The following is a 60,948-nucleotide window of genomic DNA, read 5'->3' as shown; positions in this document are numbered from 1 at the left end:
CTGGAAGGAGTCTCAAAGCAGCTTGCAATCGCCTTCCCTTCTGAACACCAGATGGCTATTCTGCCCCCCCCATCCGTCTCCCCAATGGGGACCAAAGGTGACTGACGTCATTCTCCTCTCTTCTATTTCACAACAGCCATGTAAGGTAGGCTAGGCTAAGAAGAAGAGCTGTTTTTTTTCCTACCCTGCTACCCGAAGGAGTCCCAAAGTGGCTTTCCAACACCTTTCCCTTCCTCTCCCCAAAACAGGCACCTCGTGAGTCCGGGGTGATGCTGAAAGAACTCTAAGAGAACTGCGGCCTCTAGAGGTGCCAGGTTGGCTTCCCCGCTCCTGCTGCCAGTGGAGCCGGCAAAATGGGTGACTTTGGGCCAGTTTCCGTTCTCTTAGAGCTGTTCTCTCTGTGCAGTTCTCTCGGGACTCTCTCTCTCTGCCAAGCGGGGTATCACCTCCCGCCCTCCTCCTCCGGGTCGCGCCTCCCTCCCTCCCTTCCTCCCTCCCTCTTCCCTCCCTCCTCCTCCCTTCCCCGGCTGTGCTTCTGCTTCGGGCCGCCGCGGAGGGGCGTGGAGTCGGCGCCGGGCGCGGGATGGAGCGGGGCGCCGGGCGGCGGGGGCGCTGCTGGCTGCTGGCCGCGCTGCTGTGGCTGGCCGCCCCGGGGGGCCACTCCGGAGCCCCAGGTAAGGCGGCGGCGGCGGCGGCGGCGGCGGCACGGGGGGGGGGCGCCGGGGACCCCGCGAACAGGCGCCTGGGGCGGGCTGGGGGTGCTGCGAGAGCCGCGCTGACTCTCGCCTGCAGGACAACGCCTGCCGCGGGGATGTGGAGCGAGCAGGACGGGGGTCCCCGACCCTGCCCGCCTGCCGGGGTGGGGGGTGGGTGGGGGGTGGGGGGAGCCCAATGAAGGGCGCTTGCCCTCGGAAGCTGCCGCCTCGACTCCGTCTTGGTTGGTCGTAAAGGTGCCCCCGGGCTCTGGGTGGGTGGCAGAGGGAAAGTCTCTTGCGCCCAGCCGCGCCAAGTTCGCTTCCCGGGATGGGCCTCCGGGCGACTCGGGTTTCGTGCGCGGAATACAACCGGGCTGGACCCACCCAGGGACCCACCGGGATCTGTCTTTTCTTGGAGGGGGAGGGAGGGTTCGGGTTCCGACCCTTTGGAGCGGAACCGGACCTTCTGGGCCTCTGGCTGGCACACCGCTGGAGGCGCACGGAAATGATGCGCCCTGTGGCTTTCCCGAGGGATGCCCGCTGAGCCAGTGTGGGGTGCGCTGGGTACCCCCCGAGGGTTGCCCTGCATGGAGCCCACCCCTCATCCCTGGCGAATGGGCACCGTGCAAGACTGGCTAGAACAAATGCCCGGTCCAGCTGGTACGAGGGTCTCTCCCCTGCCCACCCCCTCCCCGTCCAGGAGGGTCGAGTTCCAGGGGAAGAGGCTGAGGGGGCCATGCCACACTTTCTGGAGTCTTCTCGGTTGCCCCAGCCCATCTGGTCCCTCGTCAGGGAATTGGCCGCTGGATGTCGATCCAGAACAGCTTGTCGGTCACCCCGGACTCAAACCGTGTTCAGCCAGGGGTAGTCAAACTGCGGCCCTCCAGATGTCCATGGACTACAATTCCCATGAGCCCCTGCCGGCAGGGGCTCATGGGAATTGTAGTCCATGGACATCTGGAGGGCCGCAGTTTGACTACCCCTGGTTCAGACCAACACGGCGACCCCCCCTGGCCTTGGTTTCCAGGCGCATGGGAAAGGCAGAGGAAGGATCTTAGAGGGGGGGGGCGTCTGAAGTGGCAGCCCCCCCCCCTGCTCAGGATTTGCACATGGGGGCCAAGGCTGCCTCCGTGGCTCTCAGTGGCCTTTTCCCATCTGGTGGTCTGTCTGCGCCGGGCCCTGGCCGTGGAGCTTCCCGGGAGGCCGTGGAGTGGTATTCGTTTCCGGGGAAATCCCAGACTTCTCTCTGCTCAGCTGCTGGCCGTTGTTTTCCCTCCGCGATGACTCTATATGGTCTAATTTTGGACTCCTGCAGAAACTCCTGCCCAGGCTGTCCTGGGCCTTGGAATTCAGGACAGGGAAAGGCGCGGTGTCCCTCTCACTCCTCGAGGGAGGCCCCCCTGGGCTCCAGTGCAGGCAGCCTCTGCACCTCAGCTCTCTGCCGGCTCCCTAACCCAGATCTGTGTCATGCAGTTGTCAGAGTAGGAAGTGAACAAAGAACATCGTTGGACTTGGGAGCACAGAGCCAGGGTGGTGGCGGGGTTGAGAACAGTGGGCTGTAATCCGGAGAGCCGGCTTTGTTTCCCCGCTCCTCTGCATGCAGACAGCTGGGGGACCCTGGGCTATCCACAGTTCTCTCAGAGCTGTTCTCTGAGAGCAGTTCTCTTAGAGCTCTCTCCGCCCCACTGACTTCACAGGACGTCTGTTTTGGGGAGAGGAAGGGAAAGGGGTTTGTAAGTTGTTTTGCAATGCCTTCTGGTAGTAAAAAAGTGGGATGTAAGGACCAGCGCTTCCTCTTGAGAGCCAGGATGGTGTAGTGGTCAAGATTGGCCGTCTTTAATCTGGAGAGCCGGGTTTGATCCCCCACTCCGCCTCCACGTGCAAGCCACAAGCAAATGAAATTATTTTCAGGCTGACGATGGCAGATAACAGTTTATTCCACTATAAACAATTCCTCAAACCTCCAAAACATCAAAACGAACTCCCAGGTATTTTCCTGTTTTCGGTACCTTCGGTGCATAAAATAAAAATACCTCTTGTTAAGAGGTGAGCATTCTTTATTGTGGGGGTCGTCAACCCCTGGGCTGCCGGCGGCCGCACCTACCTCTCCCCCCCCCCCAGCGAGAAGCTCACCGGGCTGCAAACGAAGCAAAATTTTTCTTTTAATTTACTGTTAATATTCACTTACACCTAGCATGGAGACATTTGTTAACATAATATATATTTTGTATTTAGAGCAGGGGTAGTCAAACTGCGGCCCTCCAGATGTCCATGGACTACAATTCCCAGGAGCCCCCTGCCAGCGAATGCTGGCAGGGGGCTCATGGGAATTGTAGTCCATGGACATCTGGAGGGCCGCAGTTTGACTACCCCTGATTTAGAGTATCTAACATCACAGATGAAGATACCGAAAACGAAAAAATACCAAGGAGTTTGTTTTGATGTTTTGGAAGTTTGAGGAATTGTTTATAGTGGAATAAACTGTTATTTGCCATCTCTAGCTTGAAAATCATTTCATATGCTTGCTTCCAAGTGCAAGCCAGCTGAATGACCTTGAGCCAGTCCCAGTTCTCTCAGAACTCTCTCAGCCTTACTTGCCTCACAGGGGTGTCTCTTGTGGGGAGAGGAAGGGCGGGCAATTGTTAGCTGCTTTGAGAGGTCCTCCCGTAATCAAAAGCAGGGTATAAATCAACCAGCTCTTCTTGTTTGCACGCAATCCCTAATCCACGTTTCCCAGTGAAGGGGAACTTGCCAGTCAAAGTAGTTATCAAAATTATCTGAAGCCAATGGTAACCAGAGAAAGAAATTTTACTTACACAAATAGAAACATGTCCTACACAACATATTCATGTTGTACATTTAATTACGTGTGAACCGATTAATTTCAGAAAGGTTTAAGTGGCTCCAGCTCCAAGCCCCCGTAAAGGAGAGACGAGTCTTCTTCCACTGCAAAAGCCAAAGAGAGCTTTGTCAAATTTACCCCAATGAGGAAGAATTCCCTGTTTCCCACCCAGGAACTGTGTCTTTATTGAGAAGAGAAAAAAACTTGTATAGAGAGAGGAGAGAGCTAGTCCTAACAGCCTAACTGACTAACTTCTGGAGGGAATCAGGGAAGGAGCACACTCAAAGTATGCTCAAACAAAAACCGTCATTGAATACTCTTATACCACGCAGTTTGGTGTCGCTGTTATTAATTGCTGTTATTGTATTACACTGTTTGATACAAGTTCGGTGTCAAATAAGTTTCATATTGAATGTTTATTGTACTCTACCAATTATGGGTGTGCTATCATTGCACAACGGTTTGCCACATTAATTGTGGTAAACTCAGAAGAAGAAAAAGGAAATCACAAGGCAAGGTTGTGTAATGGTCCTCTCTGTATTATGAGTGAAAGTCAAAATAAAGAGTAAACCAAAACAGGATCTAGGTTAAGTAACCCGCTTTCTGTCGATCTTCCTCAGTGCTTACTCTTCCAGCTCACTTTGTGAAGTCCCCAGACTGTGAGGAGCAGTAGCCAATTTGATACGTATTTCTATTTCTATTTCTGTTTTTAGTTTTTAGTTGTTTTTAGTTGTTTTTAGTTGTTTTTAGTTGTTTTTAGTTGTTTTTAGTTTTTAGTTTTATACCAGCTTTAAAGCCTGTTCCTAAGAACGGGCCTTGAAAGGGCCCCTTCCCCGGTCCCTGGCCAGGCAGCTTAAAGTGGCTTTGGGCCGCAGCTTGCAGCCGTATCAAGTGGGGTGAGTGGGGGCCGGCCAGTTTATTAGCAGGCCCAGGACAGAGCTCCTTAGCAGGCAGTCAGCAGGCCAAGAGGCCTCCACCACGACCCTTACCTGCTGCTGGCTCCAGGCACTGAGGCACATCTGAGAGCAAAGAGGCTAGAGTCCAGGGCCGGAGGGCGGGAGCTGCAGGGGCAGGGCCAATCAGGGCAAAGCTGGCTGCACCCTGATTGGCCCTATTCTAACTTGGACAGCTGGACAGGCCCCACCCCTCAGGCTGTTTCACAAATATATAGAGGAACCATGGATGGATGGATAAGGATTTATGTTTATTATATATACTGCTGCTCTCAAAAGTCTTGCAGCGGTTTAGAAAATCCATAAAACAGTAAAAACCCCTAAAATCACCCATAACATAACATCAAGATGGCAGACAATAAAATACATACCCACTCCCCTCTCCGTTCAGCAAGGGTCTATCACTCTTTATCTGGGAGTGAGGGACTGAGTTGATTTCAGCTAGGGATCCGCAGCTGACAACGTCAGGTCTTGCTCCGGCCAAATGCCCGGCGGAAGTGCTCCGTCTTGCAGGCCCTGTGGAAAGCTGGCAAATCCTGCAGATGACTTCTACTATTATAACATAACTACATTGGAAGAGCAACCACTGCGGAAGACAGACAGAAAGCTGGTTATTTAATCTAGGGTCCCGTTTTGGGCGACTCTTTGTTTTGACTTTCATTAATAATGCCGAGAGGACTTGTACACAACCTTGCCTTGTGATTTCCTTTTTTTCTTCTGAGTTTATATTGAGGAATCCACAGATCTGTACTTGATTGCATTAATTGTGGTAAACAGGGGGAAGTCCGGCCTGATATGTGGTGAGCCACCGGCCGCTGGTGACTCATCACATATCCCCCCCCCTCACTTCCTCTTTTATCGGTTTCAAGAGTCTTCACAGGCAGACAAACGGTTCTCCGGGGTCAGCTTTCTCCTGTGGATAACCAAGCCCCCCCCCCGGGCCCCCCACCTGGTGCTGGAGTCATAGATTCATAGAGCTGGAAGGGACCCCACTGGGTCATCTAGTCCAACCCCCTGCACTATGCACCCTTCTCGCTCCCCCTGCACCCTTCTCACTCCTCCACTGTCACCTGCCACCCCCTTGAGCCTTCACAGAATCAGCCTCTCTGTCAGATGGCTCTCCAGCCCACCCCAAAGAGGGCAACCAGAGTACTTTCCCTTTATTAGGGGTTCTTCTTTGGTTGGCCCTTCCATGAGCAAGTAGGGGAAGGATATGCAGGCAGGCAGGCAGGCAGGGAGGAGTGAGCTTGAGTCCTGGGGGTGGGCATCGGAGCAGAGGGTACTTTGGGCTGACCCGGCATTGAGCAGGGGGTCAGATTAGATGGCCTCAAGGGCACCTTCTAACTCTTCCGTGATGCAAACACCTGCCGCCTGTTGATCAGAACACAGACTGGGGATGCTTGCTGGTATGGGATCCAGGCACACTCTGACAGCCTGTGCCTCTTGAGTTCGCTTTCAGTGGCAAACGACTTTTCTTTTGCTTTCGCCCACTGAATTTTGCTCCGGCTGAGTTTGCAGCCAGGGCAGGATCCCGTGCAGCAGGACCAAGGACCGCAGGGGGACAGGTGTGAATCTGGGGAGCGCTGCGGTTTGCGCCAGGCTTCCTGCGATTCTCACACTTCCAGCTGCTGTTTGCCCAGCTTCCTGGGTTTGCCCACATCTGTTTCCCCTTCCGTTCATGCCCTCCGAGTTGCAAGCAGAGCTCTCTCTTTACCCTTCCTTGCTTCCTTCCAAGAAAGATTTTTCTGCTTATTCTCTCCTCCGCCCTCTTTGCGTTCCTGCTCGGTTCTTTCCACCCATACAGTGCCACGAAACCACAAAAGAAAAACTTGCTGTGTCAACAGGAGTGCAGGATGGGGGGGGGGGTGTTTGTGAGCGGGGGGGTGTGTGTGGGCTTGTAAAAATGGGCGTGTTTTGTGCTTCTCTCTTCCACTTCATGTTCTGCTGGTGTTTTTATGCGGAGAGGAAAGGGAAGGCGATTGGAAGCCGCTTTGAGACTCCTTTGGGTAGAGAAAAGCGGCATCTAAGAACCAAATTTCCTTCTTCTTCTTCTTCTGCCTGCCTAAGTGCGTCATCCTTGGAGTTCCCTAAGGGTCTCCCATTCAGGAACTCACCAGGGCCAACCCCGCTTAGGTTCTGAGGAGGGAAGGCAAGTGTAAGCCGCTTTGAGACATTTTCAAATAGCAAAAAGCAGGGTACAACTCCCCGCCCCCCTTCAGCTCTTCCTTCTCTCCCAGCTCCTCTTGCATGCAAAGGTACAGTGTCTAACACAGAGGATCCCGGGAATCCTAGAATCCTAGAGTTGGAAGGGGCCATACAGGCCATCTAGTCTAACCCCCTGCTCAACGCAGGATCATAGAATCATAGAATCCTAGAGTTGGAAGGGGCCATACAGGCCATCTAGTCCAACCCCCTGCTCTACGCAGGATCATAGAATCATAGAATCCTAGAGTTGGAAGGGGCCATACAGGCCATCTAGTCCAACCCCCTGCTCTACGCAGGATCATAGAATCATAGAATCCTAGAGTTGGAAGGGGCCATACAGGCCATCTAGTCCAACCCCCTGCTCTACGCAGGATCATAGAATCATAGAATCCTAGAGTTGGAAGGGGCCATACAGGCCATCTAGTCCAACCCCCTGCTCTACGCAGGATCATAGAATCAGAGAATCCTAGAGTTGGAAGGGGCCATACAGGCCATCTAGTCCAACCCCCTGCTCTACGCAGGATCATAGAATCAGAGAATCCTAGAGTTGGAAGGGGCCATACAGGCCATCTAGTCCAACCCCCTGCTCTACGCAGGATCATAGAATCAGAGAATCCTAGAGTTGGAAGGGGCCATACAGGCCATCTAGTCCAACCCCCTGCTCTACGCAGGATCATAGAATCATAGAATCCTAGAGTTGGAAGGGGCCATACAGGCCATCTAGTCCAACCCCCTGCTCTACGCAGGATCATAGAATCATAGAATCCTAGAGTTGGAAGGGGCCATACAGGCCATCTAGTCCAACCCCCTGCTCTACGCAGGATCATAGAATCATAGAATCCTAGAGTTGGAAGGGGCCATACAGGCCATCTAGTCCAACCCCCTGCTCTACGCAGGATCATAGAATCATAGAATCCTAGAGTTGGAAGGGGCCATACAGGCCATCTAGTCCAACCCCCTGCTCTACGCAGGATCATAGAATCATAGAATCCTAGAGTTGGAAGGGGCCATACAGGCCATCTAGTCCAACCCCCTGCTCTACGCAGGATCATAGAATCATAGAATCCTAGAGTTGGAAGGGGCCATACAGGCCATCTAGTCCAACCCCCTGCTCTACGCAGGATCATAGAATCATAGAATCCTAGAGTTGGAAGGGGCCATACAGGCCATCTAGTCCAACCCCCTGCTCTACGCAGGATCATAGAATCAGAGTATCCTAGAGTTGGAAGGGGCCATACAGGCCATCTAGTCCAACCCCCTGCTCTACGCAGGATCATAGAATCAGAGAATCCTAGAGTTGGAAGGGGCCATACAGGCCATCTAGTCCAACCCCCTGCTCTACGCAGGATCATAGAATCACAGAATCCTAGAGTTGGAAGGGGCCATACAGGCCATCTAGTCCAACCCCCTGCTCTACGCAGGATCATAGAATCACAGAATCATAGAGTTGGAAGGGGCCATACAGGCCATCTAGTCCAACCCCCTGCTCTACGCAGGATCATAGAATCACAGAATCATAGAGTTGGAAGGGGCCATACAGGCCATCTAGTCCAACCCCCTGCTCTACGCAGGATCATAGAATCACAGAATCATAGAGTTGGAAGGGGCCATGCAGGCCATCTAGTCCAACCCCCTGCTCTACGCAGGATCAGCCCAGAGCATCCTAAAGGGGAAGGCGAAAGAGGGGTGTGTTTTGCTGGTGTTGCTAATGATCTGGCTCTTTTTTGTTCCCAGGGCTGTCACCGCAAGGAGAAATCGTGGTGCCCCGCTGGATTTCGGGGGGACGGAGCAGGCGGGCTGCTGATGTAGCAGGCAAGGTGGGTGTGGCCTCGAGGCCTTTGGTGGGCTGCTCCCTGGTTGATGGAGAGTCCCATTTCACCCTCCCCTTTTCCCCTGGTGCCACTTTGAACCATTGGCCCAGGTTTGCTTTGTTCTCCTGAGATCTATTCTGAGCTGAAAATGGGCCATAGATACACCACAAGGTCTGCTCAGTAGGCATTTAAGGGAAATGGAAAACTTGGAGGCTGGAGAGGGCCAGGTTGCTTGCCGGGGATGCTAACCGTGGGCCTTGAAAATGCAGAAGAACTGGTTGGCCATGGGATGCTGGACTGGATGGACCCTCGCTGGCCTGATCCAGCAGGGCCCTCCTGATGTTGTTAGGAAGGCCTCGGCCTCTATGACTTTTTGTTGCCCCCCCCCCCACAAGAGTTGTTTGGCTCCTGTGTGAGACAGGATGCTGGACTAGATGGACCCCTGATCTGACCCAACTCTGATGTTCTTACGAAGGCCTCAGCCTCTCTGCCCTCTTCTTAGCCTTCCAGGGGAACTGGTTGGCCCCTGGGTGAGACAGGAGGCTGGACTGGATGGACCCCTGGTCTGATCCAGCAGGGCTCTTCTGAGGTTCTTATGAAGGCCTCGGACTTTTTGCACTGTTTTTGGCCCTCCAGAGAAACTGGCTGGCCCCTGTGTGAGACGGGAGGCTGGCTAGATGGACCTCCCTGGTCTGACCCAGCAGGGCTTCTTATGTTCCTATAAAGCGAAGACCTCAACTTCTATGCTGTGCTGTTGGTTGTCCAGAGGAACTGGTTGGCCTCTGTGTGAGATGGGATGCTGGATTAGATGGACCCCTGGTCTGATGTCTCAGCCTCTCTGCCCTGTTGCTGGCCCTCCAGAGGAACTGGCTGTCCGGTGTGTGAGACAGGACATTGTACTGGATGGACCCCTGGCCTGACCCAGCAGAGCTCTTATTGTATGCTTATCTAGGGAAGGCTGAAGTGCTAGATGGGTTTAGCAGTGTTGCATTCAACAGAGGATGTTTTTAAAAGTCCATAACATCTGAGGAAGATTGCATGGCCAAAAAGGCAGGCGGGAAAGTGGCACAGTTTGAGATGACCCCAGCACTTCAGAGACAGATCATTAACAGAAGGAAATTTTCTGTATGAACCCCCCCCCAGACACACGGTCTCTGTAACGAAGGGGTAGTCAAACTGCGGCCCTCCAGATGTCCATGGACTACAATTCCCATGAGCCCCTGCTGGCAGGGGCTCATGGGAATTGTAGTCCATGGACATCTGGAGGGCCGCAGTTTGACTACCCCTGCTGTAGCGCTTCACTCAGAACTGGGCCTGCAACGAGTAACATCTGGTTGCAAAAGGAACTGTGAAACCCTTCACTGTCCTAGATGTGACCTTTCTCCGTTCTTTCATTTAAAATACATTATGAATTAAATAGGTTGTTAGAATATTTTGGCGCCCCAACAGGGGCAGGGCGGGGGGCCAACCCTGGCAAGCATCACTGAATCCACCCAGCGAGGAAGGAAAAGGCCTGAGCGTTCATGTTTGGCAAGGAGGCCGGCTTGGGCCTCGCCGCCAGGCAGCTGTTCGTCTTCGGAGCAGGAGAACTGGGGGATTCAGCGACCCTGACTGGCTTCATTGCCTCAGGGCTACAAGGGCCCTTTTGTTCCGGACGGGAGGAAAGCCCCGGGGCGCAGCTGTTTCACGGCCTCCTTTCGCCCTTTGAAACGAAGTGAGAGTCGTTGTCTTCTCAGTCCGGGGAAAGAACAGCCTCCCCTCTCGGAGGATTGGGGCCAAATGCTGACACTGCCCCAACCTGAAATTAAAACTGAAAACGGGGGATGGAGAAAGAAGCTGAGCAGCTGGCCTGAGAGGAGCAGAAATAGATGCCTTGCAGGTTTTGGCTTTCAGAAAAGCAGTGGGGCGGATATTGGTCAGTGAATAGATCTGAGAAAAGTACATAAGGAGGAAAACACGGGAATGGGAGGGGGGCAGCTCTGTCCACGTGACTGAGGAACGCAACCGGCAGGTTTGCCAGGCTCCAGAGACGCTTAAGAATTACAACTCACCTCCAGATTGCGGGGATCTTTTCCCCTGGAGAAAATGGCTGCTTTGGGGGGCGGGGGGTGTCTTTCCTCCTTGGACTAGATGTCCCTGGAGGTTCTTTCCAACTCTACGAGGCTCTGACTCTGTGGCTCCAGGATCACGCGTGGGTGAAGCGCCTTTGCATTTGGTGGCCCGTCGGTTGAACGGGATTGTCCTCGTTGCTGCGGATTTCAGTAGGAGCAGAGAAAGCGGAAGGGAGTGAGCAAGACTGGCTCAGTTGCTCTCTCTTGGCCCCCAGAGTGGCTGTTCGTGGGGAATGCAAAGCTTATTTTTACTTCCCACTTGCTTCTCGGTGCCCAGTGTTTCTGGGGACGGCAGGTGTCGTTTTGGGGAGGGCGTGGCATTTCTTGTGCGCTTATTAATGGCATTCGTGGCAAAAGGCAGAAATTGTACTGGGGGTCCCAAGAAGGGAGGGGAGCCAAAACCCCAGGCTTGTTTTCTAAAATCCGATCTGCCTCGACCAGATCAGAAGACTCACCCCAGAAGCGTTTGCTGGCAGGGGCTCATGGGAATTGTAGTCCATGGACATCTGGAGGGCCGCAGTTTGACTACCCCTGGTTTAAACCAATTAGATCCAGCAGACAGGATCTGGCGGCGCATCGGTCAACTGCGTGTCTGCTTGGATCCACAAACACAACAGAACTGATCTCTGCCACCTGGAGATGAGCTATAATTCCAGGGGATCCCCAGGTCCCACCTGGAGTCTGGCATCCCTGTAAGTGGTGATAACTGCTACAAGCTACGAATATTCCTGACTTTCCAACCTCAAAAGAGGATATTTTCATCAGGTTTTTTAACCTGATTCAACAGAGGATGAGCTCGCAAAAATAAAGAAGAGACCAAATCCTCTCAAAAGAAGGCATCTGGCCACCGTAATGATATTCGACAACGTCCTCAAAACCTCTCTACTCCTGTCTTCTCTCCTCTGACGTTGATGGGGCTTTGGCAGAAGACAGATTCGCCAACCTCCGGCTGAGAGCACAGAAGGCGACTTGGCAGACTAGCGGGAAGCCAACCAGCACGGAAGCTGCCGGACGGGTGACGCAAGTCAAGTCAACCGACAATTAGACAATTAAACAACCCCCCGTGCGTGCGCAGGGACCCAAATGCCTGGCCTTCCCTTCAGCAGCCGTGGAAACACGGACAGGGTGCTGATGAAGTGGACGGTTGATATTTCGACTCCGGGGTTGCCTGGCGGCGTGGGCTGAAGTCATTTGTTGTGCAGACGTGGGTGCCTGTCGTCTGCTAATGCCACGGGTGAAAGAAATCTCTCACGGGTCCCGTCTCTCTCTGGAGGCAGGTAGAAGTTCAGCTTCTTTTTTACTTATGGAGTTCGTCATGGCTTTGCTGTAAGCCACTTTCTGCTTCTATACGTGGTCATGGAAACATTTCATTGTCTGATGGAAGTGTGCCGGGCTCACGAACGCTTATGCCTTGAATAGAACTAAGCTGGTCTTCAAGGCAGGTGACCGTGGATGAGCGAGAGGGTTGGGAGTGTCCTGCACAGTGCAGGGGGTTGGACTAGATGACCCAGGAGGTCCCTTCCAACTCTAGGATTCTAGGATTCTAAGGTCGCTGCCGGACTCGAATTCAGTTCTGTGGATCCGTTGTCCTAGCAGGAGATTTCCAGCCTCATCCTGGAGGTTGGCAGCCCTGTCCGGGGGGGGGGGAGCCGGGCAGAAAGAATGTCAGGGGCTTGCCAGAGAAGTCGGAGGGGCTAAAAATAATCCCGGCCCCAGCACGGCTGGAGGTGGCGAAGGAAAGATTGCAGACCTTCCTCTCCTTCTCGGGATGCCCAGCGTGTTTCCGTATCTCAGCTGTGAATCAGGCCCTTTGGCCCATCAGGGGTGTGTGTGTGTGTGTGTGTGTGTGTGTGAGGGGGGGGGGATGGAAACCAGTCAGCTGTTCTCCAAGAATGACTCAAGGCCGGGGAGGAGGTGATGGAAGGACGGGGAAGTTTGCGAAGGCTTGTTTTGCCGAATTCTCTCTGGCCCCCTTGCTCAGAAGGACTGGAAGCGTTCATGTTTGGCTCCGGAAGGGGCCGACAAAGGGACCCTCCTGGGCTTCAGGCTGAGTTACGACCGAGTTAGCTGCATGGTCCAACCTCTCCTTGGAGGCTCGACTAGAACGGAGCAGAGTGTTATGAAAGCTTGGGCCCGATCCAAAGCTTTCAGGTTTTCAGGCAGCTGCATGTAATCAACGTGCACCCTGGCTGCAGAGAAGACACTGCCCTCCCCCAAATTAGGGTTAACAGTTTGGGTGTAGTGGTTAAAGAGCAGCGGACTCTAATCTGGAGAGTTGGGTTTGATGGCCCCGTCCTCCACGTGCAGCCAGATGGGGGACCTGGGGCCAGTCACAGTTCTCACAGAGCTCTTCTCAGATCAGTTCTCTTAGAGCTTTCTCAGCCCCACTGACCTCACAGGGTGTCTGGGGTGGGGGCAGGAAGGGAAAGGTGTTTGGGACTCCTTCGGAGAGGGGAAAAGGGGTATGAAAACAGCTTTTCTATTTTGGGAAACATCTGTAGATTTGGGGGGTGGCAGCTGAGGGGCTTGGCAAGGGGATGCCAGAGAGCCCCACCTTCCTAAGTGGCCCCTTTTCCCCCCAGGGGAACTGGTCTCTGTCGTCTGGAGATCAGCGGTGACCTCCGAAAATATCCAGCTACCCCAAATTCAGCAGTAGATGCATATATTTGGAATGCACTCTGCATTCTTTACCTGTTGCATTCCTGCCTGCGCCCATGCAAATTTTTCTCTGCAACTGCGAGGCCAAGAAAACTTTATTTTAGAAAGCAGATCGGGAGTGTTTTCTTCTGGTCTGGCAGCTGCGACTCTAGCAGCTGCTCGTGGCATTGAAATTAAACAAGGGAAGTTTATCCCGGTATTTCCCAGATGCAAAGGAAAACCTCCCCCCCCCCGCCCCCAGCCTCTTTATGACTTGTGCAGTAAAGAGAGAGTCCAGCCTGGGGGATATGAGGAACACTCCCTCTGGCAGAGGGAAATCCAGGGAGGGATTTCACTTATACCATAAAGTTTGACCTCTGGATTGGGCCTTTCCCCAGGGGAGCTGATTCTTGTAGTCTGGAGATCATCTACAATTAGGGTCCTGTGCCCTGGCACACAACTCTACCTATAATCCAGGAGGACTCCAGCCCCCTCCCTCTGCTACAGCCCTATGTCGGCACTTGCAAGATCTGTAGCATGCTTGATTCAATGTCATAAGAGGAATATTCTGCAGGGGGCATCGGAGGAGACATGCAGGTAGCATATTTAGACTAGGAATTTCCTGGTGGTTTTCGGATACTCCACTCCTGTATCCTGATTCGATCAACTGGAGACTTCCCTGCTCCTTGGAATGCCCCTCTTTCTGCTTTCCCCCCAGAATGTTTAGTCAGTTAGATAGTTAGGACTATCCTTCCCCAGCTGTCTAACTGACTAATTGTTCTTGATCTGGAGGCAAGCAGGGAGGAAGAGTGCTCTAAGGAGCAGGAAGTCTCCAAGTGAGCCAATCAGGACAGAGGGGGAGATGAGTTGAAAAATACCTGGAAGGTCCTGATCTAACTATGCCAACTACACATCCGCTCCACCGCCCCCTGCAGGATATTCATGTACTTTTGAATCAGGCACGCTACAGATCTTGTCTCGTCCAAGATGTGGCCTCTACTGGGCAGAGTCTGCACAGGGCTTTTTATCCCCCCCCCCCCAGCCTGAATAAATCCCCTCCATCTACAATGAATTTGATTTCCATTTTGATTTTGGCCACTTTACATTTTCCCTCTGCAACATGCATGATTGAGCTGCAATCCTACCTTTCCCCCGCGATATCCAGGAGCAGAGATAATTGATCAAGCCACTGAGGTAGAGAAGCTGTCCCAGATTGGCTGGGTGCTGGTTCAAAGACTTCCTGGTTCCCGGTTGCAAAACTTTCCTCCCAACTTTTATTTCTGCCCTCCTTTTGGCACCTGTTTTAAAGTGACTGCGCTCCAGAACCCCACACTTCTCTCAGCAGAGATTTGCCTCGTTCTTTGAGAGGCTGCAGCTTGCTCTGCTCTGCTCTGCTCGGCTCTCGCCTCCCCTCCCTGCTTGTTAAGGAAAGAAAGAGACGAGCAGCCTCGTGCTGCGCTTAGCTTCTTCACCGGCAGTCAAAAGAGAAGAAATAAAGCACGCTCCTTTAATGCCGGTTGGACTTCACCCCCCTCCCCTCTCTGAGCTTCCCTAATCAAGTGCAGAACAATTTCTGTTTCAAGTCGGGGGAAAGCAAGGAGGAAGACCCGGGTTCAAATCGATCTGAGTTCAGCAGGATCGACAATGGGAAAAACAAAGAAAGTGCAGAAACAGCCCTGAGCACAGGCCACGGCAAGCCTTTTCTTTCCAAGATGCTGTGAATTTCCCCACATAGTGAAGATGCAGAAAGTTCTTGGGTCAGCCTTGGCGGTGTTGGAGGGAGGGGGAAACCCCCGCCACTTCCCTGGAACTCCTGTCTCTCTGGAAGAGCCAAGAGGATTCTGGGAAGTCCCCCGAGCGCCTGGGGCCGAGGCACATGCCCGTGTGAGCCCCGCTCTCTTGCGCCAGAGACCAGGCTGCCCTCGCTTAGTGAGTGGCTAGAATTCCAGCAGCACTTTGCAAACTGCGGGGCTTGGGCTGGGGAGGGGGATGAATCGGCCCCATTATTTTGCCTCTGCGGCCATGACGGACGGATGTTTGGAAGGGCTGGGAAAAAGGATTTGGCTCTTGCAGCCAAATAGCCTTCCAGCAGCATTCCCAGTCGAGAGGGGGGAGGGGAGGAGCACCCCCTCCCCCGAATATAGGTCCAGAGCTGCCATAAAGGAAACCTCTGTGGGAAAGTTGGCACCCCCTGGGCGGTTCTCCAGGGGTGACTGGGAGGACAGCATGATGTCAGGAGGGGAGGAACGAGAGCAGTTTTCTCCTCGGCTCTGAGCATCATTTTCTGGGAAGTTTTCCTGCCGCACATCTGGTTTCCATGAAGGATTCCCAAGGGGCTGAAATTGGGGAGGGGGCTTGCTCCAGCATCAGTGAGGCATAACATCCCTCCTGGAACGGCCGACAGTCTTTGGGTGGGACGGTCACGGTCCTGGATGGTGGCCACAGGCAGAACCTAAGCGCGAGGTTTGCCGGACACGGGTTCAAGTTTTCTCTCCGGTGGTCATTGGGGCTCAGCTACCCCCTTGAAGCACGGCGCTGACGGTGGTTCGAATGCATTTAGACGTGGTCCTTCTTCCACAGAGGGCAGAGTGGTGTTCTTGATTCCTCCCCTTCTCTGCTTGATTCTCCCGACAAGCCTTTGAGGTAGTGCTGGTGAGAATGACGGTCCAGAAGTCACCTAGTGAGCTTCGTACTTAGATCTGTATCTGGGCTTAGTCCTTCACTCTTGTTGGCAGACAGACAAATAATTTTATTGGGAAGAGAATCAGGCTTGTCAAGGGAGAGAAGAGAGAGAGAGAGAGAGAGAGGCGGTCCTAACTGTCTAACTGTTCTTTCGCCGTTCGTTCTGTAGACGAATGGGGAGGAAGTGCGTGCAAAGCCACAGGAAGTCTCCAGTGGAGCCAATCAGGATCCAGGAGGAGAATATTTGAAAAATGCCAGGAAGCTCCTGGTCTAAATATGCTTGCTAACCATCTCCTCCAAGGCCCCTGCAGGATATGCTTCATTATGCTGTTGAACCATGCACACTTGCATATCCCACAAATTCTAACCACTGTACCATGCGGACGCATGTTCTGTTGTCAAGCTGCAACCGAATTACAGCAATCCCAGCAAGGGAGAAGCACAGGCGGTTTGCCCCTCCCTCCCTCCCTCTTCACAGCCTTCCTTGGTAGTCTCCCATCCATGGATCCGGCTTAACTCCCAAGAGCTGACGAGATTGGGCTATACCACGAGGCCTGTCCTCCATCTAACCTCAGTAGGGTCTGTAGTAGGAAAGAGGAAGGAGCCAGTGGCACCATAAAGGTTGAGAAATGCTCCTATGGAGGCTGAGGCCTAACCCTTGGGAAGAACCTCAGAAGAGCCCTGCTGGGTCAGATCCCTGAGTGTTCATCTTGTCCAGCCTCCTGCCTCATACAGAGACCAGCCAGCTAATCTGGACAGCCAAAAACAGGGCATGGAGGCCTTGCAGCTTCCTCTAGGCTCTAGCGGAAGTGGAGGTTAGAATCATAGAATCACAGAATCATAGAGTTGGAAGGGTCCATAGAGGCCATCTAGTCCAACCCCCTGCTCAACGCAGGATCAGCCCTGAGCATCCTAACGCATCCAAGAAAAGTGTGTATCCAACCTTTGCTTGAAGATTGCCAGTGAGGGGGAGCTCGCCACCTCCTTAGGCAGCTGATTCCACTGCTGAACTACTCTGACTGTGAAAAAACTTTTTCCTGATATCTAGCCTATATCGTTGTACTTGAAGTTTAAACCCATTACTGCGTGTCCTTTCCTCTGCAGCCAACGGAAACAGCATCCTGCCCTCCTCCACGTGACAACCTTTCAAATACTTAAAGAGGGCTATCATGTCCCCTCTCAACCTCCTTTTCTCCAGGCTGAACATTCCCAAGTCCCTCAACCTATCTTCATAGGGCTTGGTCCCTTGGCCCCAGATCATCCTTGTCGCACCATGGATATTAGCTGTCGATAGACTTACCCTCCAGGAGTCTATCGAAACCCTTTCAATAAGTCCATGGACCTCCTTGTCTATAAGGACCGTACCAGGAGACTTCTCTCCTTTCCCACTGCCTCCCAAGGTCCTTTTGCTTTCCCATAAAAGGCAGAGGAGATCCATGTCAACCGTCCCGCTGGGAAGAGTCCCTGGACAATCGGGATATAACCTCTGGGGCGCTCATGCCTAGGGGACGGAGGTGCCAGGCAGGTCTTCTCCCCTTTGGCAGCTGTGGGGTGAAAGGCCTCTGGTGTGTGTCTCGCGTCTTATATCCTGTGTGGGTTTTGTGCCTCTCTCTGCTCCGGGGGTGTCTCAATCCTGGCACGGGTGCGCCCGGGGAGCTGAGTCAGAGCTTTCTCTTCCAGCTCATTTCACAGACATCTTATTTTTAAACACCTGCCTGTCATCCAGTGCCGGGAAGCCAACGGGCCTGGTTTTCATCTCCGATCTCCGGATGACACAGTCTGTGGTCCCGTCGGCCGATGAGTTGACAGCAGAAGGAATGCGCCCCCTTCCTCACCCCCCACCCACAGCCGTCAGAGCTCTCTGTGGGCCACGTTGTCCTTGTTGCCTTCCTTTTGCTGACCTTGTGTGACCTCTAGCCTATTGGTTCTTGTAGTGCTCACCCCAACTGGGATTATGCAGCCTGCTATGTTCCCCCCCCCCGTTCCCTAAAAAGGGTGGGGCCCCTTCGGATGCTCCTGCACATGAGTAGCTCCTGGAGGAGTGGCACCTGGCGGATCGTGTCCCATGTGAATGAGGAGGAAGCGATTCCTTTTCAGCCTACTTTTTATGCCACTAGATTGACTTTGGGTGGCTTCAGGGCGACGTCGTGAAGTCAGCTGGGTGAGCATTGGGCCACCGGCTCTGAGCCTGGCCTACCTCACAGGGGAGTTGTGCGTCTCCAAAGACAGAAAGGCAGTGGGGAAGAATCAGCTAATTGGACGGTGCTTTGTTTTTATATTTTGCTGTTGAGAACTGCCCCAGCCCCGTCTCTGGGGGGTGGTGGTGCATGAAATGAATTATTAATAAAAATAAATATGATGCAGTGAGATGCCTGGAGAAAGGGTATTGGGATCTCCATACTGGGGAGGGCTAACCTGTGCTTTTTCTTCCCTGCAGGCTCCAACACCTGACCGTGCAGAGGTGGCCGTGAGCGTGGAAGGCAGGGAACTTATTTTGGTGCTGGAGAAGAACAAGTAAGTGTACGGCGGCCAAGGCCACGGCCCATCCTGTAGCTAAAATGCTGTGGAGCAGCAAAGAGACAGGATGGCAGAGTTTAAATATGCCAGAGAGTCAGAGCACCAGCTGCTTAAAGAGTAAAACAGGTTTACTGAGAAGAGAAACAGACTTTGTGAGTATGAAAGGAGGGAGAGAGTCCCAATGTTTTATTTTTTTTAATTTACTTTTTGGCTTATGTACTACTTTTCTGCAAATGGGCTTGGGGCATTTTACAGCAGTGGATTATTAAAACAATGCATAAACATGACTTCTTGTAAATTCTCATGTCTGAGGCAGTGATGCTGTGTCTTCTTCGTGCTTGGGGGGCCAGAGTGGGAGGGCTCCTGGAGTTCTGGCCCTGCTGGTGGACCTCCTGAGGACCCTTGGGTTTTGGTCACTGGGTGATACAGAGACCCGTTTCCGCATGGAGGCGTCAAACTCACACTGCCTCCTGCTTGCAAATGTGCATTTGCAAGCTTCCTGACGGGAGACTCCTCCCGTGCTTTCCCATCATGGCTTTTTGCCTTCCAAGGAGGCGGCCAGGGAAAACAATGCAAACTTCTCCCCCCACTCCTTAGCTCAGGGGTAGTCAAACTGCGGCCCTCCAGATGTCCATGGACTACAATTCCCAGAAGCCCCTGCCAGCGAATGCTGGCAGGGGCTTCTGGGAATTGTAGTCCATGGACATCTGGAGGGCCGCAGTTTGACTACCCCTGCCTTAGCTTGTCAATCGCCCCAAGCCACCAATCCCTGCATAGTAGTTGCTTTGGGGACTCTAACTTCCCCCCCCCCCGAACCCTGACGGTAATCAGGCCAAAAAATGGCATTTCTGCATTGCTTTGTGGTAACACCACAACACAAGAGCATTTTTAAAAATTAACACTTCCGTGTTGCTGTGCAGAAACGCCACAACAATAAAGCATTCCCCCACCCCTTGGTGCTTGATCTCTATTTATGTTCAGGTAGATTTGGGAGAGGCTGGCCGTGGTAACTGGACCCCGATCAGTGATTTTGTGTGAACAGTAGGATTTAAAAACGAGGAGCACAGATGCTTAACCAATCAGCAGAGTGCTGCTTCATCACATGCCCCCCCCCCCGTTAAAACCCAAATGCCAAAAAACACGGGGGATGTGCCTTGGCTGCCAGATCCCAAAACAGACAAGGACAATGAACAGAACATTTTATTTTAACTTGGGGAAAGTAGCTTTATGGTCCTGCAGCAATTCTCACAAGCAGGAAATGGAGAGGGGAGGGGAGGTGTGAGGGTGGGACAACACTAGCAAGGCTGTTGCGTGTTTCTCCCTCCCCACAGGCTTACCCCAATGTGGCAAATCCAGGTTTGCATTTCCCTTGCACCAGCCCCCACACAGCCTCGGGTTGCTGACGACGTCATGTGGAAGCAGCGCTAAAACCTGCCAGCAACTAGAGGCTGTCCAGGGGCAAATTCCTCGTGCGGAAACCCTTAGAGTGTCAGACTGGATGGGCCACTGGCCTGATCCCACATGGCTCCTTTTTCTGTTCTTACGTTCCTCCAAGTCAATCGGGGTTAACTAGAGCCCTAGCTTAGAATGTGTGAGTTAATAATGGAGGGTCTCTGAGCATACAACGAGTGCTGCTTTGCAACTCGGTAGCCACAACCTCGACTGAAGGGAGGAGCGCAGGGCCCCAGAACCTCTCATTCTGAGCCCCAACGCCTCTTATTTTGGTTAAGGAGATTTGCATACAGCTCATGTACTGGGAGAAGTCAGGGCAGCTGCGTTCCCTTTTAGCTGAGTCAGCGTCTTCATGTAGGGGAAAAATTGGTTCCTTTTTTATTATCCTGCCAGGGGTGTGTGCCAAAATTTGGGGGGAAGCAGAAATATTCGCTCTACTTCCTTTCTTGTTAGGCATAGGCTTAATCCACTGCTTTACCGGCGTAAAGTGCCTTACGTGTGACTTCATGGACACACAATTCTTTCGCCACGTTTGTGGAGTGTGCAGATATGGATGGCTTCATCTTCACATGAGCAAAACTGCAAATGGGCACAGTCACATACAGCTGATGCCCTAATCTCAGCAGACATTTTCCCCATCCATAAAGACGAAAAACACCCACTGGAAAAAACACCCACCCCTTCCTCCGCATGCAGCCCGCTGAGCTGGTCACAGTCCTGTGACAGCTGTTCTCCCAGAGCAGTTCTGCCTGAGCTCTCTCAGCCCCACCTACCTCACGGGGTGCGTGTTGGGGGAAGGCGATTTGTAGACCGCTTTGAGACTCCTTCGGGAAGTGAAAAGCGGGGTACAAAACCCAACTCTTCTTATCCTTCACCCCCCTTCCCCCATCTGGCTGCATTCACAGAATAAGCATAGCTGCGAAACTCACTGTGTCGTGAGGTCCAAACATGAACCAGCCCAACAAGACCGGAGGAGAGGGGGGACTGAGCCTGCAGCTGCCGTTTTTGGCAGTGGCCACGGCGCTTTTTGGACCTCCGCTTGCTGGCAACGGAGTGGGAAGATGCAAGCAGTTTTAGCTGCAGGGTAGCTGAGATCTGAGAGCGGCTGGCAGGACCCGCGATCTAAGGGCCAGGGCACCCCAGCGGCACACTCGCCCGAATCAGCGGCCTGCCAGTTTAGCGGCCTTGGCAGGAGCGCCGGCTTGGGGCCGGGTCCGTGGAACGGAGGCTGAGCTCCAGCATTCAAAGCGGGAGAGCAACGCATCTGTCCTCAGCAGGATAAGGCCGCGCTGCGAGTTTCAAGTTCGCGGTTACGTTCTGTCTGGCTGGAACGAGAGCCGTGGCTGTTCTGGATTTCGCCGCCCTGCTAATGAGACGTTTTTCTTCTCCTCGACCGCGTTTCCTTTGGCGCCAAACCTCACGTCTTGCTGGGGATTCTGGAATGTTATTTCTCTTCTTGTGTATACACATGGAGGGTTTTTCTTCTCCTGGGGGAGGGGAGAGGAAGGGAGAGAGGAGGAGTGAAGAAGAGGGAAGCAAAGGGAGATGGAGACCCTGCTCGCGGTCACGGTCAGTGCCAGCGCTCCTGCTGAAAGCCCCACTTTATTTGGAGCCCGGCCGAGGGAGGAAGCGTTTTAAAAAGCCAGCTGGGAGCCGAAAGGCGTGCCGTGGCTCTCTTGGAAGTTGCCAGGATCCAGGCGGGAACAAAGTCTGAGGCCAACAAAGCTATGTGCGAGGGATAAACTTTTGTGCGTGTGCACAATTGCTCAGACATTGTGGGGGAGCATATCCTCCACCCTGGCATGGAGGCTATGGGATGCCTTCCGTGAAGAGAGATTCAGGTGGGTCTGAAGCACAGTTCCACCGGAGGTAGCAAAGGCTTGATTTTACGTGCTGAAAGCTGTTTAAAAGAAAAAAAGACCCTTCAGGTTTAGATGTTTATGTTCTCCCCACTGAGAACCCAGAGGGACTTAAGAACGGGTCTCCTTCCAAGCTGCCCCCCTGCACGGTGGGTTAGGCTGAGAGAGAGTGCATGGCCCCTGGTAACCTTCACGGCAGAATGCTAACTTGAACCTGGGTCTTTTTTGGATTCTGGCCTGACACGTCAAGCACGTTGGGTGGCCGACCTCCAGATGGCACTAGAGAATCAGGCACCTTTCAGGTCTTGCGAAGTCCCACCTCTGCCATCACAATGACTTAGGCTGCCCTGGGGTGAAACTTACCCTTTGGCACCTGACCTCTCCCGTCTTCCGCACCCAAGGTGTGCTTTTTCCCACCGCCTGTGACCCGCGAGAGACGGGCAGGCGGACCCCAAGCCCTGCCTGCTCTCTGCTTTTAATTAATCCTGCTCCACCTCCATTCTGGGCTTTTACGGCCTGTTTCCCCGACATCAGGAAGTGATTTGTCAGCTGCGGAGCTGAGTTTCTGTGTCGGGGGCTCAGCCGCCCGGCAAGGCTGACGAGAGACTGCAGACAGCTGTGGGGAAAAGCCCCTGTGTGACTGGACAGCCTTTTCATGGGCATGGGCCTGTCTGACCAGGGAGTGGAGACACTCACTTGATAAGGCCGAGGCCTGCTTTTTCTCAACTAATCTCCAAGATGCACAGGCATCAAAGGACATGTGAAACTGCCTTATCTTGAAAAAGACCCATGGTCCACCAAGGTCAGTCCAGTCTGCTCGGACAACATCTCTGGCCTGGTCCTTTCAACTGGAGATGCTGCCGGGGATTGAACCCGGGACCTTCTGCATGCCAAGCAGAGGCTCTCCCGCTGAGCCATGGCGTACCATTCTCTCAGTTTTTCGGATGAAGCTGCCTCCTACCGGATCGTTGAACAACAGGAGCACACAAAGAAGACAACAGCAAGAAACAATCAGTTTGTGTGTACAAAGATATCCTATATTTCCTTCCGCAATTGTTCCAGGAGAACTGCCTCCTGTGACTGGCAGCGGGTTTTTGGGACAGAGGCCTTTCACCGCCCCTCTTGCCTGTCCCTTTTCTGACAGCAGGATTTGTCTTCAGTGTTTTGCTTTTCTTAAAAGTCAAGTTTCTGGCCAGGTTTTACAACGCTAGCATGGAAAAGATGTGAGAAACACTAGTGGAATCTCACAAACCTGCAGGAGAGCAGATTGGACCCAGGGCACGTAAGAACAGAAGAGAAGCCACGTTGGATCAGGCCAGTGGCCCCTCCAGTCCAGCACTCTGTGTCACACAGTGGCCAAAGCCCAGGGAACCTCAGGAGGTCCACCAGTGGAGCCAGAACTTCAGAAGTCCTCTCCTCAAACACCCAAGAATGCACAGCCTCCATGCCCTAGACACAAGGACATAAGAGAAGCCCTGTTAGATCAGGCCAGTGGCCCATCCAGTCTGACACCTTCTATCACTCAGTGGCCAAAACTCAGGGGCCCTCAGGAAGCCCACGTGACTCCAGAAATCTCCCCACTGTTGCCCCCCAAGCACCATGAAGACTGCCCTATCACTGCGCCAGACAGAATGTTTCCTCTCTTCCTGGTGGCTCGTAGCCATGGATGGATCTCGGCACTTAAGAACAGAGGAGAAGCCCTGTTGGGTCAGGCTGGTGGCCCCTCCAGTCCCACAATCTGTGTCACCCAGTGGCCCAAACCCAGGGGTAGAGTGCTGCGGTCCTGCGTAGGGGCCAGCCTCGATGAAATAAAATTTTGAAGCTGCCATTCTTGCCTCTTTTTTAGAAATTTGTTTTCTGAGCACATGGAGTGCTCTGCACGGGATGGGAAGGTTTTGTTCTGTTTTCCAAAAAGACCCTGTTTTTGTTTTCTCCAGACAGCGGGTCTTAAGACAGGAACCCAGGGGCAGGGGGCAGGAAGTTAAGCAAAGTGGGGTCTGGACGACCGCAAGGGGCTGTGAATCATGCCGAACGCATGACTGCTAATCCAGTCCTTCCCCCCGCAAGGAGTCTGGAGAAATCGGCTCATCTGCTCTGCCTGTAATAGCTCCACGTCTGTGGCTCCATTTAAGGCCATCCTGGGATTAGCTGCTTTGGGGGTTTTGGCCCCATTTCTGGGCATTGCTAAGCATTTGTGGCCAGATCCCTGTCCGGGGAGAATATCTTCCCTCTTTAGGGAGGCCTCGCTGTTGGTTTCTGCAGAATGGCCTGGTGATCGCTGCAGGGGAAGGGGAGGGCTGTGGTCCATCAAAACAGCATGATTCTGCATGGCGAGAGTTTTAGGGATGGGTAATGCCTGGAAATTTAGTGGGCAAACATAAGGACATAGGCCGGATCAGACGAACAGTCCATCCAGTCCAGCCTCCCGTCTCACCCAGGGGCCAGCCAGTTCCTCTGCAGGGCTAGCCACAGGGCAGAGAGGCCGAGGCCTTCCCCTGAGAAGACCCTCAGAAGAGCCCTGCTGGGTCAGGCCAGGGAGGGTCCCTCCAGTCCAGCCTCCCGTCTCACCCAGGGGCCAGCCAGTTCCTCTGCAGGGCCAGCCACAGGGCAGAGAGGCCGAGGACTTCCCCTATAAGACCCTCAGAAGAGCCCTGCTGGGCCAGACCAGGGAGGGTCCCTCCAGTCCAGCCTCCCCTCTCACCCAGGGGCCAGCCAGTTCCTCTGCAGGGCCAGCCACAGGGCAGAGAGGCCGAGGCCTTCCTATGAACCTCAGAAGAGCCCTGCTGGATTGGGGCAGCCTCCTGTCTCACACAGTGGACAGCCAGTTCCTCTGGAGGTCTAGCAACAAGGGAGGATGGTGCCTAGAGAGGGCAGAGTGTGGCAGCATCTCATGCTGCAGAGTCCATCCCTGAAAGCCGCCGTGTTTTCCAGGCGAACTGAACTCTACAGTCTGCAGATCAGTTGTATTTCCGGGCTGTGCGTCTCTCCAGTCTCTATGACATTATACCCTCCTGAGGTCCCTCCCGTCCCCATCCCATGCCCTCCCCAGGCTCCACCCTCAAAGTCTCCAGTTTCCCCCCGATCTGAAGCTAGCAACCCTAGCATTAGAGATCCCGATCAACAAACCTCCAGTTGGCACCTGGAAACATCTCGCTGTTACAGTTTCTCTCCGGATGACCAAGACCTGTTCCCTGGGTGAAAAGGGCTGCTTTGGGGAGTGGGCTGTAGGTCTGTCCCCTCCCCATTTCCTGCCCATGGCCCTCCCCAAATCTCTGGGAATCCCCCCAACTCAAAGCTGGCATCCTTGATTGAGGGAGAGGAGGGGCAGCAAGTGAAGCAGGAAAGAGATGCTTGTAAGCAGATCTCAGGATCCCCCGAACTCCCCAAGAAATCTTGTTTTGGCATACACTTTGTGTGTGTGTGTGTGTGTGTCTGTGTGTCTGTGTGTCTGTGTCTGTGTCTGTGTGTGTGTCCTAACAACCTTAATGCATCACAGGTCAGCTGGTCTTGCGTGGGTCATATTAACCTCTGCCCTTTCTGTCCCGTCCCCCCTTCTTTCCTCAGCCAGCTGCTGTCTCCGGGTTACACTGAGACGCATTATGCACAGGACGGGCGCCCAGTGACCATATCCCCCAACCACACCGTAAGTAGGCTGGGAGAGGCTGCGGGGGACGGGGGCGTTTTGCAAGCAGATAGGAGAGGTGGCTGGAGTCGTTGGTGCAGCAGGTGTGCGGTTTGCCTTGTGTTCAGGATTCAGCCATCAATGGGGCTTTGGTGCTTATCCAGCATGGTGTCGCGGATAAAGAACAGGGGACTCTAATCTGGAGGGCTCAGTTTGATTCAGGGGACTCCTCCTCCTTCACACGCAGCCAGCTGGGTGACCTTGGGCCAGTCCCAGCTCTCTGAGAGCTCTCTCAGCTCCACCTGCCTCACAAGGTGTCTCATGTGGGGAGAGGAAGGGAAAGGTGTTTTTCTAAGTCGCTTTGGGTCTCTTGAAGGGAGAGAAAATCAGGGTATGAAAATACCGAACTACTCTTCTCTTTCTTGGAGAAAAATGAGAGGTTTGGGGGTAGAAGCTTTTAATTTGACGGGGGTTTCCCTCTCAAAATCCTGTGTGAGGTAGGAGGCTGGTCTAGATGGACCCTCACTGGTCTGATCCAGCAGGGCTCTTCAGATATTCTTATCAGGGGAAGATCTCGGCCTTTGTGCCCTTTTGCTGGCCGTCCAGAGGAACTGGCTGGCTGCTGTGCGGGAAATGGCACCTTCCCTCCCCCAGTTTGTTTTCATCATTTCACGTTTCCTTCAGCAGCCAGCTGTTGAGACTTAGGTCATAGATTGATTAAAGTCCAGTTACTATTTGATGCATCATTTGAAAATTAAAAGGGATTGATTAGAAATAATTCTGCTGGTGGTGTGCCAGCTTGATGTCGTGGTTAGGAGTGCGGACTTCTAATCTGGCGAGCTGGGTTTGATTCCCCGCTCCCCCACATGCAGCCAGCTGGGTGACCTTGGGCTTGTCATGGCGCTGATAAAACTGTTCTGACCGAGCAGTGATATCAGGGCTCTCTCAGCCTCACCTACCCCACAGAGTGTCTGTTGTGGGGAGAGGAAAGGGAAGGTGATTGGAAGCCGCTTTGAGACTCCTTCGGGTAGAGAAAAGCAGCATATAAGTGCCAACTCTTCTTCTTCTTCTTCTTCTTCTTCTTCTTCTTCTTCTTCTTCTTCTTCTCTTCTTCTTCTTCTTCTTCTTCTTCTTCTTCTTCTTCTTCTTCTTCTTCTTCTTCTTCTTCTTCTTCTTCTTCTTCTTCTTGAGGTCGGAACCTTCCTCACAAACCTTTGGGATGGTGGGGGGGGGGGGAGTCTGAATAAACAAAGGTTTGTTCTTAGTATTATGTGAAGTTCGAGGTTCTTCTTCTTCTGATGGCCAGATTATTTGCATCCAAAAATGGAGTGTGTCCGAAATTCCCCTCTGGTGCCTCTTCTTCCAGGAACACTGTTATTACCATGGCCATGTCCGAGGACACGATAGATCCTGGCTGGTGCTGAGCACCTGTTCTGGAATCAGGTAGGAAAGGCGATTTGGATCCTGGAGTTCACAGACATTGAGTTTTGGTCTCCAGGAGGCCCCTGGCTGGAGCAGGGAGGGGAGAGTGTGCCGTTTGCATGCAAAAAGACCCAGAATTATCTGGTGGGCACTCTGGTGGTTGTCAACATGGAACAATCCCTGCTGAAGCCCCCAGAGAGCCAAATCCCAGTTGCAATGAAGGGGGGGGGGGAAGTTTCAAGTTTCACATGTGTTGCCAGAGTTAAATACACAAGAGGGTGAAGCATCAAACTTCTTAAATAATAAAATAGTTGTATTAAGAGAAACAAGTTTTGTGAGTGAGAAGAGAGAGAGAGAGAGAGAGAGAGAGAGAGAGAGAGAGAGAGAGACCCAATAGTGTAACTGTCTAACTATTCTGTTCATTCTGGAATTAAGCATGAGCATGAAGTCTCCAACTGAGCCAACCAGGACACAGGTTGTCCCTGACGTCCCATGCAAGGATATTCTTCCCATGTTTTCAAACTGTGCAGACTACAGATCTTGCATCTCCCAAAAGCATGTCCCCCAAATATCCTGAGACAGGGAAGGGCTTTTTGTCTTCCTCTTTTCCAACTCCCCTTCTGATCTCCTTGGAGCCTCCTGGGGTGGGGGTGGGGGTGGGAGGCGGTGTCGTCTCCTTTGCAGTTGGGATGGTGTGGTGGAGCTGCTCCCGGGGAAACTTCAGCCTCTGCCAACCGTTTCTCGTTCTTGGCCTCCCAGCCGAGCCCCCCTCCCCAGCCGGCCGCAGTAGGCCTCAAAATAACCCTGGCAGGCTTCCTTTGCGTGAGCCACATCCTTAGGAACGCCGGCAAAGTGAGATCATCTCTCGCCTATGCATGGCTTCAAGACTGTCACGGACATTCGGACGCATCCCTCGCTCCGTCATCCGCACAACTGGCTTTCAGTCTTTTGCAGGGGAGCTTTGCCGGAGGGCTCAGCAGGATGAGTCTCCCAATTCAAGGGTGGGGTCTGGTTGAGGTTGAAATGATTTCCCCGGGGACTCAGCCCTTACACCACGGATGCTACCCGTGCAAAGCAGCCGTTTTGTGCCTCTGCCTCAGACCAGTGGTCCGTCTCGTCTCACATCCTGTTTCCTGCAGCAGCCAACCAGATGCCCCTGAACACCCACCAGCAAGCACAGAGAATCTGGCCTCTCCAGCACTGACGGTTGCCAACCTCCAGGTGGAGACTGGGGATCTCCCAGAGCTGCCACTGACCTCCAAACTACAGGGACCAGGGCTGATTCTGCACTTCCTTTGTTTATTCCATCGTGGATCCTGCTGAATTCACATCGATTTGAACCCGGGTCTTCCTCTATCCCCCCCAGATAGGAAGTGTGCTTAAAGGAGCAGGAAGTCTCTAATTTAACCGATCAGGACCCTGAAGGAGAACACTGGAAACCTTCCAGGAAGTTCCTCATCTAACTATGCTAAATACCCATCTCCTCCAACGCCCCCTGCAGGATATTTTTATGCTGTTGAATCATGGGCACTATAACACGCTGGCTCTCCAAAGCTGTTTTTTAATGCCCCGGTTTTCACGACCCCAAAGAGCTCCCAAAGCAGCTTACAAAATCACCGTTCCCCTTTTCTCTCCTCAACAGACACCCTGTGAGTTAAGTGGGGCTGAGAGAGCTCTGAAAGAGAACTGCTCTGCGAGAACAGCTTCTAACAGGACTGTGACTAGCCCAAGTTCCCCCCAACTGGCTGCACGTGGAGGAGGAGTAGGGAATCAAACCCAGCTCTCCACTCTTAACCACCACGCTACACTGGCTCTCATGACTGTCTCACGACCCATCGTACCTACTTGGCTACACTTCCTTTGTGTAACTCTGCCGTTAGGATAAATAAATAAGGAATAAATAAACCCCCATTCAATAGGTTTATTTTTGAAGCTGAAGCCTTAACAGCCAAACAAACTGAAGCGTAACGTAAGCCTCCCTCTGTAAGTAACGAATAACCACTTTGTCCACAACACAAAGTGAAACGGAAATAATCAGTTTCAGTTAAATGTTACAAAACATGTCAAAAAGTTACTATTACAAATTGAAACAAATGCAGTGAAATAAGAATTATGCATCAGCTGCAGTGACGATTCCTCGTATGAGAGACAAACGTTTTCCTAATAATTAAGGATGAGGAAATCCTTTAGGATGCTTTAGGATGCTAGGGCTGATCCTGGGTTGGACTAGATGGCCTTTATGGCCCCTTCCAACTCTATGATTCTATGATTCTATGAAATGAACTTGCTAACCATTAATGCAGCCTTTCTCAACTATTTTACCCCTGAGAAACTCTCTGAAACATTCTTGAGGCTTTGAGAAGCAGAATAGGGTCAGGAAGAATACATCAAGCAGAATAGGGTCAGGAAGCATAGCTGTGGACACACCCACCCAAGCCCCGCCCCTTCCCACCCCCTCCAGGCCCATCATTGGCCGTTTTGGAAGGGGTGGGTCAGTCAACATGGCTGTTTGTGCTCATCTCACCTAAATGTTTAACCAATTTAAAAAGGCACATTAAAAATTAATGAACTCCCACCCTTTCTGGAAACTCTTCCAGGGCCAACCCCGGCGGAGACAGCATGCATTAAAGCGACAGGAGGGAAGGCATCTGCCCAAAGAAATACGATTCTGCCTCCACCCGAGCCAGAAACAGGAGATATCCCACTTCATCTCGTGGAGTCATCAAATAAGGGGCAGTTGAAGACAGAATGAATGGGATCTACTTGGTTAACCCCACGAGGGCAGAACTTAAATCTGCCCTACAAAAAGGCTGAAGGAAATGCCTGGAAGCTTAAGCTAATCATGGCGTTTCTTAGGAGGGTGTGGGTCGGATCATTTGAACCAGGGGTAGTCAACCTGCGGTCCTCCAGATATTCATGGACTACAATTCCCATGAGCCCCTGCCAGCGTTTGCTGGCAGGGGCTCATGGGAATTGTAGTCCATGGACATCTGGAGGACCACAGGTTGACTACCCCTGATTTAAACAGCTGGAGACAGACCAGGCATATTTAAGCCTTGGATACACCTGGAAAATTTGGAATTTTGAATCAGGTCTCTATTTTGTAAGGAATCTTTTCCACAGACCCCGTCTCGGCTCCGTGTTTTATACTCTTAAATGCTTCCTGCGCGTAGCTCTGCCGTACAATAAATAAAAGAATAAAATTAGTAATCGTGCCTTTCCGGTCTCCTTCTGCAGCGGCCTGATCACCCTGAGCCAGAATGACAGCTATTACCTGAAAGCCCCCGGGGACTCGGGGTCCGACCACTATGTCATCTACCGCGCAGAGCACTTGCCGTCTGGAGGCGGGACCTGCGGCCACGGCGAGATGCTCCCGAGCAGCGTGGCGGATCTGGCGAGAGCCTTGAACGCGCCAGCGGCACTCCGGCGGGTAAACCTTCCCAGGGTGTGAAAAGCTCTCTGGAGCAGCCAAAGTGTGAGGCAGAGCAGTCCAGGCCGATGCCAGCGGACCCCGGGGGAGCGGGGAGGCAGCCAACTGTAGGGTTGTCAAGGCAAGAGACCAACAGAGGAAGTTTAAGAACATAAGAGAAGCCATGTTGGATTGAGTCCATGGCCTGATCCAGTCCCGTGCTGTGTCACACCATCGCCAAAACCCAGGTGCCCTCAGGAGGTCCACCTGCAGGTCCAGAACTCCAGAATCCATCCCACCATTACCTCTCCGAGCACCAGGAAGACAGAACATCACTGCCTTAGACATAAGAGAAGCCATGTTGGATCAGGCCAATGGCCCATCCAGTCCAACACTCTGTGTCACGCAGTGGCCAAAACTCAGGGGCCAGCAGGAGGTTCACTGGGAGGGCCAGAACTCCAGAACTCTTGTCCCAGCCTGGCGGAGCGAACTGCCATCGGAGATCTGTGCCCTATCAGAACTGGCAAAGTACCGAAGGGCCTGTAAAAGGACACTCTTCCGCCAGGCATACGGTTGAGGCCAACGTGAGGGCACAGCAACACCGAGACGGGCCTCCCTCCCCTCCTCCCCACCTCCCCACCACTGCAAGTTGGAATACGAAGCTGAAATCAGGAGAGAATAAACTTCTAGGGTGGGGGGGATTGTTGGAGCGTTGTATTGTTATTTTTCTTCTATTTGAAGTGAAATTAGATTTGAACGATTAGTGGTTTTCATTGTGTATGTGCTGGTTTTCATACGATGTTATGAGCCTGCTTGCAGGGAAGGGCGGGCTACAAATGGAATCAGATTGATCAATCCAACTCAGATTGGGCTACCCCTCCTGTCCCTTCTGTTGACCTTTTGTCCTTTTTGTTGCAGAAAAGGAGGGACGCCTGGAGGACGATGAAATACATGGAGCTCTTCATTGTGGCTGACTTCACCCTGGTGAGAATCTTGCTCCTTTGGAAGTCGTAACGAAAGCTCAAGGGGGCCCCAAAGCTCAGCCTTTCTGAACCTGGGAGGTGGGGATCCTTTGCTGCTAAGCCCTGCCTCCCACCTGCTTGTCAATTGGCCGGCAGAGGGACTTCTCAGGAGAAAGAGACAGGCCCAAGTCTCATTGTCAACATTATACAGGAAGTGATGTCATAGTGATGTCCAGGATATGCCCTGGGATTAGGCAAAACCTCTGTGGTAGTAGCCAGTTTTAACATAGAGTTTTTGTCTAGAGACCAGAGTGTCACAGCGTGTTGACATCATTTCCTGTGTGATGTTGGCAACAAGGCTAGGGCCTCTCTCTTTCTTCATGTAATTCCCCTCCAATCCCCTGCCAGTTGCCAGTAGGGACCTACAGCTGAGGTCCGCCTTCTTAAGTCTTGGAAAGAAATTCTCCATCTTCACTACAGATCCTGCATAGTTCAACAGATAGGAAGATGGAGAATTTCTTTCCAAGACTTAAGATGGCGGACCTCAGCTGTAGGTCCCTACTGGCAACTGGCAGGGGATTGGAGGGGAATTACATGAATGCCTCTCTCTCCCAGGATTGATCTCATTTTCTTTAAAACACTAATAGCAGAACAGAGATCTTGGTCTTTGGCCGCGACCATGTCTTGTGGTGGGGAGTTCCACAAGTAAATTATTTGACATCGGAAGCTTTAGCCTATCTTCATCTCCTCCGTGAAATCTGAACAAACCTGAGAGTGCTTCTTCCTAGTTTGGAGTATCTGAAAGATGCGATGGGTCGCTTGGACCCCAAACAAAGGCAAGTCCTACTGCATGACTGTTTCTTCACAGTACATGATGGTCCTTGTAGCTCTTCAGGGAGCAATGCAACATGCTATTTGCAGTTCTTCGTAGAACACTTCAACGTGGTATTTGCAGTTCTGCTGAGAGCAGACAGGAGTTGCAGATGTGTCACTAATTGTGGCTCTTTTCCTATCTCCTTTCTTTCTCTCTGCCTTTCCCCAGTTTCTGTCCCAAAAGCAAAATCTGGGGCGCACCAAGCAACGGATCCTGGAGATCACCAATTACGTGGACAAGGTAAGAAGCAGCGGGTGGGAGCTCAGCAGGGAGCTGGCAATTGCTGGGTGGCTGTTTGTGCTTCTCTGAGCGGCCGCTTGTCTCCTGATGCCCCTCGCAGGTGGCCCCTGGTCCCCGAGAGGCACGTCTGGCCTCAATGCAGGGGAGCACTAACCAGTTCTTGCAGGGGTTGGTCCATTTACGCAGGGAGGCGCAATTCCTAGATGTCATTTCTGGCTGCACCCATAGTCCTGGCGGACCAGCTCCGTCTTGCAGGCCCTGCAGAGGCGCTTAAGTTCCTGCAAGGCCCTGAAATCTTTTGGCAGAGTGCCCCACCAGGCCAGGGCCCCGTTGAACTCCCAAATTCATCATCTCCTCTTTTTGCAGCCCTCTTGGAAAACGCTGGATGCAGGATCCCCAAGAGACCTCTGTGCTTTCTTACAGAGTCAAACCTCCAGCAAGCTTTGCTTTACAGCAGGGGCAGTCAAACTGCGGCCCTCCAGATGTCCATGGACTACAATTCCCATGAGCCCCTGCCAGCGAACGCTGGCAGGGGCTCATGGGAATTGTAGTCCATGGTTTGACTATCCGTGCTTTACAGAGACGAAAATGCTGTTCAGTGTTTTGAGTGTTTTGAAAAGCCTGCTCCTTCCTTCCTTCCTTTCTCCAGTTTTACAGGGCCCTGCATATCAAGGTGGCCCTGATTGGTCTCGAGGTGTGGACGGAGCGGGACCAGTGCAGAGTGACCAGCGACGCCAACGCCACCCTTTGGTCCTTCCTGCAGTGGAAGAAGTCTCTGAAGTCACGGAAGAAGCACGACAACGCCCAGCTGCTGACGTGGGTCTTCCACGGGCGCCGTTTCCCATCGCGTCCTAATTAACGTCACCCTGGGGCTGCATGTCCTGCCCCACCCCTCCGTTTTCTGGTTTTAAAAGTGCGGAAAACAGAGCACGGGAATGGACGTTTCCCCCAATATAAGCCTCTTCCAGCATACTTTTGCTGTCTTTTGAAGAACAAAAATAGAGTCCAAAAGCACCTTTAGGACCAACGGTGATTTATTCAAGGCTCTCATGAAGATTCTCTCGTGTGATTTGCTAGCAGAATAGCCAACTGGGACAGCTTGGGGCAGGCTATGGGCAAACTGGGGCTCTCCAGATGTCCATGGGCTACAGTTACCACGATCCCCTGCCAGCACGGCCTTCCTCTGATGTTGCCCCCTTGCACTTGACTGCCTCTGAACATGGAGGTTCCCCTTTAGTCTCTGTGGCTAGCAGCTGCTGATAGACTTGTCCTCCATGTATCTGTCTAATCTCCTTTTAAAGCTGCCTCCGACTCTGACGCCGCCGCTGCCAGCGAATTTCACATGTTAATCACTCACTGTGCAAAGAAGTCCTATTAAATATCTTGTGGCAGGGAGTTCCGCAGACTTGAGTTCCATTTAGCGTTCCCCGGTTTGCTCGGTTCCGGTAAGAATGCTATTCTCTGTCTCAGGGTCCTAATCCTCTTCTCCTTTGCCTGACTTCACAGAGGCGTGAGTTTCAAAGGAACCACAATAGGCATGGCCCCCCTGGAAGGGATGTGCAGCGCGGAGAGCTCGGGTGGCGTGAGCATGGTAAGGATCGGGCCGCCCCTGTGGAGCCCGCTCCTGCTGACGGGAGCCTTTGACCTTTCCAGCAAGCAGCACAATCCCTCTTCTCAGCCTTTCGCTGTTGAATAGGGAAGTAGCATGAAATACATAAATTAAAAAGATCCTTTACTGTTGGCGTCAGCCTGATGAACTCTCGTATCAAAAGGACCATTGTAAGAGAATGTTATTCAGTGGTAACGTCTCTTTAATCTGGTGAGCTGGGCTTCATTTGCCACTCCTCCTTCTCATGCAGCCAGATTTGGGCTAGTCACAGTCCTGACAGAGCTGTTCTCACAGAGCAGTCCCGTCTGAGCTCTCTCAGCCCCACCTCCCTCTGTCGTGGGGAGAGGAAAGGGAAGGCAACCAAGCCACTTTGAGACTCCTTCAGGTAGAGAAAAAGCGGCATCTAAGAACCAACTCTTCTTCTTCTTCAGTGATTTCAGGGCTCTCTCAGCCTCCCCTCCCTCACAGGGTGTCTGTTGTGGGGAGAAGCTGCTTTGAGACTCCGTCTGGTAGAGAAAAGCGGCATATAAGTACCAACTCTTCTTCTTGTTCTTCAACATAAATTGTTGCAAATTGCTACCAGCTTCAGGCTAATTTTCAATCAGTTATTGAAAACACAGACCTCCTTCAGACACCAGTTTCTCTAAATCATGGAATTCTAACAAACAGCAATTAATGCAGAGGGTCGTTTAAACATTAGTTTGCATTTGTCATAATCCAGAACTGCTGTGTCTGATGGAAAATGAGCCGGAAGCCGGTGGCAATTTGCAGCATCTTATGTTTAAAGAAAATAGCGTCACTGTTGAGCGATATTCGCATTTGGATGAGTCGAAGAAAAAAGCCCTTTTGATATTACAGTTTGTTGCCTTCATTTTTTTTACGTCAACAGTACAAGGCCCTTTTTGATTTATATTCTGACCTTTCCACTAGCAGCAAGCTTGCCTGGTCGGGCAGGAACTGTTTTCCAACTGGCTTGGCTGGAATCGTCCGGGAACCTTCTGGTGTCCCAGAGACCGATATTTGGTCAGCAACAAAGCAGGGGTGGGTTTCTCCCTTCCTTTTAGATAGTCCTGGGAGAGCTTTTTTTTGGGGGGCGGGGGGGCCTGACGTGTTGCACGCTGTCTCCTCTCTGCCCTTCCAGGACCACTCAGATCTTCCCGTTGGGGCTGCAGCCACCATGGCCCACGAAATCGGCCACAATTTTGGCATGAGCCACGACACCGAGGGCTGCTGTGTGGAGGCCACGCCGTCCGAGGGAGGGTGCGTCATGGCTGCCGCCACGGGGTAAGACGGAGCATCCGACTATGAGCCAAGGCAGTCTCACCTGCATTTCGTTTCCCAGGGTTCTTTGTGCGTGAAGTGCTACTGGTTGATGGCAACCCTGTGAATAAATATTTTCCCTTGATAAGAACACCAGAAGAGCCCTGCTGGGTCAGGCCAGGGAGGGTCCCTCCAGTCCAGCCTCCCGTCTCACCCAGGGGCCAGCCAGTTCCTCTGCAGGGCCAACAACAGGGCAGAGAGGCCGAGACCTTCCCCTGAGAAGACCCTCAGAAGAGCCCTGCTGGGTCAGGCCAGGGAGGGTCCCTCCAGTCCAGCCTCCTGTCTCACCCAGGGCCCAGCCAGTTCCTCTGCAGGGCCAGCAACAGGGCAGAGAAGCCGAGACCTTCCCCTGAGAAGACCCTCAGAAGAGCCCTGCTGGGTCAGGCTAGGGAGGGTCCCTCCAGTCCAGCCTCCCGTCTCTCCCAGGGGCCCGCCAGTTCCTCTGCAGGGCCAGCCACAGGGCAGAGAGGCCGAGGCCTTCCCCTGAGAAGACCCTCAGAAGAGCCCTGCTGGGTCAGGCCAGGGAGGGTCCCTCCAGTCCAGCCTCCTGTCTCACCCAGGGGCCAGCCAGTTCCTCTGCAGGGCCACCCACAGGGCAGAGAGGCCGAGGCCTTCCCCTGAGAAGACCCTCAGAGGAGCCCTGCTGGGTCAGGCCAGGGAGGGTCCCTCCAGTCCAGCCTCCCGTCTCACCCAGGGGCCAGCCAGTTCCTCTGCAGGGCCAGCCACAGGGCAGAGAGGCCGAGGCCTCCCCCTGAGAAGACCGTCAGAAGAGCCCTGCTGGGTCAGGCCAGGAAGGGTCCCTCCAGTCCAGCCTCCTGTCTCACCCAGGGGCCAGCCAGTTCCTCTGCAGGGCCACCCACAGGGCAGAGAGGCCGAGGCCTTCCCCTGAGAAGACCCTCAGAAGAGCCCTGCTGGGTCAGGCCAGGGAGGGTCCCTCCAGTCCAGCCTCCCGTCTCACCCAGGGGCCAGCCAGTTCCTCTGCAGGGCCAGCCACAGGGCAGAGAGGCCGAGGCCTTCCCCTGAGAAGACCCTCAGAAGAGCCCTGCTGGGTCAGACCAGGGAGGGTCCCTCCAGTCCAGCCTCCCGTCTCACCCAGGGGCCAGCCAGTTCCTCTGGAGGGCCAAGAACAGGGCAGAGAGGCCGAGGCCTTCCCCTGAGAAGACCCTCAGAAGAGCCCTGCTGGGTCAGGCCAGGGAGGGTCTCTCCAGTTCAGCCTCCCGTCTCACCCAGGGGCCAGCCAGTTCCTCTGCAGGGCCAGCCACAGGGCAGAGAGGCCGAGGCCTTCCTAAGAACATCAGAAGAGCCCTGCTGGGTCAGACCAGGGAGGGTCCCTCCAGTCCAGCCTCCCGTATCCCCCAGGGGCCAGCCAGTTCCTCTGCAGGGCCAGCCACAGGGCAGAGAGGCCGAGGCCTTCCCCTGAGAAGACCCTCAGAAGAGCCCTGCTGGGTCAGGCCAGGGAGGGTCCCTCCAGTCCAGCCTCCCGTCTCACCCAGGGGCCAGCCAGTTCCTCTGCAGGGCCAGCCACAGGGCAGGGAGGCCAAGGCCTTCCCCTGAGAAGACCCTCAGAGCCCTGCTGGGTCAGGCCAGGGAGGGTCCATCCACTCCAGCCTCCCGTCTCACCCAGGGGCCAGCCAGTTCCTCTGCAGGGCCAGCCACAGGGCAGGGAGGGCGAGGCCTTCCTCCGATGTCACCTCCTGGCTCTGGGCTTCAGAGGATTAGTGTCTCTGAATGTGGAGTCAGGATAGGAGGAGCTACATTATTAAATGCGCATTAAGAAAACTGAAAACAACCTTAAAACGTATGAATCGGAGTCTGTGCCATATTGCATGTAAAGTCTCAGGGGCTGCACATGGAGTAACCGTAGACCAAATGCATTTTCAACCCTGTGGGACTTCTTCAGTGGTCAAATAAACTTTATGCCCACATATAACAGTACAACATTACAATGAGACCCGGTTGGCGGCATAAGAATCAAAAAGCCATGAAGCTCCCAACAAAATTCCGGTGTAGGAATTTACCACCTTTCTCCCACGTTGCCCAATTATACCCTCTGTGGGACCAATGAGGAAGGGTTTTGACTGCTGATTTTATGGCAGAATTATGCCTATTTTTATTCCTTATTTTATCATTCTTATTCTAATGTACAGGTTTTATTGTAAACCCCTGCTTCATTAGCTGCCCCTCACAATGGTTCGGGGTGGGATACGAATCCAACAATAAAATAATGAATTAATTCCAGACATGGAGCTCACAATTAAAAGCCAAAGTGGCCAAGAACGACCATTCTGTCGAGGGTCAAGGCTCCGTCCTGAGCCTGCATCCTGTTGCGGATGGTTGAGGCCAGGGCAGAGTCCGGGGGATCCCTTCCCAAGATCTATTAGACCTCCACCCCCCCCCCCCGCAGTGGAGAAGGACTTGGCCTCCGGCTGAACCAGGTGGGATGAGTTTTGGGGGAATTAGAAGACTGTCTTGCCGCTTGCCGGCATATTGTCATTTGGGGCTCTATGGGATTTTTATTGTAGAATCATAGAATCATAGAGTGGGAAGGGGCCATAGAGGCCATCTAGTCCAACCCCCTGCTCAACGCAGGATCAGCCCTAAGCATCCTAAAGCAGCCAAGAAAAGTGTGTCTCCAACCATTGCTAGAAGACTGCCAGTGAGGGGTGGGATACGTGTGTATTAACGTTTTATTCTGTGAACCACCATGGGTTCTTAGGAAGAGTGGCGGCATATACATTGAAAAATAAATAAATAAACAAACTGAAAAATAAATAAACAAACCGAAAAATAAATAAATAAACAAACGGAAAAATAAATAAATAAACAAACCGAAAAATAAATAAATAAACAAACGGAAAAATAAATAAACAAACAAACCTTTGGGTTCCTGAGCAGCAGCAGACATTGATAGGATTGTCTTTTGGAAGGAAAGCGGCTATGCTCAGTTTTGCTCCCGAGAAGGGCCGCGCCAAACCAGCGTCTTTGTTTTCGGACCTATCCGGTGATTTTCTGAAATTTCTTTTAGGGCTGGGGGTGGGGGGGGGAGACGTCTCCCCCCTCCCCGTCCCCACGGAAGCTGGCTTTGCAGGGTGCGTAAGGCAGCCCCCTTTGGGGAAAACTCCGGGGCTGTAAATTGGAGCCAGCTTTCCTTGGGGTGGGGAGGAAAGCGAGACGGGAAATGCCGCACAGTAGCCCGACAACATGCAGTTCAAAGAAAGGCACAAAGGAAGGAGGCTGGGAAAAGCAAAAGGAGTCCGGGACCCAAAGCTGGTGGTTGGTTCACAGCCCGCCCCTTCGAGGGAGGCCTCGGGACGAGAAATGGGTTGCATCTGTTGGGTGCATTTATGGGGCGGCAGGAAGAGTGGAATCCTTTTCTCCCCGTGAAGGGAGTGAGGGGCGAAGAAAGTTGTTTGGTCTGTTCTGCAGGAGGCCTGGGGCAGCTGTGGGTCAGGCTCTGGGATGCCGGCATCAGATACGCACAGAACGGCCTTTGTGGAGACGAAAACAGCATTGTGTGTGTGTGTGTGTGTCTGCCAGAGACCGAAGTCCAGGGACTGGAAACAAATTCCCCTCTTGGGGACCCTTGCACCCCCGCATCTCTTGCCAGTCTCAGGAGGGGCCCTGGTGGTTTGTCTCCTCTGCAGCCACCCCTTTGCAAAAGTCTTCAGCTCCTGCAGCCGGAGGCAGTTGGAGAGCTACTTCCTGAAGGGCGGCGGGATCTGCTTGTTCAACATGCCCGACACCAAGGACTTGGTGGTGGGCAAGAAATGCGGCAACGGATTCCTGGAAGACGGGGAGGAGTGCGACTGTGGGGAGATGGAGGTACAACTCAGGGCTGGCGGGCAACCAGTGGAAGAGTTGTGGGGTCGGTGGGTGGGTCGGTGGGTAGGGCAGCATCCTGGGAGAAAAAGGAAGTAAAACAAGGCTTTGTCAACTTACAGGAAGTTCTTACTATGGGGGTACTGGTGATTTCTAGAGCTAAAAAGGGTAGCTCTCGGAATCGCCAGCAACTCTGTGGCAAAACTCAGATATTAGAATCATAGAATCCTAGAGGTGGAAGGGACCTCCACTGTAATCTAGTCCAACCCCCTGCAGAATGCAGGACATTCACTACCTGCCCACCCATAGTGACCCCAATTCCATGCCCAAATGATGCCCCCCCCAAAAAAAATTCCTGGCCAATGTGACCTGGAAGGAATTCACCTCCTGACCCCAAAGTGGCAATTGGCATTTCCCTGGGCATGCAAGAAAGGGCCCCAAGAGCCAGGCCCCAACACAGTCCCTTCTGCCCACCCACTCACCATCTGCCTGCACATCTGCTCCTAGCATAGAGTTTCTAGGAATTCCTAGAGCTACCTCTTTCACTTCTGGGTAGCTCAAGGAATTGCAAGAAACTCAGTGGTAAGAATTTGCTTTCAAGGGGCGCAGAATTCTTCCTTGGGCTGAAGGCAACAACAATAAAAAGGAAGCAAGAAAGCGAAGTTTCAAGGAAATAAAGGCCTTTCTTTCTCCCTGGCGTCCCCGGGCACAATGCTGCTGGCGAGCAGGCAGGGAGGGGTGCCAAGCCCTGGGGTGGCAGAGAAGCCAAGGGCATCACAGGGGCTTTCTCCCGTCTTTCCAGGAATGCATGAACCCCTGTTGCAATGCGCACAACTGCACGCTGAAAGCAGGAGCCGAGTGCGCCCATGGGGAATGCTGCCACAGCTGCAAGGTAGGCCTCTGTCCACGGCAGGCTTTCTTGGCCAGAGTTTCATGAACCCCTGGGGCTTCTTGGTGGCCTTGGAAGGGTTTCCCGAACGTAAGGGAGTTATTTCATTTGTTATACCTTTTTAAAATTGGTTAAACGTTTATCGAGTGAGATGACCATATATGGTCCCATTGTCTCGTTTCCTCCCTCCCCCAATGGCCAATGATGGGCCTGGAGGGGGTGGGAAGGGGAGGGGCCTGGGTGGGCGTGGTCACAGCTCCGCTTCCCAAATATATTCTTCAGGATTGCACGACTTCTGGGGTTTCTTGAAGCCAGAAGAACATTTCAGGGGTTTCTCAGCGGTAAAAAAAGTTGAGAAGGGCTAGTCTACAGAGAATGGTCCCACCACCCCAGTGACTGGCAGAGGTGGTTTGGGGAGGGGGGGGGAAGCATGAGGATTGGAGCCAGGGATGCCAACCTTCAGGTGGGGGCTGGAGACACCCCCCCAAAGGAGAACAAAGTTCTGTGCTCCTGGTTGCCAACCTCCAGCTGTCAATGCTGAAAAAAAAACCGCTTGAAGCAAAAAAGAAGCAAAGGCAAATCAGAAAGTATTTTTCATCCCTTTTTCAAAATGGGAAAAAAATCTCCCTCCAAAGTTGAGTCTTTTCAATAGGTGCCGATTGCAACCGTTCGTAATAAATGCGTCAAAACGAGCCAAACGCGTAAAGTGGATTTCAACCTTTGCAAATTGGGGAAAATTTACTTTGAGGAAGATTTTTTTTTCACATTTTGAAAAACGGACGAAAAAGACTTTCTGATAAATCTTTGGTTCTTTTTTCAACTCAGATGGTCTTTTCATCCTTGCAGCCTGCTCTGCTTGGCCGTTCTTTTCTTGGACCCTCCAGGAGGTGGTTACAAGATCTCTGGGCATTACCCCTGATCTCCGGCTGAGCGAGATCAGTTTGCTTGGAGAAAACAGCTGCCTTGAAAGATGGTTTCTGTGGCCTTAATTTAGACCATGCCCAAGTCCCTCCCCTCCCCACAGCCCTTCCTTCCCGTGCTCTGTCCCCCCAAATCTCTAGGTATTCCCCAACTTGGAATGGGCAACCTTCTACAGCATCCCCCTGGAGGAAAGGGCAGCTTTGGTGTGTGTGTGTGTGGACTCTGTGGCATCACAACCCCTCCCAAAACTCTGCCCTCCCCAGCCTCCTTCTGCACCCTTCCTCAATTCAAAATCAAGCATGTGCGCATAAGAGCTTATAGGGATGCCAGCCTCTAGGTGGGACCTGGAGATCCCCGGGAATTGCAGCTCATCTCCAGACTACAGAGATCAGTCCCCCTGGAGGAAAGGGCTGCTTTGGAGGGGGGGGGAGTCTGTGGCATTGGACCCTGCTGAGGTCCCAGGCTCCACCTCCAAATCTCCAGATATTTTCCCACCTGGATCTGGAACCCCTACCCCCCTCCCCATCCCCTGACAGTGTCCAGGCAGGACCCGGTGGCCCTAGGAGGCGTCCATATGCAGAATCAAAACCCTGTTCCGTCTGGTCCAACCGAAAGTAGTAGCTTCTGATGCTCTAGGTTGTGCACACCAGGCACAGCCCGTCTCGTGTTCCTCGTGTCTGTTGGGGTGAGCCTCCTTCCGCCTTAGCGGGAAAGCATCTCAAGATGTCCCTGTCCTACAGCTCAAGTCAGCGGGGAGCATGTGCCGAGAACAAGCCGGGTCCTGCGACCTCCCGGAATTCTGCACGGGGGCCTCTCCTTACTGTCCCGCCAACGTCTATCTGCTGGACGGCTCTTTGTGCTCCTCCGGGGAGGCCTTCTGCAGCAGCGGCATGTGCATGACCCATCACCAGCAGTGCGTCCATCTCTGGGGCTCGGGTGAGTGTGCCCTCCTCTTCTGCTAGGGGGTAGGGGTGGTTTTGGGGATGGTGGGAAGGGCCACCGAGTCAGAGCTGACTTATGGGGAGCCTGGTGGGCTTCCAAGGCAAGAGGTACTTGGAAATGGTTTACCACTGCCTGCCCCTGCTCAAGGCCAGAGAATTGGGCTCACCTGGACTGTCCTGCTCAAGGGCAGAGAACTGTAGTCCATGGACATCTGGAGAGCCACGGATTGGCCAGCCCTGCCCTACGGAATCCCCATAAGTCACCTGCCACCTGAGCGCCCTTTCTGCCACTGTCGCTTAATGGGAATTCTGCATTGCTTTGGCCAGTAGAGAAACAACAGAGGCCAAAGCTTCAAATCTCTGTGTACCCCAAGTGGCAGAGCTGAATTGTGCACATTGAGTGGGGTTATCTCACCAGATCTTCGGTTGTGGGTTCTCGGTAGAAATACATTTCTTAGAGGGCAAGGTAGTTGGCTTCCGAAATTATTAGCCAGGGAATGAGTGACACCTGCTGGTCACGGCTGGCACTGCGACCGCAGAGTGTGCATTTGCATATAATTTGTATAATTTGTATAATTTATGGGACCCCGCCCTTCTCCGTACTGCAGAACTCGTGTATTCTAACATCCATAAGGACCATTCAAGATGCTGGCAAGTCGGTTTATTTGTGTGTTTCATGGCAAAACTCAAGAGGGTACACAGAAATATTACAAAATGCCAACAAAAGAGTGAACAACCAAGCTTAGAGAGGTATTAAGAAATATTTGAGGCTCTGTTAGCTGGCGGTTATAATTATTTTAAGAAACTCACGGTTATGTCTTTGAACATTACTGTTGGAATCTGAAGTAAGGGAGGGTTTTATGGGGTTTTATTTCATTTTAATATTTTTATTGCTGTGAACAGCCGCGAGACCGTTGGGAGAGCAGCGGTATACAAATCAAAAAATAAATAAAGAAAGAAGAATGTTGTAATTTGAAACAAGGACTACAATCCGGATAACAATCCGGATAATGCAGGGGGTTGGACTAGATGACCCTGGAGGTCCCTTCCAACTATGATTCGATGAACTTGTCAGAATTTGGAGAACTGAAAACACAGAAGTGAGAACTGAACCTGATTATGCCTTTGAGCTTTCGCCGAAAGCATCAGTTGTGTTACGCTGTCTTGTTTACTCTTTAATGGTGTGTCTGCCTCATTCCGTGATCAGTTTCTTTTTTAGCAGACCCTGAATTTGGTGCTTAACTCGCCTGTTCTCCTGTTTTCCGTCCTCTGCTTGGCTCTTCTTTGCCCTAGGTGCCTGGCCAGCCCCTGACGCTTGCTTCCAGGATGTGAACACGGCAGGGGACATGTATGGGAACTGCGGCAAGGACAGCCACGGCAGTTATGTGAAGTGTGCCAGGAGGTGAGTGCTGTCGGGACCGGAACAGCTGGGCTATGCAGCCAAAAGCGTGGTGTGCAGAAGGTCCCCGGTTCAATCCCCAGCATTTCCAGTTGGAAGGAGCAGGCAGGAGGGGAGGGGAAAGACCTTGGCCTGAGACCCTGGCTCAGGGGGAGAGCCTCTGCTTGGCAGGCAGGAGGTCTCCCCGGCATCTCCCGTTAAAAGGACTGGGCAGGAGGGGAGGGGAAAGACCTCTGCTTGGGACCCTGGAGAGCCATGGGAAGGGGCTGTAGCCCAGTGGCAGAGCCTCTGCTTGGCAGGCAGAAGGTCTTGGGTTCAATCCCCGGCATCTCCAGTTAGAAGGACCAGGCAGGAGGGAATGGGGAAGACCTTGGCCTGAGACCCTGGCTCAGTGGCAGAGCCTCTGCTTGGCCTGCAGAAGGTCCCTGGTTCAACCCCCAGCATCTTCACTTGAAAGGACCAGGCAGGTGAGGGTGGGAAAGACCTCTGCCGGAGAACATGGGTTCTGTTGGGTTCTTCAACACACCATTTGTCCCCCAAAGCAAGAGTGCGAGATTTGTTAGATGTGCCTTCCTCCACAGAAAGAGGTGGCATCTTGAATTCAGAGAGCCAATATGGTGTAGCGGTTACAGGTGGCGGCTTCTAATCTGGCAAGCCAGGTTTGATTCCCCGCTCCTCCTCCACATGCAGCCAGCTGAGGGACCTTGGGCTTGTCACAGTCCTGATCGTTTTGTTCTCACATAGCAGTCCTATCAGAGCTCTCCCATCTACTTCATAGGGTGTCTGTTGTGGGGAGAGGAAAGGAAAGGCGACTGTAAGTCAATCCTTTGGGCAGTGAAACGCAGGGTATAACAAACAACTCTTCTTCTAAGAGCATCAGAAGGGCCCTGCTGGGTCAGACCAGGGAAGGTCCATCTAGTCCAGCATCATGTCTCACCCAGGGGCCAACCAGTTCCTCTGGAGGGTCAACAACAGGGCAGAGAGGCTGGCACCTTCCTTTGGTAATAATATAAGAAGAGCTCTTCTGTTCTTACCAGGGGAAGGCCTCAGCCTCTCTGCCCTGTGGTTGACCAAAGGGAATTCCATGTTCAGAGGCCATAAACTTTTCTAAACTGAATTCAGGCTGCGCATGTACTGCACAATGCCCTGCAGCGCCTTCCTTCTGAGCCGGCTCACCCAGAGTGGGAAGCAAAGATCCGCCTCTCGTCTTGCCCGGGGGGTTGGGCTAGATGACCACCTGGTCCCCTTCCGCCTGGGGCATTCTCCTTCCTTCCAGAGACGCCAAGTGTGGCAAGATCCAGTGCCAGAGCCCCGCGAAGAAGCCCAAGGGGGCCAACACTGTCTCCATGGACACCACCATCCGCTTCAACGGGCAGGAGGTGAAGTGCCGCGGGGCGCTGGTCTACGCGACCAAGGATGACGAGGGAGACATGTCCGACCCGGGGCTGGTGATGACGGGGACCAAGTGCGGAGACGGAATGGTGAGTCTCCTTCCAGAGCGGGCGGAATGCTTAAGCTGGCCCTAATTCCGTGCAGAAGGACTGCAGGTATAGTGCCAGATAAAAATGGAAGTCTGGCATCTGACTCAGCTGATGTGGGCCTTGTAGGGTCAGTTCCAGGGTTGGGTGGGGCCCCGGCGGAACGTTCCCAGCCCCCCCTCCCCCCCTCAATGTGGATCACCCGGTCCGTCAACAAAGCAGTTAGTCAGTTAGACTGTTGGGACTCTCTCTCTCTCTTTCCTCCTTTGCAAAATTGTTTCTGTCCGCAATAACGCTATTTGGTCCTTAAGCTACTTGGTGCTCTACAACTTTGCATATTTAAACTCTGCTCACACCAATGACTCTGCAGAGGTTACAAAAAAAGAAGCTCTACAGTGTCCTCACAGGCCAGTCTGATGGGATGGAATTTCTCATTTCAGGTATGCAAAGACCAGCGCTGTGTGAACGCTTCCTTTTTTGAACTGGACAAGTGTCTCTCCCAGTGCCACGGACATGGGGTGAGTCACTGCCCTGGCTTGATTACGGGGCCTTACTGACTTGGAAGGAAAGGAGGGACCGGAAAATCAAAACCACGAGATTCATGCTTCTAATCTAGCAAGCTGGGTTTGATCCTTCGCTCCTCCACATGCAGCCAGCTGAATGACCTTGGGCTTGTCACAGCCCTGATAATGCAGAGCATTTCTGTTAGAGCTCTCCCAGCCTCATCTCCCTCACAGGGTGTCTGTTGTGGGGAGAGGAAAGGAAGGCGAATTCCTCTGAGATTCCTTTGGGTAGGGAAAAGCAGCATATAAGAACCAACTCTTTTTCTTAATCTCAGGGCTCTCTCAGCCTCCCCTTTCCTCCCCTCACAACAGACACCCTGTGAGGGAGGTGAGGCTGAGAGAGCCCTGAGATTACTGAAGAAGAAGAGTTGGTTCTTATATGCCACTTTTCCCTACCTGAAGGAGTCTCAAAGCAGCTTACAGTCGCCTTCCCTTTCCTCTCCCCACAACAGACACCCTGTGAGGGAGGGGAGGCTGAGAGAGTCCTGAGAGAACTGCTCTGAGAGAGAACAGTGACTAACCCAAGTCCACCCAGCTGGCTGCCTGTGGGGGAGCGGGGAATCAAACCCGGCTCTCCAGATTAGAGGCTGCCGCTCTTCACCACCCTGACTCTTAAAAGGCCCCCCAGAGTCATCTAGACCAGCCCCCAGCTGAATGCAGGAAATGGCTTTCCATTCTTCCAGGTCTGCAACAGCAACGTACACTGCCACTGCGACGCAGGCTGGGCTCCTCCGTTCTGCGACAAGCCGGGCCTGGGGGGCAGCGTGGACAGTGGCCCCGTCCAATACGACAGTGAGTGCGGCGTTTGCCATGTCTGTGTGGCCCGGGGGCGGGGGGTGAGGGGTCAGGGGTCAGGCAGCCCTCCCAACCTACCAGGGCTTTCTAGAAACCTTTGGTGCCTCGCAGGAATAGTGTGGGCGGGTGCTGTGGGGCCTCAGGAGGAGCCCCATTGTGCCCGCCCTTGAAGCTGGCTCAGCCTGGGCACGCAGGACGCCCCGGGGTGCTCTGTCGGTTTGGCCTCAACATCCCCCCCTGCCTCTGTTCGTCTCCCCATAGACCATGAAGCCATTTTGCTGGCTCTGCTGCTCGTCTTCGGCCTCATCTTGGCAGCTTCGGCTCTCGGGTTGTATTTCTGCCACCGGCGGCAGAATTCCCTCCTCAACAAGTGGATCAAAGGCCTCAGGAAGAGCCAAGAAACCTACAAGTGAGAAGTGGGGGGGGGGGCAGACTGGGTGGGGGTGCTTTCTAGGTACCTCACCCCGCCCTTTATTGCGGGCAGAGTCCTATTCAGAACCGGCGGTGGCATTCCCCTTGCCTCAGTTTCCCCTTTGTGTTCCCCGGCAGGAACGGAAGTGCCCGGCGGAAGACCACGGCGGGGCATTCCAACTCGGCCTTCACTTTGCAAGACGTCTCCTCCTCCTCCTCCTCCTCCAGTAAAGCTGTGGGCAGTCATTCTCGTCAAGTAAGTCTCCTCCTCGCGATCCTGACGCAACCACTTCCCCACTTCCCCGAGCGGGAGGGGCGGAAGAGCATTTGCCTCCTGGTTCTGTCCTCCCTGCAGGTGACGCGGAGCATCTTCCCGCCCAAGGCCAGCCCTCTCCAAAGCGCCTCTCAGCCCGTCAACATTGTCCACCCGCTCTGCCCCGCGCCCGGCCCGGCGGCTCCGGTTCCCAAAGACCCCAAGCCCTGCCGGCCTCCCCCTCTGCCCATGCATAGATCGCCGGCGGTTCCCTCCAAAGCCCCCCTCAGCCCCCAGAACAAGCTGCCCCCGCCGAAGAAGCCCCTTCCCAGGAGTCCCGTCCGGACCCCTTTGGTGAGTGTGGCCAGTTCCCCAATTCTTGGCCTCCGGGGTTGCGTGTGGAGATCTCTGCGAATTGCAAGGACCTCCAGAGGATTGGGAGCAGTTTCCTTGGAGTAAATGGCTACTTTGGAGGGTGGGCTGTACAGTGTTATCCCTTCCTGAGGTCCAGGACCCCAGGAATTTTTGCATCCTGACATGGTAACGTGCCCCCCAATATCTGAGCCCCTTAGGGCTAGCATTGTCAACCTCCAGGTGGGGCCTGGGGATCTCCAGGGATTCCAACTAGGGATGCACTCTCCGGTGTGCTTCGGCGAGCCATCCTGGAGCAGAGAGATTTTAATCCAACAGGGGGAATGATGCCGTCTTGTCCCGTTTTCTTCCCCACTAGGTCAGCGAAAGCCAGCGGGCACCTCGCAGGCCTCTGCCAGGGAACCCCCTTCTGGCGAAGGAGCGGCCATCGGCCCCGGGACAGGCCTTGCTGGTCATGGTGCCTCCTGCCAACTTCAAGCCGGCAGGTCTTGGTCACCCGAGCCCTGTCTCCAAGCCGCTCAGGTAAGCTGGCCAGCGATCCTCGGTGGGGAGCAGAGAAACGGCGCAGAGGGAGGGGACCGTGCTGAGATAAAAGTACTATTATTTATCTATTTATTGTACAGCTTGGGTGTAGTAATTTGCACCAGAAGGGTCAAAGTACAACAAACAGTTATTATTTGTTATATAGCATGAACATATAAAATTAAGAACATTAATGCAGGGGTAGTCAACCTGTGGTCCTCCAGATGTTCATGGACAGCAAATGCTGGCAGGGGCTCATGGGAATTGTAGTCCATGAACATCTGGAGGACCACAGGTTGACTACCCCTGCATTAATGGGTCTGAATGTCAGAGTGTACAATTGGCAAAGATTCCTATGAACCAAATGGAACCGGATGTGTTTCAGCTTCGACAGTCTTCCTCAGTGGTTGCAAATCTTCCTCAGTGGTTGCAAATCCATTCAATATACAGAGCACACATTCAGAGAATGTTATATATTTTTCTTAGCCTTGGGTGCACATGCACTTTCAGTGTGCTCCTTCAGCTGGATTTTCCTGTGGGGAACAGGATAATCTACTTCTATAGTGCACGGGAAGTGCATTTTCCAACATGTGCATAGTGGACCCAGCAGGTGATTCGCTTGGAGGGTCTTGAAGGTTTTATCGTAAAGCTGGAGAGGGGTTTGGGTCTTGAAGTCCCCAAATCTTGAAGCATCCAGAAAGGTTAGCATTTTGGAAAGATTTTTGTAGTAATGTCAAGCAGCGGCAGCATAGAACTGTGAATCCAGACTGCTTAGGTAGCATCTCTGTTCTCTCCCCCCCACACACACAAATCGGCGCCCCCACAGAGGTGAGCATCCCCTTATGAGAGACCCCTTTTGTGATCCACTGATGTTCCCCTGCTTGCACTTGGGGCCGGATTTAGATTTAGCATTTGCATGGAGACTGGTTCGTTTTATCGATTCATTTTATGTGCTGCGCTTGCAGCCTCCTTTTCCCACTGAGACTCAAAGCAGGTTGCATAATGCGATATCGTGCGCTATAATACGAGTAACGAACAGTGCGCCAAACGGGATTGCTGAACGGGAGAATGTTGAGCTCAGATTGGTATTATGTGCACAAGAGGATTGTATAATGCAGGGGTAGTCAAACTGCGGCCCTCCAGATGTCCATGGACTACAATTCCCAGGAGCCCCTGCCAGCATTCGCTGGCTGGGGCTCCTGTGAACTGTAGTCCATGGACATCTGGAGGGCCGCAGTTTGACTACCCCTGCCATAGAGTGTTGTGACTCAGCTGAAGGTGGCGTTCGCTGGCAGGGGCTCCTGGGAATTGTGGTCCATGGACATCTGGAGGGCCACAGTTTGACTACCCCTGGTATAATGCATGTGGCGGGGCCCCAAACCATGGGATTACAGACTCAGAGAAGAAAGGAAAGCCACCTAAAATTTCACAGATGTTCACGGGATACCGTGTAGCCCCTTGGCATGGGGAACCGCCTACGAGGGGCCACCCCCCACGGGGGGGTGCTTTTTGGGGGCAGGCAGATCTCCTCGCAAAAGGAGGAGCTTCAAGTCAGAGCTTTGTCTCCAGGACTCTGGCTCCATCAGCAGAGCACGTTTCGTATCCAGGAGCTCCTTGGAAACCAACGTGATCTCAGAGCTTTCGAGAGTCAAAAGCGCCCTTTGTTAGGGTACAAGTACAAACATTCCTCTCGGATGAATTCTCCAAAGCGTGTATTCTGGAAATCTCGTCGGTCTCCCACGTGCCCCTGGATTCGAATCTAGCTTTTCAAGGGCAGATCAGCCGGGCAACCCTCTGAAACCCAGCTCTAGCCACAGATGATGCGACGATCTTTCATTGTTCGGTCTATTTGGGGAGGGTTCATGGCTCAGTGGTAAAGCACCCACTTGGCATAGGGAAGGTCCCAGGTTCAATTCCCAGTATATCCAGTAAGGATTTGGTGGTATATCCAGTAAGGATTGGGTGGTAAGGGATGCAAATGACCTTTGCCTGAGCTTCGAAGAGCTGCAGCCAGTTTACTGACCGTGATGGAGGGAACTTTACTGACTCTGGGGCCCTGACCTGGAGAGCCCAGCCAAGCTCAAACCCATCAGACCTCAGGGCCATCCCTGGCTCGTTGTTGGGTGGGAGACCTCCAAGGATTTGGGTGGCAGTTCCTCCAAGCGGGCATGACATGGAGGCAGGCAGTGGCCCACCACCTCCGAACGTCTCTTGCCGGGCTGCCGGACAATCCCCGGATCTTCTGCCTACACTACAGACACCGTATGATTAACAATTAACTACGATGCCCATGAGCCCCTGCCAGCATGATGCTGCTCACAGGGGCTCATGGGAATTATTATTGGTATTTATTCTTGTTTCGTCGTCGTTAGCAGTGCTGGACGCGTTTGTAGAATGGGCAGCCTATAAATGGAATTGATAAAATAAATTTAAAAATATCGGGCGTTCTCTTCCCCTTCCGTCTTCTCCATCCACGCTGTGAGGCCGCTGGCAGATGGAAAAGCAGGTGCTCTTCGCCAAGCGCCTCTCCTTCCCGCCCAGCCCCACGAGGAATTCTCAGCTTTTCAAGTGTGAAAACAGGGCTTTTGTTCAAGAGGTGTGAAAAATATTTAACAGATGCTGCTCAAAGCAGATCCGTATTTAGAAGAGGCTGCTGAATGGGAACCGTCAAAGGGGGCTTTGGCGCTCGAATGCTCGTCCCTTGGAAATTTCGTTGGGCTCTAAAGTTTTAAGGGAACTACAAGTTGCTGTTGTTTCGTTTTTGGCCTTTAGAATTGACAGCAGTTGGCTTGATAGACTTTGGTCTATTATTATTATTATTATTATTATTATTATTATTATTATTATTATTATTATTATTATTATTATTTACAAAATTTGTAGCTAGCTTGATAGACATCAGTCTGACTCTGTTATGATCACTATTATTATTGTCGTTGTTATTTACAAAATTTACAAAATCACTATTGTTAGTGATTTCTTATCAAGCATTTCTGCCCTTACAAGGGCCACCGAGATGTCTAACAATTTAAAACCTACAGGATAAAATCAGATTTTAAAAACCATTAAATGCAATCCCCCTCCCCTGGAAAAAACGTGCATCGTTAAGACCAGGGGTAGTCAAACTGTGGCCCTTCAGATGTCCATGGACTACATTTCCCAGGAGCCCCTGCCAGCCCCTGGGAATTGTAGTCCATGGACATCTGGAGGGCCGCAGTTTGACTACCCCTGGTTAAGACCAATGAGGCGCCACCAGCCTAACCTCAGGAGGCGGGACACGCAAAGCAGGGCCTGCAAAGATGGCCGTAGTGGCCAGGCAGGTTCAGGAGACATATGGCAAGTTAGTGTGATTCCTCCTGGCCTCTGACTTACAGGCTTCCTCCTTCTCCCCCAGGCCTGTTCCGGGCTTGAAAGTCCAGTCGGTGTCCCGGCGCTTTCAGAAATGACAACGGTGAAGACGAGGAATCCAGCGGACGCTTGGTGGACCTTCTTCTTCCTCCTCATTTGCACTACTGCGTCCGACGCAGGGATTATTGTTATTGTTATTGTTTGTTACCAAAGACAATAATTTTTTATAATAGGGGACTGGTTTTGCCTACAACGAAGAAGGGGGGGTTGGGGAGGGAGGCAGCCCGAGAAATCGGTACGGAGCTGTCATCGAGGGTCTTTGCCCAGCCGCCACGGCAGAAAGTTCGTCACGCCAGGCTCGTGGATCGTTGTCCGTGGCTTCCGCCGTCTAGACCCCCTACGACTGCAGGTTTACAGAGAACATGGCTGTGATCATGACTGTGACTAACTACCTCCTTGTTTTGCACAACCTCACGGGATGACCCCCTTTCCTCCTCCCCTGAGGGAGCTCAGGTGCCGGATCGTGCTCGTGGCTGCCGTGAGGTCACGTGGGGCTTGAGGCCGTTTTCCCAAAGGGTACGGCGTCCTCTGGTGGCGACGTCTGTCACTGTGCCTGTGGACCGTGAATTTTGTGCACCTCATCCTGCAGAAGGCAGCCCAGCCCCCTGCACACGAATCCTTGCAACAAACCCCCTTGGCCTACCAGTTGGGTTGCCAACCTCCAGGTGGGCCCTGGAGCTCTCCCAGAATTACAGGGCATCCCCAGAGATCAGTTCCACTGGAGAAATTGTATGCTTTGGAGACTCTACAGTGCCACTCCTCCCCAGATCGTGCCTTCCCCCCAAAATCTCCAGGGGTTTCCTAACCTGGAGCTGGCAGCCATGCCAACCAGTGGCCCTCCCTCTCCTTCATGCGCACGGGTGTTGCCCTGGTTCCCTTGCACAGCTTCCTCCTGTCTTTGCTGCCAATGCTTGCAAAGAACAGTGTTGGGTTAGCTGAGGATTTGGGAGCCTGGCAGAACGGTGAGTGGGAGGAGGAAGAGTTGTTTGCTCTCGGCTCCTGCTGGGGGCTGGCAGCATGGAGAGAGCGTGGGAACCAGGTAGATGATGCTTCTGCCAGCTTCCTCGAGAGGTGGTGGGGTCTCCATCTTTGGAGGTTTTTAAGCAGAGGCTGTAGAGCCATCTGATGGAGAGGCTGATTCTGTGAATGCCTCTCAGGGGGTGGCAGGTGACAGTGGAGGAGCGAGAGGGTTGTGAGTGTCCTGCACAGTGCAGGGGGTTGGACTAGATGACCCAGGAGGTCCCTTTCAACGCTGTGATTCTATGACTCTATGTGCTATGGAAGCAATGCTTTCCCGAAGCCACATCTGTGAGCCACACCTTTCTTCTCAGGGATGCATAGGGCAGGCGTTCCCTCCTGTTACTGGTAAAGGAGGAAGTGCAACTCTGGGGAAATTTGTGTGTGGGGGGGATTTCACATCAAAATCTCGACCAGACCCAGCTTTCCCAGGAGAAGCACGTTGACCCACTCGCAAGATTGCAGGGGAGAAGTGCGGCAACATTTCCCAGAGCTCCAATGGAAGGGCACGATCCAAGGATTGCGCTCCAGGACTGACCAGCCTTAGGCGCTGCAGCCAGCTGTTCTGGGGGGAATTGCCTCTCGGGTGGTCTGTTCAGTTTGCTTGCTCCCTGCGGTGGGCTCTGGAAGCTCCAAGAGGCCAGCAAGAACTGAAAGCCCTGGGTTGCCAGCTGTGGTTTGGGAAATATCTCAGGATTTTGGGAGGGAATCCCAGGGAGGGTGGGGTTTGGGGAAGGAAGGGATCTCAGCTGGATATGGTGCCACAGAGTTCCCACTCCATGGGTGCCATTTTCTGAAGGGATCTGAGAGCCAGCATAGTGTGGTGGTGTCTAATCTGGAGAACAGAGTTAGATTCCTCCTCCATATGCATCCAGTTGGGTGGCCTTGGGCCAGTCCCAGTTCTCTCAGAGCTCACCCAGCCAGCGTGGTGTAGTGGCTAAGATTGGTGGTCTCTAATCTGGAGAACTGGGTTTGATTCCCCATTCCTCCTCCACATGCAGCCCGCCAGGTGATCTTGGGCCAGTCCTAGTTCTCCCTGATTTCTCTCAGCCTCACCCACCTCACAAGGTGTCTGCTGCGGGGAGAGGAAGGGAAGGCGATTGTGTGCTGCTTTGAGACTCTGTTGGCTAGTGATAGGGGGGATACAGCCCCCCCCCACACACACACTTTTCTCTCTTCTGAACTTTGTAGTCTAGAGGTCAGCTGCAAAAGTGGGAGAGCTCCAGGTCTCACCTGGGGACTGGCAACCCTAGATTTCCAGCAGTGCCAGGATCGGGGCCTCTGACGAGTGCTGTCAGCCCCACAGTCTCTCTCTCTCTCTCTCTCTCTCTCTCTCTCTCTCTCTCTCTCTCTCTCTGTTTCTTTGCTTCCTTCCATTTCTCCAGATTCTTGCTGGAAGATCCCAGAATTTAAAAACGCTGACTTAGGCATCTGCGCGCACAGATGAGGTACGCAAACGTTCCAACCCCGGCTGCAGAAAGGGGGCTTCCTTTTGGGCCCCTTTGCAGAAATCATAACGGCCTTAGTCCTTGACTAACCGGGAGGCTCCTCTCTGCGACAGCTGCCTTGCCCGGATCGTGACCATCAGCTGTTAGGAGCCAAAAGGTGGCTCGGGGTCTGCCTGCACAAGATGTCTCTGGCCTTCTCTCTGCACACTCCGGGTAGTCTAGGCCTGGGTGTTCCTCACTTTGGGGACCGGTCAGGTCATTTCTCCGGATCTTTCTGCCACCCGTGCCTTCCACAGGAAGAGGTTGGGAGCCCTAAGACCTCACTCACTCCCCCCCCCTTCTGAAGGGTAACTATGGAATAAAGGGCTTTTTCTTATTTAAATACAGAGCAGTGAGCATTTCGTTTTCCCAGGGTCGAAGGTTCTGATGCGTCACAGAGCATTCATTCCCCTGCTTCCCGATCAACTCGTTCTTGCTCCGGAGCAAACCACAAAAATAGCACCGCAGTATAAATCGGTGAAAGGATCCAAATCTAAGCGAGGTTCTGCACAATATAATAACAGCCGCCAGGGGCTTTAGAGCAGGCTGTCTCATGCGGAGTTTCTCGATGGCCCTGGACGGGTTTCCCCAGATGGGTGGGAGGGAATGAAGTTTTTATACCTTTTCACAATTTGATAAACGTTTATCTGGTGAGATGACCGTATGTGGGCATGTCGACCCACCCCTTCTCCCCAAATGGCCAATGATGGGCCTGGAGGGGGTGGGGAGGTTATGGCCCCCGGGTGGGCGTGTCCACAGCGATGCTTCCCAACCATATTCTGCACGATTACGAGGTTCCTCCAAGCGTGCAGGGGTTTCTGAATGGTAAAAAAGTTGAGAGGCTGCTCTGAGCCGATCGATGGACCATCCCCATCACAACAAAAATTTCAGTTTTACTCTCCCAACAACCACCCTGTAAGGTAGGACAGGCTGAGCCTCCCATGGCAACCCTCCCATGGCGGAGTGAGGATTTGAACCTGGCACTCTCAGATCCTCATCTGACCCTCTTACCCAGGGGTAGTCAGTGGCCCTCCAGATATCCATGGACTACAATTTCCATGAGCCCCTGCCAGCGTTATCGCAGGGGCTCATGGGAATTGTAGTCCATGGACATCTGGAGGGCCGCAGTTTGACTACCCCTGCTCTAACTGCTCCACCTCGCTGGTGGCCAAAGAATCCCATAACAATCTCTGTCCTCCTGTTCCTTCAAGGCCTTTGTGTGTCTGCCCTCCTTCCTTCTTTGCTCACGACAGCCCTGCGGGGGATGCTGTCCTCCTGATGCTCGCAAATGCAATAACTCCTGTTCTAGGGCAATCAGCTTTTTCTGCACACTGAATCCGGGGCTGGCGGCAGAGCGCGGCATCCTCGGGAATGGACTCTCCCCGAACTCATGGCAGGTCGTAACCTCCTGCGGGTGATCCGCAGACCTGCCGGCTCTCCCTTTGAGTGGGAGTGGCTACTGCAAAGATTGGCCACTGGCTCACCTGCCCACTGTGGATTGGGACCATCAAAGGGCAAGGAAGGAGAAAGCCAGGCCTGGCACAATCCAGAACTCACCTGGGGACCTGACATATCATGCCACCTTCGCCTTTCTCTCTTTCCCAAACCAAAACCAACCTCCCCCAAAGTAGTTGATAGCAGTTCCAAAGGAAACTTGATGGCAGCTTCCTTTGGAGCTCTCTCCCAGTGAATTTCAGAACATAACTATCCTGGTCTGGGAATCCATGATCTAAAGTGCTGGGGGAGCTTAAATATGGAAAGGAGGCACCAAACACCAGCCACTTAAGGAATAAAATAGATTTATTTAGAAGAGAAACCCCTGTGCAAAGAAGAGAGGCGAGAGCAAGTCCTGCAGCTCAACTGAGAATGGTTTTAAAAATCCTCAAAGGAAAAGGGTGGGGGAAGGATGATGATATTGCAGTGTTTGGAATGAGTCTAGTTCAGCAGTGGAAGGGGCTGCCTCAGGAGGTGGGGAGCTCCCCCTCACTGGTGGTCTTCAGGCAGAAGCTGGACAGATCCTTCTCCTGGATGCTTCAGGCTGATCCTGCACTGAGCAGGGGGTGGGACTAGATGGCCTGCATGGCCCCTTCCCACTCTAGGATTCTAGGAGTCTAGTTCAGCAGGGGAAGGGGCTGCCTCAGGAGGTGGGGAGCTCCCCCTCACTGGCCGTCTTCAAGCAGCGGCTGGACAGATCCTTCTCCTGGATGCTGGAGGCTGATCCTGCACTGAGCATGGGGTGGGACTAGATGGCCTTCATGGCCCCTTCCCACTCTAGGATTCTAGGAGTCTAGTTCAGCAGGGGAAGGGGCTGCCTAAGGAGGTGGGGAGCTCCCCCTCACTGGCCGTCTTCAAGCAGCGGCTGGACAGATCCTTCTCCTGGATGCTGGAGTCTGATCCTGCACTGAGCATGGGGTGGGACTAGATGGCCTTCATGGCCCCTTCCCACTCTAGGATTCTAGGAGTCTAGTTCAGCAGGGGAAGGGGCTGCCTAAGGAGGTGGGGAGCTCCCCCTCACTGGCCGTCTTCAAGCAGCGGCTGGACAGATCCTTCTCCTGGATGCTGGAGGCTGATCCTGCACTGAGCATGGGGTGGGACTAGATGGCCTTCATGGCCCCTTCCCACTCTAGGATTCTAGGAGTCTAGTTCAGCAGGGGAATGGGCTGCCTAAGGAGGTGGGGAGCTCCCCCTCACTGGCCGTCTTCAAGCAGCGGCTGGACAGATCCTTCTCCTGGATGCTGGAGGCTGATCCTGCACTGAGCATGGGGTGGGACTAGATGGCCTTCATGGCCCCTTCCCACTCTAGGATTCTAGGAGTCTAGTTCAGCAGGGGAAGGGGCTGCCTAAGGAGGTGGGGAGCTCCCCCTCACAGGACGTCTTCAGGCAGCAGCTGGACAGATCCTTCTCCTGGATGCTTGAGGCTGATTCTGCACTGAGCAGGGGGTGAGACTAGATGGCCTCGGTTGTCGTGAATCTATCCTATGCGAAAGGGGAAAGCAACAGCCCCTCTGCACTACATCCCTGTCTTAATGCTGAGCTGGCACCAGGTGGCAGCAGAGGACCACTCCCCAAAAGGCAGCAACAGAAATGGCTTGGGCTCTGGAAGAACTTTGCAGGGTCGCCCCTGTTCTCTTTGCTCCATGTGGATTCCCACCCCTCCCCCGCCAGCCCTCTCCTCTCTATTTAGATGCTCTTTGTCCCGAAATGCATCCAACCTCTCTGGGGAGTGACGTGCCCTCCCCCCAATTGCCTTCTCTCAGGGAGACTCATGCTTGGATGCTGCAGCTGAAAACCTCAAGAGGAGGCTGCTGGAAGCAGAGGTGGGAGAGAATTAAAGAGAAAAACGAATCCGTGTCCACTTGCAGGATGCTCTGACCAGCGCGAGAGCCAGCACGGTCTAGTGGTGAAGAGCGGCAGCCCCCAATCTGGAGAGCCGGGTTCGATTTTCCACTCTTCCACATGCAGCCAGCTGGGTGACCTTGGACCTCTCCCCACAACCTCTCCCCCCCCTACAGAAGGCAGAGTTTGGGGGGGTATAATGCCATTGGGTCCACCCTCTATTTCTCCAGGGAAACGGATCTCTGTAGTCTGGGGATCAGTAGTAATACTGGCTCCCTCCAGGAGGTTGGCAACACCCATTCATGAACCATCTTGCCTGCCTGTTTCTGTGACTCCACCCTCACAATACTCACTGATTTTCCCCTTCACTCTCTTCTTCCATCCTTCTTTTTTGTTGTAAGCCAGTGTGGGGTGGTGGTTAGGAGCGCAGACTTCTAATCTGGCGAGCTGGGTTCGATTCCCTGCTTCTCCATGTGCAGCCAGTTGGGTGGCCTTAGGCTCATTAAGGCCCTGATACAGCCATTCTCATAGAGCAGTTCTTCTAGAGCTCTCTCGGCCTCCCCTCCCTCACAGGGTGTCTGTTGAGGGGAGAGGAAAGGGAAGGTGACTGGAAGCCACTTTGAGACTCGTGCGGGTAGAGAAAAAGTGGCATCTAAGAACCAACTCCTTCTTCTTAAGGGAAAAAAAGGACAAAAGGAAGAGAAATAAAATAGAAATAAAAAGTTTCCCCATCTTACCTATGACGGTTATCAATCAGACGAACATGGATGACATTATAATGTGTAAAACCTTTAAAACCACATCCCCCCCCCCGATCATTTCATATTTCCCCCCTTCCCCAAATCTATAGATAAATCATTTCATTTTTTATTCAGAGGGTGCAGAAGGCCTAAAGACGATTTTCATGAGTTACAAATATTACAGCTAAATCCTAATCGAGCTAAAATGTGGCCCTCTTTCTTAACCATCCCATCCTGCTTCTGGGACCGACAGGATACCCGGCTGGCAGGCAGCCCTCCCACCCGGCCTTGGAGGAGTTCCCCTGGCAGGCTATTTGCATGTGGCTGCAAAGGCGAGTCCTGTATATTAATCAGCGCTTGAGCAATTAAGTCATGACCATAAACAGTGCTGCCAGAACCCCTGCACTGTCCGCCTTCTGGCTGGCCCGATTCCAGCAGGCCGCTTCGGCTGCCCTGGTGGGGGATGGGGACATGATGGTCAGAAGCTGGACAGACACGGCCACACCTGGAAGAAGACTGTGGCCGTGGTCCCCGTGGATTGCTGGACATGCCCCAAGGGCCTGCACTGGTCATCACCCCAACCCCGAAGTGTCCAGGGACACTGTCCCAACCCACTGTGTCCAACTGAGCTCTTGGCCTTCGTGAAGTTCTGACCAGCTGTTTCTGACTTACGGCGACGCTATGATTTAATTCCTTCCCAGATGTCCTCTTGTTAAAAGAAGAAAAAGAAGAAGAGCTGGGTTTTATACCTTACTTTTCACTACCTGAAGGAGCTCCCAAATAGCCTGCAAACACCTTTCCCTTCCTCTCTCCGCAACAGACACCCTGTGAGGCACGTGGGGCTGAGGGAGCTCTGAGAGAACTGCACGGCAAGAACGGCTCCAAGAGAATGGTGACTAGCCCAAGGTCGTCCATCTGCTTGCACGTGGAGGAAGAGTGGAGACTCCTTGAATTGGGTTATCCAGGGGTGCACATAGATGTGCCAGACAGTTACGCTCAGGCTGCAGGGGCCGTTTCGTAGCATGCTGTGCATCTTGGGGCTTTCCTTTGTAGGAGCGGTTAATGGGGAGGAAGGGTAACGAAGGAGGCACAGTCTGGCTTTCCAGGAAAAATATCACAAGAGCCGTAGCTGATTTTGCTCCCATTGAGCAGGTGAGATATAATACTTTATTTATTTATTTAATTAGGGAGCTGGTGCGGTGTGGTGGTTAAAGGTGTCGGATTCGTATCTTGGAGACCTGGGTTCGAATCCTTTCTTGTGACATGGAAGCTCACCGGGTGACCTTGGGCAAGTCTCTCACCCTAACCTACCTCACAGGGATGTTGTGAGGATAAAACAAAGGAGAGGCTAGTGATATAAACTGCTTCGGAAGGTCCCCGTTGGGAAGAAAAGGGCAGTGTGGAAATAAATTGAAATGTTTTGATGCCGCTTTCCCACCCAATCCAGGCAGCGCATGTTTAAAACATTAAAACACTCGGGACAGTTAGAAATAAAATAATTCAGTAAAAGCACAAACAACACCAGAACCAGTGAGGAGGACCAGTTGCCGTTATTGGTGGCAGGCCAAATTAAACTAGTTAGATGAAGGTTAGTTGTTATTAGATACTACGGGTCACCTGATCCTGTTGGACCAGAAATCTGCAATACTCCCTCTGTCCAGCTGCTGAGGTGGCGCTGTGGAGCCGCAGAGATCAAGTCAGGGAAGGAGATGCTTGGAATTCCTCTTTAATACTCTTCCTGGTGCCTTCCAGCAGGTAGTAGGTGCTTAGAAACGACAATGGAGAAAAAGCTTGATTCAGGGAACAGAATTTCTTTCCCACCTTTCTATCCTTAAATTTTTTTTTTTAAGCCACCTTCCTGCAATCACACAGTTGAGAGCCAGCTTGGGGTAGTGGTTAGGAGTGCGGACTTCTAATCTTTTTCTAAGAGAGTTTGGGAATGAGTACCTCTCTTTGTGCACACATGTGGTTCCCAAGCTCATAAGTGGAAGGATTCATGTGTGTGAGTCATCTCCCAAAAGGTTTTTAGTCCGCCCATGAGAATTACTCCTGGTGAGAAGAGAAGCTGCAGAAGTTTAAACAGAGACAGAACTGCTAGGGATGCCTACTGATCAACGAGATGTCTTAATGCAGCCCCAATACTGGCACTCCAAAGTTCTCCAGGTTGATTCTAAAAGAGAAAAGGAAGGAAGGAAGGAAGGAAGGAAGGAAGGAAGGAAGGAAGGAAGGAAGGAAGGAAGGAAGGAAGGAGAGTTGGTTTTTATACCCTGCTTTTCACTACCCTAGGGAGTCTCAAGGTGGCTTACAGTTCCTTCCCTTCCACTCCCCTCAACAGGCACCCTGTGAGGTAGGTGGGCCTGAGAGAGCTCTGACATAACTACTCTGTAAGAACAGCACTATCAGGGCTGTGACTAGCCCAAGGTCGCCCAGCTGGCTGTACGTGGAGGAGTGGGGGATCAAATCTGGCTTGGCAGATTAGAAGCCACTGCTCTTAACCACTACACCGAACTGTTTAACACCACTGAAACAATTGAAAAGGATAATCATAAAATTATTCCATAAGAACACATAAGCAAACAACAGCAGAATACCCCGTGGTGGTAAGTCCCGCCCCTGCTGGACAGCTGATTGGCAGCAGGGTGGGTGGGGCCCAGATGTGTGGCACTCCCTGCCCGTGGGGGGGGGGAATGGTGGCAACCCTAAATCCTTATACTTTGAACCTGTTGTATGCCCAGGACTGCCTATATATGCACAGGCATTTCGTGCTGAATTTGGTAGCGGGGCCGGGGAGAGACGCACAGGAAGAAGCATAAAAGCTGAAGGGGAGTCCAAGTTCAAAAGTCTGGGGGAGTCGTTTTCTCGATCCGCACTCTTTCTCTGACTGCCCCGCTGGGGTTTGCTCCGTGTCACATTCTGATAGCCCAGGAGAGAGATTTCCAGACCATTAAAGAAAACAGCCCCCGTCATTAAGGAAATTAATGCTCTTTCGTCATGTCTCCGACCAGCTATTAGTCTGTCAGGCAAAAATCACAGCCAGAGGCTGCCTCGTGCTAATCAAGGTTCCAAAACTCATAATCATATCAAGGGCAGGGAATCTATCCCCCCCCCCACCCAAAAAACCCCCCTCAGCAGCTTTGGGGTCTGCATCTGGTCTGGAATGCGCTGTGATCATTCTAGAATAAGCACCTGGCCCGTGATTTCAGTGGGGTGGCCATGTGGAAGACAGTGGAAGTCAAACAAAACACTCATTCCAGTATGAGCTTTCATGCACCAGAGTGCGCTTCCTCAGATACCCTCTTTTTGGCTCAGCTCCTCCCTCTGTTGTCCTCCCCTTCTGTAATCTGTAAAAATGAAGCAAAGGTCCCCCCCCCCCTT

The 60,948-nt window shown here is 53.0% G+C and overlaps 1 protein-coding gene across 2 annotated transcripts; it reads left to right on the top strand.

Moving 5' to 3' along the window:
* Positions 1-544: 544 nt before the first annotated feature.
* On the top strand, positions 545-53,840 carry ADAM33 (ADAM metallopeptidase domain 33). 2 transcript variants are annotated; one of them, XR_013224995.1, is made up of 24 exons: positions 545-674; positions 8,430-8,512; positions 18,374-18,450; positions 25,329-25,407; positions 26,753-26,829; positions 30,046-30,238; positions 31,136-31,201; positions 32,222-32,293; positions 32,943-33,109; positions 33,800-33,884; positions 35,044-35,186; positions 38,867-39,044; positions 39,844-39,933; positions 41,592-41,787; positions 43,086-43,194; positions 44,468-44,672; positions 45,110-45,187; positions 45,916-46,024; positions 46,289-46,436; positions 46,577-46,694; positions 46,794-47,045; positions 47,422-47,585; positions 50,980-52,959; positions 53,107-53,840. XR_013224995.1 is itself a non-coding variant. In XM_077301227.1 (23 exons), the coding sequence occupies exons 1-23, from the start codon at positions 584-586 to the stop codon at positions 51,029-51,031; spliced, it is 2,832 nt and encodes a 943-aa protein (XP_077157342.1). In that variant the 5' UTR covers positions 545-583; the 3' UTR covers positions 51,032-53,840. The 2 variants fall into 2 exon arrangements, 1 of the variants encoding a protein (XP_077157342.1); XM_077301227.1 differs by having other exon boundaries at positions 50,980-53,840.
* The last annotated feature ends 7,108 nt before the right edge of the window (positions 53,841-60,948 follow it).

This window comes from Paroedura picta, chromosome 10 (genome assembly GCF_049243985.1).
Source record: "Paroedura picta isolate Pp20150507F chromosome 10, Ppicta_v3.0, whole genome shotgun sequence".
Lineage (NCBI taxonomy): Eukaryota > Metazoa > Chordata > Lepidosauria > Squamata > Gekkonidae > Paroedura > Paroedura picta.
The sequence above is the reverse complement of the archived record's forward strand: the minus strand, read 5'-3'. Positions and strand labels throughout refer to the sequence as shown.

What these genes read in the sequence shown, in the direction of transcription:
- ADAM33 (XM_077301227.1), top strand. Translation starts at nt 584, where the DNA reads ATGGAGCGGGGCGCCGGGCGGCGGGGGCGCTGCTGGCTGCTGGCCGCG. An exon ending in TTGGTGCTGGAGAAGAACAA is followed by an intron (nt 18,451 to 25,328) that starts GTAAGTGTACGG and finishes TTCTTTCCTCAG; the next exon opens with CCAGCTGCTGTCTCCGGGTT. An exon ending in AATGCTGCCACAGCTGCAAG is followed by an intron (nt 39,934 to 41,591) that starts GTAGGCCTCTGT and finishes CCTGTCCTACAG; the next exon opens with CTCAAGTCAGCGGGGAGCAT.